Raw genomic sequence first — 72,089 nt, 5'->3', positions numbered from 1 at the left:
GACAGAGGGAGGGGAGGGGGAAATGGACAGGGAGAGGAAGAGATGGATGGAGGGGGGAGGAGGAGTTGGACAGAGAAAGTGATCAGAGGATATGGACAGAAAATAGAGGGTGGACGGGCGGACACAGAAATGGGCTGTTGGTTATGGAGATGTGGAGAGAGAGAGAGAGAGAGAGAGAGAGAGAGAGAGAGAGAGAGAGAGAGAGAGAGAGAGTGAGAGGGGGGGGTGAAGGAAGAGATGAACTAAAGTTCGGAATAAATATGTACATGGGCAGCGACTGGTACTCAGCTAGTTACGAAATATTGTAAAACATTCGTTGATATAAATACCAGTCGTCTCATCGATCTGAGTGCCAGTTATAAATCGAGATTATAGCTGACATTAAGCACGGCAGGCACTAATGTACTGCGCTTTCATAATGGAGGCCAGTACAGTGCCTTGGTAAGCACAAACAATGGCCATACATGAAACATTTCTGTGTATGTGGAGATGTGTACGAATGATCTGTGTATAGTGTAACTGTAACGAGTTGTATGAAACTGTTTTTTAAACAGATAATGGTTCATTATTTTTATCACAGACCTTCTTTCAATCTTTCAAAGTGCAAATATGTTAACACATATTTACTACACCCAACACTTCGTTGTTCTCAATAACTGATTATAATTATTTCCTTTTACTGACGTTACGTTATCGTGTTGATGCGTTATTGCACGACAAAGCAATAACAACATGTGAACATTTTCTCCCTTTATCTCAGGGATTAAAACATCAGGGTTTGTATGCATTTATATTTATTAGTAGTACATTGGTTTATTAATTTTAATTGCACGAGCAACATTTAGCTGTGCCTTTTTCGGAAATGGCGCCTACATGCAAATTAAAGTACTCCACCTTTGTGGCCCAGTACGGCAAAATTTGTATCAGAAAATGAAGATAATGACTGAGATACTTTAATACTTTCATAAATGCTTAAACTGAATACGTTATCTCAATAATATCTGGGCTAGAAGGGCCGTAATTATCAAAAATAGTAAGACCGACCATAATGGCGGACAACAAAACGCTAAGATCTTAACTAATAAAACTTTTAATAAGTACGGGAAAGGACACAATTCTACTATAAATAAAAGATGGTTTCAATAGTAACAAATAACATTTTGCATTCTGAAAACGGTTTAGATAAACTAACAGATATTTGACTAGTACAGGCCTCTTAATATGGAACGTACGAAGAGTGCGTCTTGTAAGGTCAGCGGTATTACTCGAAAAGGTACAGTGTCTTGTCTATTATCGGACATGTTGAATCCTGCCAATCGTCAAATATGGAGTGCCTATGAAACCCGCTTTCTCGGATCGCTAGATAACAATTCAAGCAAATCGTATTAATGAGCTTTATAGCGAAAAGTACATGACAATACTTATGTGGTGTCACCGCCAGACACCACACTGGCTAGGTGGTAGCTTAAATCGGCCGCGGTCCATTTAGTACATGTCGGACCCGCGTGTCGCCACTGTGTAATCGCAGACCTAGCGCCACCACCAAGGCAGGTCTCGTGATACGAGAGAGCACTCGCCCCAGTTGTACGAGAACCTAGCTACCGACCAGATGTACGAAGCCTTTCTCTCTCATTAGCCGAGAGACAGAATAGCCATCAGCTAAGTTAATGGCTACGAACTAGCAAGGCGCCATTTGTATCAGTGCCTATAGCTTACGAGTATTCAAGAGAGATGTATTCCAAGGACTAATTAAAAGATAAGTAATAAGCATCTACATACTTTTCTTCTTATTCATTTATAAGTTCTCATGTTCCAGACTTCACGCCCGTCTGCGTTAGAATAGCGTGCATTTTCAGCCATCTCAACTTCACGGGGTCGGCCCAGCTACCGACACAACATTGGCGACGAGGATGGGATCGGTGCTGTGCTTGCGCACAAAGTTGGCTCCCATGATCGCCCTATTGCCTTTGCGTCCAAATTGCTCTCGTCTGCGCAAAGAAATTATTCACAGATAGAGAAAGAAGCTTTGGCTCTCGTGTTTGGTGTTACTAAGTTCCATGATTTCTTGTATGGTCGTCACTTTACCATCATCACAGACCACAAACCTTTGACATCGCTTTTTCATCCGACCAAGCCTGTACCTCCACGTACAGCGCAGAAATTCATTCGCTGGTCTATTTTCCTCTCGCAGTACCGCTACGATATCTTGTATCGGTCCACTGCTAAGCACGGAAACGCCGATGCGTTGTCCCGTTTGCCTGTTGCTGAGGATAAAGCATTCGATTCTTCCGAACTTGCTTGCATGTTCATTGATTCGGAAACCGATGAAGTGGTCGAATCGTTTCCGATTGATTTTCGTCGTGTCGCTACAGCCACAGCTGCTGACCCTGTCCTTGCTACTGTTTTACGTTTTGTTGCTACGCAATGGCCTTTGTCAAAGTCTCGGATCGAGGATCCGTTGGTTCGCCGATTTTTTGCTCACAGGGGGAGACTTTTTGTTCGACGTGGTGTTTTGTTGTTGCGTTCTGATAATGATCGGTCCAGAGTCGTGGTCCCACGTTCGTTACAGTCCTCTGTTTTACGGCTTCTTCACCAAGGACATTGGGGTATAGTGCGAACGAAACAACTTGCTCGTCAGCACTGTACTTGGTTCGGAATCGATGCTGCGATTACGAATCTGTGTTCTTCTTGCATGGCGTGTGCCGAACAACAATCCGCACCGCCGCGGAAAGTCTTTGCGTGGCCAAAAGCCACTTCCCCTTGGCAACGCTTGCACATTGATTTTGCTGGTCCATTCTGGAATGCTCGATGGTTGGTTCTGGTCGACGCCTTCAGTAATTTTCCTTTTGTTGTCCGGATGTCTTCCACGACGTCCTCCGCCACCATCCAAGCGTTGTCTGCTATCTTTTGCATTGAAGGTCTTCCGCAGACTATTGTTTCCGACAATGGCCCACAATTCATGTCCGCAGAATTTCAGTCATTCTGTCAGGCCAATGGTATTCAACATCTGACATCCGCGCCGTTTTCGCCTCAGTCCAACGGTGCCGCTGAACGATTGGTCCGGACTTTCAAGTCACAGATGTTGAAATTGAAAGAGTCGCATTCTCGGGAGGACGCATTGTTGCTCTTTTTGTCTTCGTATCGCTCTCAGCCCCGAGATGGTCGCTCGCCGGCTGAGTTGCTCCACGGTCGTCCTCATCGCACCTTGATGTCTTTGCTGCATCCGCCGCATCAGGTTCCTGTGCAGCGGCAGACTCCTGCTTTTGCTCCAGGAGACGTTGTATTTTATCGCAACTATCGAGGTTCACGGCGTTGGCTCGCAGGGCGCATTCTTCGCTGCCTCGGCCGCGCGATGTATTTGGTTTTGGGGGCCTCTGGTGAGGTGCGTCGGCATCTCAATCAGCTGCGCCTCTGTCGTCGCTCGGGTTCTGCCGCTCCCCGTCTGCTTTCAGCGACGGTGCCGTCCGGTCAGCGCCCTGGGGACCCATCTACTGGCTCGCCTCATCCCCAGGTGTTACCGACGATGCCTTCCATTTTGCCCCATGGCGACGCGCCGCCGCCGCCGCAGCAGCAGCAGCCGCCGCCGCCGCCGCTTGTTCTCCCGCCGGCGCCGCCCGCATTCGACGCTTCGTTGCAGCCGCCACGCGCCTCCCAGGGTCACGCGCCGCCGATCGCTTCCCGTGACCCGCTGTCCTCCGCCATGGAACTCCCGCCCGCTCCGGACCACATGACGTCATCGCGCGTCGGCTATCCCGACGCAATGGAGGTTGATCCGTCGGTCCCTCCTGTCTCTTTACGGGCGCATACACCGCATGTTGACGTGCATCCTGGACTAGTTTTTCAGGCGTTTCCTCGCTCCCCTCGGACCGAATGGCCGGGTGCGGGTGGCACAGCCTCGCCTGTTGTTAGGCTCCCCACCTCATCGCATACGTCAACATGTGGTCTTCCCCACGGCGGGCGGAAGCCTTATCACACGACCGTTCGCCGATTTGCGGGGGAGGAATGTGGTGTCACCGCCAGACACCACACTGGCTAGGTGGTAGCTTAAATCGGCCGCGGTCCATTTAGTACATGTCGGACCCGCGTGTCGCCACTGTGTAATCGCAGACCTAGCGCCACCACCAAGGCAGGTCTCGTGATACGAGAGAGCACTCGCCCCAGTTGTACGAGAACCTAGCTACCGACCAGATGTACGAAGCCTTTCTCTCTCATTAGCCGAGAGACAGAATAGCCATCAGCTAAGTTAATGGCTACGAACTAGCAAGGCGCCATTTGTATCAGTGCCTATAGCTTACGAGTATTCAAGAGAGATGTATTCCAAGGACTAATTAAAAGATAAGTAATAAGCATCTACATACTTTTCTTCTTATTCATTTATAAGTTCTCATGTTCCAGACTTCACGCCCGTCTGCGTTAGAATAGCGTGCATTTTCAGCCATCTCAACTTCACGGGGTCGGCCCAGCTACCGACACAACAACTTAACCTTGAGAAATGCATACATGTGTCACAAGCAAAGGGCGACATGCAACATAATCAGTATTCTTCAGTATAACGATTCCAGTACAAGTGAAATAACACGGTGGATGCTTCTATCCAGATCGCTGGTCTTGACGCTTCTGTAGAAGTGGGCCGCCAGCAGTCGGCGCAGCGCTTTTGTCCTCTTGGCATAGAGGTCGCTGTCGTCGTGTTGTCGTCCTGGGGATGGGTCGGTCAATGTTTAATTGGCTGACGTCTACTTCACAGGGTCTCTCCGCTCTTTCGTTTCCGACAGGCTTGTCGGCACTTGACTTTACGCCGTAACAAGACAAATGGAAAATAACGGCGTGTATATCGTCTTTTTCAATCACTGATTACACAGATAAAAATCATGCTTATTGTCTTTGTCCTCTTCACTCGATGCACCTCACATGAAAAGTTCGATGTTTTCTTCTTATTACAGAAAGATTTAAGTCTTTTCTTCATGTATATTCACAGGGGAAAATGCGCCAGGAGACGGCACAGGTGGAATCCGATCACGGCGTCGCTCGTTCGTTCCTAGCGAATCTTCATATCCTGAGAGGTATAGTCACAGTGAAGTGCAGAGATAAACAATCGATGATTCAACCGGGATTCGAAAATGCGACAGTTGTTTTCCAGGCAGACGTTGTACTGCTAAACCATACGACTATTCTGAGCTGGAAAGTAGCGTAATGACATGCACTATTTGCGTAACATGTATATTGTTGATTTACTACGAAAAGCGCTACTCTACTGAGGATCGTACTTTACTGTTATGCTAACAATTCAGCTTTATCGTAGCACATTCTTTTATCGCTCCTTCGTTAAAACTGTGTGCGCAAAATACTTACTCACATTAGCAAGATCAAAAACTATTCATAAAATTTCTGAGTGTTGCCAGCGCAGTTGATATTGTTAATATAGCAAACAAAGATTCTACAACACAGCTTTCTCGCATTTCATCGTTATTCTCTGCCTTCAGATGTGTCGAACTAATATTGCTATAATGTAATTAACAATTTTGCTTTTACAGCAAATCGGTGTTATTGCTACCAGATCTTTCACTTTTTCACTTGGGAAATATTTCCTTCAATCGAGCAAATACCTATTAATCGACTACCGCTGCCACCTGTGAAAATTCAAAGATATGATTTAGCTCGCAGTCCACATAGATATCGTGTTTACGTTTTCTCTAGCTAACCACTCCTCATGCTTTCCTGCGTTCAGATAGGTACGAACTCGTTTTCTCAGTGCATATAAATGCTTCTCTACATTCGAAATACGAATCACAGTCAAAACTAGATTAAGTACACATCGTCATATCTCCTATACTACACTACTGGACATTAAATTTGCTACACCGAGAAGAATTGCAGATGATAAACGGGTATTCATTGGACAAATATGTTATACTAAAACTGACATTTGATTACGTTTTCACGCAATTTGGATGCATACATCCTGAGAAATCAGTATCCAGAACAACAACCTCTGGCAGTAATAACGGCCTTGATACGCCTGGGCATTGAGTCAAACAGAGCTAGTATGGCGTGTACAGGTACAGTTGCCCAAGCAGCTTCAACACGATACCACAGTTCATCAAGAGTACTGACTGGCGTATTGTTACGAGCCAGTTGCTCGGCCACCATTGACCAGACGTTTTCAGTTGGTGAGAGATCTGGAGAATGTGCTGGCCAGGGCAGCAGTCGAACATTTTCTGTATCCAGAAAGGCCCGTACAGGACCTGCAATATGCGGTCCTGCATTATCCTGCTGAAATGTAGCGTTTCGCAGAGATCGAATAAAGGGTAGAGCCACGGGTCGTAACACATCTGAAATGTAACGTCCACTGTTCAAAATGTCGTCAATGCGAACAAGAGGTGACGAAGGCGAGTAACCTGTGGCACCCCATACCATCACGCCAGGTGATACGCCAGTATAGCGATGACGAATACACGATCCCAATGTGCGTTCACCGCGATGTCGCCAAACACGGATGCGACCATCATGATGCTGTAAACCGATCCAGGATTCATCCGAAAAAAATGACGTTTTGCCATTCGTGCATGCAGGATCGTTGTTGAGTACATCATCGCAGGCGCTCCTGCTGTGATGCAGCATCAAGGGTAACCGCAGCCATGGTCTCCGAGCTGATGGTCCATGCTCCTACAAACGTCATCGAACTGTTCGTCCAGATGGTTGTTGTCTTGCAAACGTGTCCATCTCTTGACTCAGGGATAGAGACTTGGCTGCACGATCCGTTACAGCCATGCGGATAAGATGCCTGTCATCTCGACTGCTAGTAATACGAGGCCTTTGGGATCCAGCACGGCGTTCCATATTACCCTCCTGAACCGACAGATTCCATATTCTGCTAACAGTCATTAGATCTCGACCAACGCGAGCAGCAATGTCGCGATACGATAAACTGCAATCGAGATAGGCTACAATCCGACCTTTATCAAAGACGGAAACGTGATGGTACGCATTTCTCCTTCTTACACGAGGCACCACAACAACGTTTCACCAGGCAACGCTGGTCAACTGCTGTTTGCGTATGAGAAATCGGTTGGAAACGTTCCTCATGTCAGCACGTTGTAGGTGTCGCCACCGGCGCCAACCTTGTGTGAATGCTCTGACGAGCTAATAATTTGTATATCACAGCATCTTCTTTCTGTCGGTTAAATTTCGCGTCTGTAGTACGTCATCTTCGTGGTGTAGGAATTTTAATGGCCAGTAGTGTATTTCCTAACTTTAACTGACTCAAAAATAACAATTATGTGCATCAGAAATCAAAAATGGTTCAAATGGCTCTGAGCACTGTTGGACTCAACTGCTGTGGTTATCAGTCCCCTAGAACTTAGAACTACTTAAACCTAACTAACCTAAGGACATCACACACATCCATGCCCGAGGCAGGAGTCGAACCTGCGACCGTAGCCATCAGAAATCAATTCGAGCTACGCATGTATGTTTTTACAAGGCCAAGTACAGCGGAGGACTGATTTAATTTACAAATTTTAGATAAACTCAGCCTGTCGCCGGCAACGTCATGTTCTGCTTGGTGGCTGCCTCGTTCTTCTTATATTGCAGTCCCTGTGTTTTTACGATGTATGCTGCAATGTCCTTCAGACTCGCATGCGTGTCTGATGGACATTACAGAGTACATCGTAAAAAGACAGGCACTGCGACGTAGTATTTTGTGGTAAGACAAGTTTGCGACCGTAATAAGTCCCTCCCTGAACAAGAGTCACAGCAATTATGCGATTACAGATGTAGACACGTGGTGATATAGAGGTGGTTAAGGGGACAGCTCGCGTTAATCCGCGTTCGAGTGCCGGTCCAGCATAAATTTTCATTGTCACTTATAGACTGTGCAGCTGGGGTGTGATCATATTCGCAATTACAATTACATTTCTTATGTTTCTTGTGCCTCATTCTACCCGCGCCGTAACACGTTGTTAATGGTGTGTCCCACAGCAGCGTCGAGTTTTATACATCGCTCTTTCTGCAACATTTTTTCACTACGATTAGATACAGAAAATCTCTCCAATATGGACCGGGGTTCAAAAATGGTTCAAAAGGCTCTGAGTACTATGGGACTCATCATCTCAGGTCATCAGTCTCCTAGAACTACTTAAACATAACTAACCTAAGGACATCACACACATCCATGCCCGAGGCAGGATTCGAACCTGCGTCCGTAGCTGTCACGCGGTTCCAGACTGAAGCAGCCTAGAACCGCTCGCCCACCACGGCCATCTACACCGATGGAATGACTAGTACAGAAAATTAATATGGTCACAATAAGCGGAGTTTTACAAGCAGTTTCCCAGTAATATGATGTTTGAAAATAACGAATATTTCCATTTTAAACCAATACCATCTTTTTTATTTTTTATTTACTTAGTTTTTTTCCTGGGCGTATGTCTGCGGCCCGTCCCGAATTCCTCTCCTGTGCTAACCTCATCAGTTCAGAGTGCCGCTTGTATGCTGTTAGACGCATCCTAATGTCTGTCTCCCCCTACAGTTTTTACCCAATACAGTTCTCTATAGTATCATGGAGGTTATTCACTGATGCCTTAACACATGTCATATGATCATGTATCTTCTTGTTATCACTGTTTACTATATGTTCCCTCCTTCACCGGTTCTGCGGAGAACTTCCTCATTTCTTGTCTAATAAGCCGGCCTGATTTTTTACATCATTCTGTAGCACCACACCTCAAGCGCTACAATTCTCTTCTGTTCCCGTTCTTTCACTGTCCATTATTCACTACCATGCAATGCTCTGCTCCAAATGAACATTTTCAGAAGTTTCTTCCTTAAATTGAGGCCTATGTTTGACCCAGTAGACTTCCATTAGTCAGGAACGCTTCTTTGCCTGTGCTAGTCCGTCTTTTATGTCCCCCTTGCTTCGTCCGGTATAGGCTGTTTTGCTTCCAAGACAGCAGAATTCCTTAACGTCGTCTGCTTCGTTATCATCAGTTCTTATGTTAACTTTCTTCTATTCCCATTTCTGCTACTTCTCGTTACCCTCGTTTTTTTCCGGGTCATTTCCAATCCATATTCTACACTAGTTAGACTGTTCACTCCATTCAACAAATGGTGTAATTTTTCTTCACTTTCAGTGAGGATAGAAATACCGTCAACGAATTTTATCATTGATGTCCTCTCACCCTGAAATTTAACCCCCTATTGAAACCTTCTTTTATTTCCGTCATTGTTTCTTCGTTGTGTAGATAGAACAGCAGAGGCTAAATGCTGCATCTCTGTCTCACACCCGTTTTAATCCGAGTAATTCGTTCTTTGGCTTCCAGTCTTATTGTTCCCCCCCTGCCTTATTTGATCGCAAAAATTCTAGCGTGTAATAGCAAGTTTATTGCCGGCCGGTGTGTCCGAGCGGTTCTAGGCGCTTCAGTCTGGAACCGCGCAACTGCTTCGGTCGCAGGTTCGAATCCTGCCTCGGGCATGGATGTGTGTGATGTCCTTAGGTTAGTTAGGTTTAAGTAGTTCTAAGTTCTAAGGGACTGATGACCTCAGATGTTAAGTCTCATAGTGCTCAGAGACATTTAAACCATTTTCTACTGGTTATTCAAATGTTCGCTCGTTCTTCTGTCGCATGAAGATCGGAACTGAGTATAGAAGGTAAATTAGTCTCTCTTTTATAATCATAAACAAGCGCGAGAAAGTTCTTTCATTATGTGAGGTAAGCTATAAAAATGAAAGTAAATTATATAATGAGCGACCTCGTACACTCGTAAGCCTCTGCCTACACCATCTATCGGCTACTATAAGTACAGTATACTTTTCACTGTGTCCTTTATTGGTGTGCCATGATCGACTGTCGCCTTAGTTAATATTTAACTCCAAGGAGAAGTGATTTTGAATTCATGCTGGGGAATGCTGCTTGTGCTTAAAATATCCTAAAGCGTGTGAAAAAACGCATTTTATAATTAATTTCCAAGTAAACAGATAGCATATGAAAGGCAAAACAGGTCGAAAGTGGACAGATTATAACGTTGCCGGAAGTAGAACTGGAAACTGTTTGATTATAAAACATTCAAAATTATTCTTGTACCGTTAATGAGAAACATGCGAGCGCCCCCTACACAACACGCGTTACTTACAGAACGCTGTTCGCGTGTCCTGTTTGTAGCCAGTGACTCCTGTCCGCGGCAGTGGAGATCTCATCTTAGATAGGAGGCAGTTGCACACGCGAGCCGCCCCACTCAGTGACAGAATGCCGCATTTCCCATTTCGACATTTGTATTCTATAAGGCTGCTTGTAAACCGACACGGTGGATTTGAGAACTCTGCCATCTCTAATGACCACGTCAAACCTTTAGTTCCATAAAAGTGTATAGCAGAGCGTATATTACGAATCTGTATTCCGGAAGCTTTTCCATGCCGCCTTCATGCAACTAACCATCTTTGTTTTGTTTATTTGTGGCTGTGAGAAGTTGGAATGGCAGAACTAAATTCCTGTGTGTATGCTATTTTAGTTTAGACCATTTCTGTCTTTTAACCTGTAACAGATATCTCTCAGAACTAAATAAAGATCTGAGATTAATGAATTTATCATCGTGTTCTGCTCTTCGGAGGGGACTGGATATTATATAACCTACGCACAGTCCAGGAAGCTTTACCGAGAGCCCGCACGAAGTCTTTGTTTCTACCAGTCTTGTTCTTTGGATGCGCCAGCAGTTTCTTCCTGATATAGTGGGATACTTCGGCATTGATCTATAAAATACGGCGCTCTAAGTTAGCTCCGAGAGTTTATGCCTTAGCTTTACGCTAGCGAACCTCCCATGAAGCCCATAAAGGCAAAGTACGTAAGGTATAGTGTCTTTCGTGATGTAAAATAAACTAGATGGAAATTATCATTGGTCCAGGAAGCATCGACCATGATAAATATACAGTTTTTACTTACGATGTATTCAGGCCACTGTTATATGAAACCATTGTTAGACGTGTTTCTGGACTTCAGAAATGGTTCTGAGTCAGTAACACACCGACGTCATCTAAAAAAAATGCGAGATCTCGTCAGTGACTGGATCAAAGACAGCTCGACAGTTAGAACGCACACGTTATCCTGGTGTAGTGTCACCTATAGACGCTGAAGTAGTATACGGTATGCTCCAGCGAAGTGTAGTAGCACTACAACTTTTCATGTTAAACGGTAATACCTTAATGGGTAGCATTAATTCCAGTCCCAGAATTGTCGTTATCTCTTCTTCTTCTACACTTTCCGTATTAGGCCACTTGTGGCTTATACTTTTGTCGGTCAGCCAGGAACTCTTTTCCCTTTTGATTCAAAGATAGTTATCTGACGTGGTAGTCTCTCTGCATCCATTTATTGCTGATGTTTATTCCATTTCTTTTTGTTTTCAGCAAATTTCCAAATCATTTAGGGTATCTTCATTTCGTATTTACCTTTTTTTTACATACCTTCAATCTAAAAAATATCATTTCTATTCCTTTCTTGTCTTGTATTCAACACTCATCATCCCCTTCCTTATAGTATGGTTGGCAATGCGACTGTTTTATAAAATTCAATCGTGTTCCTTGCTATGTGTTACGCTTTAAAAGTTTTGTTACTTGCCCTACAGATACTTCCTACCTTCTTCGTATCCATACAATATTCTACATCCAAGATAAAACATTGTACCTATTGAAATGTTTTATTCATTAAACACGATCCCAGTTCTCACGGAGCACTTTCCACAAAATTCCACTGACAGGCTTACTATAAGATATTTTCGTATTGCATTTTGCACGTATTTTATGTAGAATCATCGGCACCTAGGAGTGATTTTAGGTTTATCAAATTGTATAGTGCAGCCCAGCGTTTGTCTTAGACTTTCATGTGCGATCTCCATTTCTATATAAATATCGAACAGCGTAGGTTTTTCACTGGATACACAAGATCGCACATGAAGGATGGAGAAGACATGATTACTTCTTGTACATATTTGTATTACAGGGACGCATTAATTGTATCAATAGAGAAATCTATCCGTGTAACTTGTACAATAAAGAAGTGTAAAAATATTTTCCCGGCTGGAGAGATATAATGTTTGAAGCATGAAGGGGTGCAAAAAGAAAAAAGAAACATAGTCCCCACGCCCGGGTTCCCGGGTTCGATTCCCGGAGGGGTCATGGATTTTCTCTGCCTCGTGATGACTGGGTGTTGTGTGATGTCCTTAGGTTTAAGTAGTTCTAAGTTCTAGGGGACTGATGACCATAGATGTTAAGTCCCATAGTGCTCAGACCCATTTGAAAAATAGTCTAGCTAGCAGAAGATTGCCAGCAGCCTGACTTTGCATTCCATGTAAACACAGCCCACACCTTCATGGAGCCACTGCCAGGTTGCACAGTGTCTTGTTGACAATATTTGGTCCATGGTTTCGTATGGTCTGCACCACACTCCAAACGTACTATCAGCACTTACCAACTAAAATCAGGATTCATCTGACCAGGTCACAGAGTTTCAGTCGTCTAGAGTCTGACCGATAAAATAACGAGACTAGAAAGGCGCTGCAGGCGATGTCGTACTGTTAACAAAGGCACTCGTGTCGGTCGTCTGCTGCCATAAACCATTAACGCCAAATTTTGCCGGACTGTCCTGACGGATATGTTCATCGTACGTCCAACTTTCTTTTCTGCGGTTATTTTACTCAGTGTTGCTTGTCTGTTAGCCCTGACAACTATAAGCACACGTCACTGCTCTCTGTCGTTAAGTGAAGGCCGTCCACCATTGCCTTTTCCGTGGTAAGAAATAATGCCTGAAACCTGTTGTTCTCGGCACACTCTTGACACTGTGAACCTCGGGATACTGAATGCGCTAACGATTTCCGAAAGATAATGGTCCATGCGTCTACAACTTCGCGTTCAAAGTCTGTTATCTCCCGTCGTGCGATCATAATCGTTTCTCTTGACTCACCTAAGTACAGATCATAGGTCCGTCAATGCACTGTCCTTTTTTATATCTTGTATACGCGACACTACGCCATGTGTATATGTTCAAATAGCTATCGCTTGACTTTTGTCCCTTCCCTGTAATCCTCGGTGCGTTTTAGAATTCAAGATATTAATGATAGACTCATATAGCACCCTGGCCACGCCGTGCAAATAAACATAAACGCAGTTATGCCATAAAGGAAATCCTCATGATCTTACTGTTCTTCTTCACAACAAAAAACAGTACAGACAGACTTCACCAATTCCCGTGCACACTGCTGCGCTGTCTTTTGTTCAGCTAAACCCCTGAGAAATAGCGATGTCTGCTAACTGCAGTTATGGCACACACACACACACACACACACACACACACACACACACACACACACACACACACACACACACACACACCAGAGAACGCATACCTTTATGCTCTCATTGTATTGCCATTTGCAACAACTGAGACTCTCCATTGTCCTTCCTTGCTATGAGCTGCCGTCTTCTTCTGGATGACGGAAGAAAGGCATCATCTGCTACTACAGCTAGACGACGTCTCCTTTACAAGTGGCCATGCCCATCAATGAAATCTAGTGCTGCTGCACCCACGCTGATCTCGTATCCATGGCACTCTGCTTTCCAAGGATCTGTTTTTCTTGATGGTCACGAACGAACTCGAAGCCATTCTCTACTAAACTGAATCGCATGGCGACTCCATGAGCCAGCCATGCCAAAGCAAAACATGTGAATCCAGCTTGACTCACAAGGTCCCGGCACTGTGCCACACCTTGGCATCTGTTGCCCACAGTGGTCTCCGGTGGCGAGCCAATCGATTATCAGCAATCTCAGGCGTCGCACCACTGCTTAGTTGCCAATGATGCACTGTAGAAATTTTCACTGTGGTTCCGGCGCTCGCTTACAGATGAAGTGTCTGATTCAACTTCATGCTGTGTTGCGCCTGCCCTGGCAAGACTTGGTGTGCCTCATTATGTGCTCTCTGTCGACCTGTGCTGCTGCGGCCATCTGAGGGGGATTAACGTGCCATGAAATCTCAATTTCAGGTCACAGCTCGTTTGGTAATGTCCTAACGCCAGTTAAGTAGGTCATCCATTGCGGCCTCTGCAGCTACTGGAGAGGCTGCTGACTCTCTTCAGAAAGTCATCCATTGCGGCCTCTGCAGCTACTGGAGAGGCTGCTGACTCTCTTCAGAATCCCTATGTCAGTCTGGCCGCTTCACAAATGTGCCTCCGATATTGCTACATCTACAATATAACAACCTGTATACTTCAAGCACTCCAGCCACCCAGTCATCCATTGTGGCCTCTGCAGCTACTGGAGAGGCTGCTGACTCTCTTCAGAAAGTCATCCATTGCGGCCTCTGCAGCTACTGGAGAGGCTGCTGACACTCTTCAGAATCCCTATGTCAGTCTGGCCGCTTCACAAATGTGCATCCGATATTGCTACATCTACAATATAACAACCTGTATACTTCAAGCACTCCAGCCACCAAACCGCGGCTTGGTTCACGGTTCTTCCAGAAGGATTCAAGCAATATATTGCTTACTCGTACATATATCACCTGAGAGGACTACTGAGGTACAATTAGAGAGCCTTGAGCGCATTTAGAGGTTTACCAACAGTCGTTCTTTTCACTAACCATTCATCGATACCAACCAGAACAGGAAATGAAAGAGGTGAGGGAAGAGGGAGAAGTGACAGTGGTACACTTAGTATAGGCTATTTTCCTGCGCTAAAAATATGACTGACTGATTATAACATTCAAATAGCATTTACGGTCAATATTCTCAAAAAATCTGTTCATTTTATGTAATTAAAGCTTAAAAAGTAATAAAAATCAAGATTTGGTCACATTATCGAAAACTCTCTGTTATTGATTGATGCTCATGTGACGTCACAAACTGGGAGTAAGACGAAGCTACACGTGTTTTATAGGACTGTTGGCCGACGTTACAGGGTTTTAGGTACTTCTTCTGCAAACGGTTAAGCTAATTAGTGATGGAGCACGCGATTACAATTTTTAAATAACAACAAAAAGAAATTTTGTGAGCGTTGATAGCGGGAACTTTGCGAAAGGTTATGCGTTTACGTCCCACCATAGAGAGCGGCGATATGTTCTACGACGGATATTCTTTTCCCTGCGCCCTGCGACATAGTTAAACTCGCTCCAAACTAAGGGACTGTAGAACTTTTACTGGCTGGCTGGCTGGCTCTGAGCACTATGCGATTCTTGCAAATCTTAGCACTGATTTTCTATATAGAAGACAGTGAGCGGAGAGATTGCTGCGACGAGGCGCTCAGTGGCGCAACGAATAGCGCATCTTACTGTTACTTCTGGGGTCACATGTTTGACTCTTGAAAGGGTCATATATTTTCAAATGTTTTGCGTGAAATACGGAAACAGCGTCAGCAAAAACAGATTGCAGCAGTTTTTTCGATGATGGGATGTATTATATACAGTTTCACGTTAATCTTAGTCGTAGAAATGGATAACAGAGGATAAAGGCATTTCCTTTGCGGAGAAAGAAGTCGCCTTTTTGGAAAGTTTTGCTAGTAGTGGAGATATCACCATATGCCCACAGTACAACGAGGTGTATGACGATGAGGTTTTGTATAAGGAAAGTTATAAAACATGTACAACATGCAGGTAACACAAGGATAAGGTTTGTGATGTTCGTGAGTGTAAACTGACATCAGTGTCTGAAGTAGACTTACTTCGTCTTTGTGTGAGATGATGAAACTTTGAAAGTTAAGCAACAAGGATCCTATATGGACAGTACGAAGATAAAAAAGACTTTGTTTGTAATTAAGTAAAATGTGTGTAGTTACATTAACTAGAAAATATCTTTGAACGTGACGTGTGTGAACAGCGCTTACAACTACACGCCCCTGTAAACAGAAAGGAAGACACAACAATATTATGTTTCTGATCGCTGAGGTGTAGTTTTGTAATTGTGGTTTGGTTTTCATGTGAGAGGGCCTTCGAATCGTTATACAGATGAGTTAAAATATTCTTCTTGTTGGATTCGAACAAGCGCTCTATGGACATCAACTTATAAAATTCGAGGATTAACCCCTCTAACAACTGAGCTACCGAATAAATTATTGGCGTCGTGTAAAACCAAAAGTTTCACTAATAGTTTAATTGCGTTGATTGACGCTATCCTTCTTAGTAACAGCGGGAGAGCAATTAATGTTAACTCCGCAGTGAAACACTTTTTTAATTAAGGAGCTTGTGCGTCGACGCTGTGACAAATTTACGGCACAATGATACCATATTTTACGTATCTTCTCATCTCTGGAACACTGAAAAAGACTTTTGAGGAGTTTTTATGGACGTACTTGTACAGTGTGGGACTACACATTATTTGTAATTCGTTTTCCAAAACGTAAATTAAAAAACATGACAACACCGTGGATTAGCGTTATGACAGTATGGAGCAGCGAGCTAGCCAGTGACGTCACAGGCACCATGTAACTCGAATGAAGCGTTAGGGGGCTTTCAAATTATCTGAATTTCATTTCCGATTTTTTAAAAGAATACTGAAATTCAAGTGGAAAAAAATCATGTTAGGAGCATAAAATGACATAATTGAACATTTAATATAATTTTCAGAAAACAGTCAAATATCCTGTTCTCCGCACAACACATCTGAAGGTGAATTGCTTTGCATAGATGTCCTTTGTAGATATCAGCGTATACATGTCTTGGGCATGATCGAACGTATTTAATTTCTGTATCGTCTGTATTATATATATACGATATCCAACGCCATGAGATAATACTTCGTGAAAATAAACTGCTGCCTTATAATACGAAATTAAAAGATAAGTTGCTTGCAAGCTGAAAGACAAGTAGGTATCGATTTGATAATCATTGTAATGTTTTACTTGAATCGAAATATCTGTCACTTTTGTAGATTACTGATTGGGTATGAATGATTCTGTATCGTTTTAATGCGCTCGCTATCGAAGGAAGAACATACCCAGAGGGCAATTCGTACTAGTTTCATGGTAAATAAGGAAACAGATTTGAAATATCACGATTAATGTTTCTGTGTGCACTTACTTCTAGCCAAAATCGATTACATTCTCTGGTTTTCTTCAAACTGCTAGAATGATCCGTTCGTCTGGGTCTACGCTACGAGTTTTTGGCACCTCTTACTCTCACGTACCAACACACGAGGAACGGTTATGAGGTATTTTCGGGCTGAAGACGGTAAGCCACCGCTGCCGTAAGCGAGCTGACTGGAGCAAGTAGCTGTTGCAGGATTTCGCCATCACGGCCAGACGCAGTATGTTGGTGCGAACCCCCAATTTTCGTTCGCTTCTCAATTATGACATTGTATTCTGGGAAACTCTTCCCATTCACAAAGGGTATTTCTGCCAATATGTACTGTAACTTCGAGAGCCTCTTATGGACCTCTGTTCAGGAGTCTGGCAATTCTGACATATGCCTCTCAGTATTTAATTTCTTTTATGCCGTTCGTTGTTAACAATATCAGCTTATTCTTAAGAATTAGAAGATTTCACTCAATTGATGTTAGTCAGAAATCCTGTCTACATTTGGATCACACCTCCTTGACTCTTGTACAGAAAGGTGTACAGTATTCTACTGAATCAGTTTTCAGTAACCTACTAACAGAATTAAAAACTCTTAGCAATAATGCTCACTCATTCAAGTCTAAACTGAAGAATCTCCTAATGGATGACTCCTTCTATTCTGGCGGGGACATCATGGAAGAAAATTAGGTTATTCCTGTGTTATTTTGTTGATTATGCTAATCTACGGGGAGGGGGTGACGGCGTCAATAAGTAACGAAACAACTTTTTTTTCCTGAAAGCAGTTTGGCTTTATTCAAGATTCTAATATAACATATTATTCCCAATTCTCTTGGCTGCAAAATCATATTTTCCAACTTAATCTCCGTTCAATGCGACAGCATTGCGCCACCTTACTGGGAGGGTCTCCGTGTTCGCATTATAGCACTCTACTGTCGATCTCGGAGCCAACATCTTGCTGCATGAATGACTTTCCCCTAATCTTCTTACTGCTTCCGTGGAGTGCATCCGTCATTGAGCCAAACAAATTTGGAAAGTGCGAGATAAGAGCTGCAGAGTGGATAAGTTTTGCGAGCTCCTCTTGAGTGCGCAGACTTGTGTGACGTCTTGCGTTGTCATCCCGAGGGAGGAGTTTTTTTTGATAATTGTGGTGATTTATATGCTGAAATCGTTTCTTCAATTACCTGAGGGTAGAACAGCACACTTAAGAGGTGATCATAGCACCATGATGGAGGACATCAAACAAAATAGCCCCTTCAGTGTCCCAGAAGATGGTCGGCAAGTGACTTTACCAGCTGAGGGTGCGGCTTTAAACTTTTTCTTCGGAAGAGAGGTGGTGTGGCTTCGCTCCATGGACTGTTGTTTTATTTCCGGGTCGAAGTGACAAATCCATGTTTCATCTCATCTGTGACGAAGTTCCACAAAAATCTGTTACGATCAGCCTCGTAACGTGCAAGCAATTCTGCACGGATGGCCCTTTGTTGCTCTTTATTGTCTTACGTTTAGCGGTGAGTATCCCGGCGGGCACAGACCTCTGAGCACCCCAACTGGTGGACAAGTGTATCAGCGCTTCCAACAGAGACGTGCAGTTACGCAACAAGGGGTGATGATCGTCAGTTGTCGATCACCTCGAATATGAGTGTCCGCACGTTCCAGCGTTGCTTGAGTCACAGGTGTGTGCGGCCGGCCGGCATGCGGGAGATTGGACAGGTTTGTGAGACCTTATTGCAACGATGAAAGACGCCTCGTCCAAAGACTTACCGTGCTTTTGTTCAGTACCATGTCTCCGTAGACATTTTGCAAGCGCCTATGAAGAGCTATGATGCTCTGGTTTTCCTCCAAAATAAACTCAATTACAGATCTCTGCTCGGAACGTATCTCCGCTACAGACGGCACTTACAACGTTACGTATAGCGCTGCTACCTATTGCAACGTCGTGAAACTAAGGGGGCTGAAGCGGGAATATTCCACGATTTCGCAAAACAAGCCTCGTATTTTTCAACCGTAACTGGCCGAGAAGAAAATGTGTTGCATTACTTGTTAAATGCTCCATTTATACTTGTATGCTTGTCGTCTGCATGGGATTCGTCATAACTTTATTTTATTATTAACATCCCAGGTGTTAATTTTATGTACTGACTCGTTCCATGGCCATGGAGATTTGTTCCTCAATTTGGGCCTAAGGAAATTACCGTGTAAAAAAGAAATTAAAAAATCGGCAACAAGTGGTCTTACCGAAATCGAGGAGGCATCTGCACCATTTTGACATTCCTACCTGGGGCATCTGCAGGTGGACACATCTCCTGGTGCAAAAATGTACTGGCAACGACAGTGATTGAATCGGGGAAGGTTTGTGAGTGAGCTATCGCCGTGCGGCCCGAGAAGCTTCGTGGCTTTATCACCGTCTTCTGATGCAGCCACCAACGTCCGTTATCCTATTGTACAGCTCACCATAAGGTCCAGCATTAGGTCCAATGGGGCCAACAGTCGAACTAGCTCCGTCCCAGTGACCCACACACAGCGTCCACTATCGCCAGGGGCTGCCTGCCAGACGCCGTGCGTTGGGGTTCGCTCTCTTAATGCCACCGTTTCCACCCACAGCCACAGGAACATAACCTTGTCGGTATGCTTCGACATCAACTGACGCAGCTCCAGATGCTTATCAGGAATGCCTATCGCTCAAGGTCGCTCCGCTCACCCGTTACGGCCTTGGACGGGGTCTAGCAAGATGGTGAATAAACTTCGCATAGCTAATGTTGCTTATGAAGACCGATAATGTCTCATATAATTACACATCCACATAGGCATGCTGCTCTCACTCAGCTGTTGCCACTTGCTCATCGGTTGCGATGTGCAGAGTGCGCAGCACAGTGCGATTACTTCATTCAATATTACACTTTAGACTGCATCGTGTTTTAGCTAACCACCATGTTTTCTTAGTCAACTGGTAGGGCCGCACACGTGTTGGGTCGCAACTAACGAATGCTTGCCCACGTGAAGAAGAGTGAGGGCTGAGTGAAATCATTGCAAGCGCCACAACCTCATTTCCCAGAACCTTCGCTCAGTGGTAGAGGGGTCAAAATAAGTGAAAATGTGTCTCGGCTTATCCATAGTTATCGACCGCGTCTGAAAAATGACGGTCAAAGTTGCAGGAATATTTTCCAGGTACTTTATGTGCCTGTAACCGGTCGACACTCTCAGACGAGTTGGTGGCACAGTGGTCAGCGTCGCGGCTTATTAATTTTGCGCCCTGTGTTCGAAACTCGATTATTACTTTAATTTTTGATTTTCATTTATTCACTCATACCTGTACAAAATTACTACACGAACGTTTAGGGTGTATATTGATATAACGTTGTTCTCATTAATCCACTAATTCTATGAATATCGTACTAAAATGAATAATTAAACAAAATGAATGAGAAAATTATTTGAAATTATTTTCGGCGAAATTCACGTAGTGTATCTTGATTTATAATCAAGCGCCAGTTTTTGGAAAAACGATTCGTTATGCATGGGTGGCCGCGAAATTCTTACCGACGTTGGAGATCTTCAACTATGTCAACGACGTTTCTTTCCCGAGTGAGATTTATGCGAAGAAATGTCACTGTGTAAAACCTGCTTTCGCGCGATTCACTTGGTATTCGGAATAACTGTGTTTGGAATGCTTCTATGATCGGCATCATTCAAGGAAGTGCACAAATCTACCTGAATGATTAACATGTGAATAAAATTTCACTATTGATATAAGAATTGATATCAGAATGAAATATCGTGCTGTGGGAATTCAGTAAGATTGTAACCCCTCAATATCACACACACACACATGCACACATACACACACACACACACACACACACACACACACACACACACACACACACACACAAAAACACAAACGTTATATATTTGTGAAATCTAGTCGTAATTTTACAATTAATATAACGCCTTTGTATCCCCTAGTTCGTGTACTAACTGTCTACGGACATTGGTAGGTAAACGAAAACAATAAAAATAAAATAAATAAAAACAACTATCGGGTTTCGAGCACGGGGTCCAAAATTAAGAAGCCGTAACGCTAACTACTCAGCCATGATTTCGTCTGACAATGTCACCCACTAAAAGACATATACAGTACCTCGAAACGGCGTCGGAAACTTTGAGTGTCTGCGGATAAAGTGGGGACACGTGTTCGCAATTTTTGACTCCTCTTGCACTGAGCGAAGTTCCTGGGAAACTGGGTTATGGCACTTGAGGTTTCCTCGTCAGCCTGATGAGGCGCCGCTGGCGCCCAAACCCAGAGTCAACCGCCTCTCGGTCCTACTGGCGCCTAGCAGCTGACGGGCTGACTGACGCGCACGCCTCCGATGTACGGCGGACTGCGTGCATTACAGGCGACGGTCGATACGAGTTGCCTGCGGCCGTGCTGGCGTGCGGCCCATGCTTTCTGTGTTATTATAGGCCATTCCCTCCGCATTGTGCCACTGACAATAATACACCCTCAACTTCTTTCTGCCACACTCCGTTATCGGCATGATAATCCGATGCAGCGCCGCTGAAGTCGTTGACTTTCCCTTTTATCGCTACAGTCTTTTTTTACACCTATCTGGCATGATCTCTGCGTAATTCATGACTTCGTTGTAGATATTTGATATCAGTGTGACCTTCTAATAATGCTAGGTTTTGTTCTAACAAGTCATTGTTGCTCACAGTAGATTTTATTTTTCATATTCTGCAGCTACTTCTACATCTGCATTCTTACTGCATCCCACTATAAATTTCATGTCAGAGGTTTACTTCAAACTGTAATTCGTCCATTCGCGTGCAGAGCGGGAAAAGACAAGACCTTAAAAGCCTCTGTGTGATTACTAATTAGTTCAATACTTTCGATCCGTGTGTTATTTCATGTGACATTCAAGATGCACTTCCTGGTACACTTTTAATATCCCTAGGCAGTTTTATTTTGTATACGCTCCAAACGCTTAGCTTTATTTTACCAAACTGTCGCTCTTTATGTGTAAGCAGTCATATTTGTAGACTGAAGTTTCGCAGTAACTTACCAGTCAACCGATGTTCGGCACCAAACCTACCTTTGAATGAGCCTATGTAATGATTAATTTCAGATTGCTACGAATTATTATAGTGACATATTTGTCTGTACTGACTGATTCCAACTGTGATTTACTAGGTTTGTAGTCATATACTATTACTTATGTGAAGTGTATACTTTTACATATATTATTTAATGCAAAACTATACAGCACTTTGAAACCCATTCTAAATCTGGCTTGGTACCAGTCTCGCTCTTCTCAAAAGTGCTTCGTATAGATAACTGCTTTATCTGCAAAATGTGTGACGGTTCTACTAATATCGTCAGCAAGGTCATTTATTTAATACATTAAGGGCGAGAGTCGAAGCAACTTTCTCACGGGCACGATAGAAGTTTATTTTCTGTCGATGACTCTTTACCAATAGTAATTTTCTCTATCCGCCCTAATGAGTAATTTCAATGTTTCATTTGATACTCTACATAACCTCTAGTCTTGTTAATCATATACTAAAAATGTGTATGGGCTGTAGTTTTGTGTGTCGGCTGGATTGGCGGAGCGGTTCTAGGCGCTACAGTCTGGAACCGCGCGACCGCTGCGGTTGCACGTTCGAATCCTGCCTTGGGCATGGAAGTGTGTGACGTCCTTTGGTTCTAGAGGACTGATGACCTCAGAAGTTAAGTCCCATAGTGCTCAGAGTCATTTGAACCATTTTGTAGTTTTGTGGATGATTGCTGCTACCATTCTCACAGATGCCTATGACCTGTGCTTTCTATGGACTATTGAATAAAGCGTTGTAATAAGGATCTACAATATGTTACAGTTAATAGGGGAGGAGTAGGATGAGTGGGTTAACAACGCAGAATGGGTTACTGTGAAAAGTTCAGTAATAGCGCAGGTCTACTTATAGTCGGCAATAAACCAAAGTCAACAACAATAGTTCAGGTATGTATACCGACGTCAGAAGCATAAGATGAACCGTATGTGAGGAAAATAGAAAGTATAAGAGTATATTTAATGTGGAGAAGGAAATGATAATTTAATAATCAAAGGGAATTGGGACATGGTTGAAGGGGAGCAAGACTTAAATGTTTCTCAACCTAGAAATCTACCGACGTCTGGAGAAGAAGATTAAGAGATAGTGACCATATATGAAGAGATAGAGAAAGTATAAGAGTATATTTAGAATGTAGAAGGAGATGATAATCTAATAATGATTGGGAACTGGGACATGGTTGCATGGTTGAAGCGGAGCAAGACTACCGTATTTGTCAACCTAGAAAAATCATTCGCCAACGAAGGATGTTGCTGGATGTTCGAAATTCTCAGGACAATATGGGTAGGGTATAAGTTAAGACGAGTAACATAGAGGAACCAAGACGAAAAATTAAGGAGACCATGAACGAAGTGTTCGAATTAAATATGGAGTGATAGAGGGATGTGGTCTTTCGCCCCTTCTGTTCAATCTACGCATTGAAAAACAAAGACGCCAACAAAAGAAACTTTCACGGTGGTATTAAAAAATCATGATGAAAGGATACAATATTCAGTGACAACATTCCCATTCTCAGTGGAAAAGATGATGAATTATAGAACATGTTGAACGGAAAGAATAATCTAATGAGTACAGAATATGGATTGAGAATAAACCGCAGAAAGACGAAAGTAGTGAATATCAAATAATAGGATAAGAAGTGTAAGCTTCAAGGAGTATTATTAGAATACATTTCAATCGGTTGACAATATTTATAATGTCTTCGACTAGGGCTCGAATTATTGCCGTTAAACATTACAAAAACATTCTGAGAAAACACCGTAGCATCACATACTAACTCTGAAAAAAAATTATCTCAGACTTTTTCCAGGGTGTTACTGTTTTGTGACATATGGATCATTGATAAGTAGAAAATTACGAGAACTGATAAGTAGAGAATTACGAGAATGCTGTGGTGTATGCCATAATTAGAACGCTCTCGGTGTGTATGCAGCATTGCAGACTATGCGAATGAGTCAAGAGCATTCCTAGGCGATAGCTCATGCATGTTTGCGATCGGAGTTGGTGTGGACTTCTGGCGTTTGCAGTTGCGACCGTCGATCACACGTTAGGTACAATGGCTCGCACTATCAATATTTACTCTAGGCGTGTTCTTACATCTGTGTAAGCAAACTAGTTGTTAATGACTTTTGTTGTTGTCCTCTTTTCCCATGATGAAAGAAACACGTACTAAGAGTGTTCAGTCTAAATGATCCTGCCAAAACTCAATTACAGTACAGTTTCTCTGATATCTAAATCTACATTCATACTTTGCAAATACTGCGAACTGCTTGTGCAAAGTATACTCCCCCATTGTTCCAGTTATTAGAACTTCTTCTCGTTCCATTCAAGTATGGATTTAGGGAAGAATGCTAACTTAAATCTCTCTGTGCAGGCTGCTATTATTCATTGTGTTGTCTATAGCTACAGGACTGATACAAAGGGAGTGTTAGTATATTTGTAAATTCATCAATACTTGAAACTTACTATATTCCGTTCGACGAGAGAAGAGCTATGAGAGTTGAAATGTCCTTGGCGCACGGGCTTCGAGCGTCCACGACGGCCAATCAGACCATTCGATTTTATTTACGTCACTATGACAACACCTCAGTGTTGCCTGTTTCAATCAGTGGTGCCTCGTGCTTCGTTCAGATTTATCCGTACGAATTCCACTAATTTTGTGAGTTCGTTGCCGTGTGTGCGGAAAATGGCTTCCTGTAGTCTAGAGAAGAGGACTGTTGCAAAAGGAGCTACGCTGAGATCTCAAGCACACGAATTTATACACATACTGTGTGTTTATTTTGAAAGCGAATTGTCCAATGGTGGATCTTTGATACCAGTGAGTAAAGTGACTGATGGGGTGGCGGAAGCTATGAGTATCTCTACAGAGAAAGTGAAGAGAGTCACCAGCTATGAAGAGTTTCCCAGTTCAGCTGGGAGTTCTTTTACTGTCACTCCTGGAAAGTGAAGAAAGAGATCGAGTGGTCTAACTGAAACAGACTACTTTGACGAGAGTTCTATGAGGCAACATTTATATTCATACTACGTAGTAAGGAATACCCGACACCTAAAAGGTTGACGATGTCACTGTCAGACATTGGTCTGTTCACAGGCAGAACGACAAGTTTCTCAGCTGTTCAAAGAAAAAAAATGGCTACCGGTGGCAAAAGTTCGCAGGAAGAAAGATACTACTTGTACGAGCAGGCATTGTGGCAAAGAGATGTCGTTTTTGTAATGCATGATCCATCGGTGGACCGACAACATGAGCCACGGAACTAAGAATGTGCCAGCTGGTAAGGGAGGGCAACTGGTCACTGTTCAACCAGGCTCTTTTTTTTTTGGGGGGGGGGGGTCAACAGTCTTCTGACTGGTTTCATGTGGCCCGCCACGAATTCCTCTCCCGTGCCAACCTCCTCATCTCAGAGCAGCACTTGCAGCCCAAGTCCTCAATTATTTGCTGGATGTATTCCAATCTCTGTCTTCCTCTACAGTTTTTGCCCTCTACAGCTCCCTCTAGTACCATGGAAGCCATTCCCTCATGTCTTAACAGATGTCCTATCATCCTGTCCCTCCTCCTCCTCGTCAGTATTTTCCATATATTTCTTTCCTCTCCGATTATGCGCATCACCTCCTCATTCCTTACCTTATCAGTCCACCTAATTTTCAACCACATCTCAATGTAGCAACACATCTTAAATCCTTTGATTCGCTTCTATTCCGTTTTTCCCACAGTCCATGTTACTACCATACAATACTGCAATGCAGACATACATTCTCAGAAATTTCTTCCTCAAATTAAGCCCTATGTTTCATTCTATTTGTCAAGAATGCCCTTTTTGCCGCCTTGCTAGTCTGCTTTTGATGTCCTCCTTGGTTCGTTCGACATTGGTTATTTTACTGCCTAGTTAGCAGAATTCCTTAACTTCATCTGCTTCATGACCATCAATCCCGATGTTAAGTTTCTCGCTGTTCTCATTTGTGCTACTTCTTATTACTTTCACCTTTCTTCGATTTACTCTCAGTTCATATTCTGTGCTCATTCCATTCAGTAGATCATGTAATTCTTCTTCACTTTCACTCACGATAGTAATGTCATCAGCGAATCGTATCATTGATATCCTTTCACCTTGAATTTTAATTCTACTCTCGAACCTTTCTTTTATTTCCATCATTGTTTCTTCGATGTACACACTGAACGTTAAGGGCGAAAGCCTACATCGCTGTCTTACACCCTTTTTAATCCGAGCACTTCGTTCTTGGTCGTCCACACTTATTATTCTGTCTTGGCTCTTGTATATATTGTAGATTACCCTTCCCTCCCCATATCTTTCTCCTATTTTTCTCAGAATTTCGAGCATCTTACACTATTTTACATCGTCGAACGCTTTTTCCAAGTCGACAAATCCTATGAACGTGTCTTGATTTTTCTTTAGTCTTGGTTTCGTTATCAACTGCAACGCCAGAACTGCCTCTCGCGTGCCTTTACCTTTTCTAAAGCCAAACTGATCGTCATCTAGCACATCCTCGATTTTCTTTTCCATTCTTCTGTATATTATTCTTGTCAACAACTTGGGTGCATGAGCTCTTAAGCTGATTGTGTGGTAATTCTCGCACTCGTCAGCTTTTTCAGTCCTCAGAATTGTGTGGATGGTATTATTTCATACACAGGCGCACTCTCGGGGAAAATCGCCCGCATTCTGAAGAAACACCGCGTCGGAACTGTGTTTTGTCCTCCAAATAAAGCTCGTGCACTGGTGGGGAGCGCCTAAGATGACCTCGGTTTGAGGAAGGCCGGCGTGTACCAGATCCCGTGTCAATGTGGCAAGTCGTATATTGGTCAGACGATGCGTACCGTCGAGGATCGATGCCGTGAACACCAGAGGCACACTCGACTGATGTATCCGAGCAAGTCGGCGGTCGCTGAACATTGTTTGTCGGAAAATCACGCCATGGAGTATGACCGCACGAGGATTCTAGTACAGACGTCGAGATACTGGGACAGCGTTGTTAGAGAGGCCATCGAAATTCGCACCAATGACGACCTCATAAACCGTGACTGTGGCTATAATCTTAGAAAGGCTTGGGAACCAGCGATCGGGTTAATCAAGAGTAAATCGAGCAAACGTATAGTTGTGACGACCACGGCGGACAGAGCCATCACACCGACGTCATCTCAGACGCCGTCGCAATCTGTTCCACCGCCCGACCGTGGCGCGGGGCGCGGACGGCGGAGGGAGCGCGTCGCGGGCGGAGGGTATTTAAATCGGCCGCCGCCGCGACCGAACCCAGTTCCCTCTGAGCAGCCATAGCGTACGGATCTCCGTGCCGGCACGTACACAGGAACTCAGTCCTTCAGTTCACCTGATGATGGCGACATGTATGATCGCCGAAATATTGTGCCCGTTGGACACTATAGACCGGCAGCACACCCATGGATATTTTGATTTAAAGACTGGTTCGTTACTCACTTCTCACCAAATGTCAGTTCTGGTAGAGTTTTTGTAATCGACAATGAGAGAACTATTCTGTACAGTTAAATAAGGCTCCAATGGCGGCTGTTGGAAGAGACGAAATAGTCATCTGGTTGAGAGATTGTGAATTGAGCTTTGAACAGAGCAAGCGAAATTCGGAACTTCTAGGTTTAGTGAAACGATACAAGCCACAGAAGACGCAATATGTAGTGACTGATATCAACGTCCACAAAGTTATACCTCTTCCACAGCGCCACAGTCATTAGAATGCCATCGAAATCGTATGGACTCAGATAAACGCACATGTCGCAGAGCGAAATAAAACTTTCATTTTGAGAGACACAGAGAGGCTTCATTGAGGTTGACACACGAATAACGTCAGAAACCTGGAAGAATGTCGCTAAGCGTGTGTGGAAAGTGTTTACTAGGTGGAACAGAGAAGAAGGCATAAGAGAAGAATCCATAGAAAATATTGTAATTTCTTTGTCAGGTCACAAGAACACAAACAGTGAAGATACTGAAGCTTGTGAGGTCGTGACGAGAGGTGATCACTCAGGAGAATACAAGATGACTTGGTCAGGATATTTGATTGGTGTAAAGAACGGCAGCTAACTCTAAATATAGATAAATGTAAATTAATGCAGATGAATAGGAAAAAGAATCCTGTAATGTTTGAATACTCCATTAGTTGTGTAGCGTTTGACACATTCACGTCGATTAAATATTTGGGCGTAACATTGCAGAGTGATATGAAGTGGGTCAAGCATGTAATGGCAGTTGTGGGGAAGGCGGATAGTCGTCTTCAGTTCATTGGTAGAATTTTTGGAAGATGTGGTTCATCTGTAAAGGAGACCGCTTATAAAACGCTAATACGACCTATTCTTGAGTACTGCTCGAGCGTTTGGGATCCATATCAGGTCGGATTGAGGGAGGGCATAGAAGAAGGTCAGAGGCGGGCTGCTAAATTTGTTACTGGTAGGTTTGACCATCACGCGAGTGTTACGGAAATGCTTCAGAAACTCGGGTGGGAGTATCTAGAGGAAAGGAGGCGTTCCTTCCGTGAATCGCTACTGAGGAAATTTAGAGAACCAGCATTTGAGGCTGACTGCAGTACAATTTTACTGCGGCCAACTTACATTTCGCGGAAGGACCACAAAGATAAGATAAGAGAGATTAGGGCTCGTACAGAGGCATATAGGCAGTCATTTTTCCCTCGTTATGTTTGGGAGTGGAACAGGGAGAGAAGTTACTAGTTGTGGTACGAATTACCCTCCGCCACGCACCGTATGGTGGATTGCGGAGTATGTATGTAGATGTAGATGTAGATGTAGATCTTTGGGTTTCCGTTGTCCTGCACGACAAACAAAGGTAACATCTTCATTCGATTTTTTACACATAAGATTCGTGCATTTTGATATACGTTGCTACTATCAAAAACCTATTTCCGAGCGTTTGTGCACGGAGGCAAACACCGCTAGCGCATGAGGAAAAAACATACGATCACGGAACACATGGCTCAGTAGAATGCTGTCAAGAAGAAGGCTGCAATGAGTCATCGTGCGGCATTGTGAGGCTCTGTGGACCTCACTGCCGAGAGACGAAGGGTGTAAGGGGAAGATCTGTAACCCCCCCCCCCCCCAGTCCCATCACTCGCACTCGTGTCGCTGTACCAATACACTTCCGTGTCGAATACCGGCAAGCGGTCCACTGTTGGAGCACTTTTTTACCGTTCGGTGTGTAAGCAGGCTCTCACGGGATAGTTTTCGACTAACTTCAAGCGTCTGACAATTCCTTTTAGCCTCTTCGTGACGCTCCGCCATGGATCAAAGAACCCTGTGACCATTTGTACTACCAGTCTTTGTATACGTTCAGTATCCTTTGTTAGTCCTATTTGATAAAGATCCCGTACACTTTAGCAATACTGTATTCAATGGCAGTACAACCTCTCAGAAACAAGGAGAACAAAGGTATGCTAGAGAAGACCTGTAATGGTACTTGTAAAAGTGACGTCCAGTTCTCTTCACCAAAGAGTGATTGATGATTCGCCATTGAGACCTGTGTAAATCGAAGAGGAAAGTAAAGGCAGACAAACTTGCAGTCACATGGAGTCAGCACAACAATTCGGCGTTGTGTTAGTTTTCAAGACGATAAAGCATGAGCGTAGCGTGCTTAACTCCTCCTAGAGGCGGAAATCAAGTGAGAGAGATGGTCAAGTGTTAAAAATCGGATTTCAGAACATTTTAAACTTGCAGTACGATGTCGCTGGAATCCTCTTCACACACTGGGTGACACCATGACAGCCACCATCAAAGAGTGGGACAAGCTTGAGCACCAACGTCTCAAGAACCTTGTGAACTGTATGACACGAAGGACTCGGCGTACTTGCGATTCACATGATATAGCAATACGGTATTATTATTCAGCACAAGATTTTGATTTCACACATTTGCATTACGTGCCCCTTCAAACACGTTAGTTCTTCACAGGTTATTTGTTCTTGTTCCACAGTTATGTTCCTTTTTTTGTTTCTTAAGGCTTATTCTTTCATTCCTCATTCTCTCTCGATATAAATCTAAACACTTTCGCAGTTATGGAGCTGGCGTACAAAAAAAATCAATTACATAGTAATGTCAAAAAGACTTGACTATCCAAAACAGCTTTTTATAGCACATTGGGTTTTGAAATTACACAGAAGTGATCAACACACGATGGATAACAGCATCGAGCAACTGAAATAATGTGCACTTACAGGTAAATATCGATAATTGTTCATTTACTGTCTAAAATGGAACAGAAAACAGTATTGCTTTCGGCACTTCAAAGATACTTAAATTTTTTAATTTGACTAAATAACATAAATTTTTGTTGCCATATCGTCATAAAATAGAACTACTTAATAACCTGTTATAATTAATTTGACTTGTAGAAGCATATAAGTTTGTATCAACTCTATATTGCAGAAGTAAGTACAAGGGCTATTCGGAAAGTGAGGAACGATCGGTCGCGAAATAGAAACCACCGTGGAAATCCGACGAAGCTTTCCACAGACGTTTTGGGCAGCGTCTCCACTATGCCCGTCTACCGCATCAAGACGCTGTTTTCAGTTGTGAGCGCATTGTGAGCGAGTAAAGGTGCCTAGAACAACAATGTCTCCTGTCAAGTAGGGGCGCCCGCTGAGAGACTTCGCCTTAATGAATGCAGCCCACCTAACACAACTGCCACGCACTTCCGTCTTCATGTCAATTCTCAGCTGCACTCTGCAGGTGCAGTGAAGACGCTCCTGCAGCCTTTTCTATGGGAAGTGTTCGAACACCCGCAACGCAGCCCTAATTGGCTCGTCCGGAATACCATCTCTGTTCACATGAAATGCTGGATACGAAGACAACACTTGCGCGCAGGCTGCACGCTATAGGCCAGCGTAGAGAATTATCGGAAAGCACAGACGGCTGCCTTCTATGACGATGGTGTTGGAAATTTGGTATAAAGCTCCAACAAATGTCTAGCGGCGACTATATGAAGAAGTACATGGTAGGTGTAGCTAAATGTTCAAAGAAAACAGTTATGTTTTTCATTGTGGTTTGCATTTCGCGACCGATCGTTCCTTACTTTCCGAACAACTCTCGTATTCTTACCACGTGTGTCTCAAACTGAACAAGACAATTTCTTTTCGCTGGCCCTAGATCCAACTATGATAAATTTGGCAGATCATGATGTTTGAGAAGACTACTATGCTATTAGTTGTGACCTTATTTCGATAACCTCAGCTACAGAAAGCACAGCGAATTCAGAAATGAATGGCTACACTCCACAGCTGAATGTTTACTAATTTATTTATGATGTGGAACAATATAGATTATAATTTTAAGATTTATACTGAAATAGTAGAAAGCTGTTCAAATCGCAATAAATCGTTTTTGATTCCAGTTTTGGTATCGGTCTAAACGACCATCTTCAGACCAAAGGCTCCGAATGAAGTGAGGAACCGGTTTACGGAGCTGCTGTGTAGCACCTACCGCTCCCTGTGACAGATTTGCAGTCCCTTGAAAACAGTGTGTCCTTCGCTGGCTCTATCTCCGTGATCACAGTGTGACAGGCACCAGTACGTGTTACACATAAGCTCCTTGAACTGGCTCTTTGTCATTTGTAGCCTTTAGTCTGAAGATTATCGACAGACCAAAAAAGGTTACTTGAATTGAAAATAAATAATTTATTACGATCTGAGTTGATTTTCATTATTACGATAATGAGGACGATGGCTGTGGTTTCTCGTATAGTGTACTTGGAGACATAGAAAGGTTGCTCTGTGTACGCTTCGACGCAGGCGTGTTTCAAGGAGGCCGAACTGCTAGAGGGGCAATATCTGTACGTAGTAAAATGCTGACCGTGAAAATAGTTGAAACAAATGCTTATTCCTTGCGACAGAGGAGTATGTTATAAGTATCAAACCAAGTAAATCCGATTTGCCACAATGGGCAAAAAATGAAAAGAAATCTTTAGTTTCGGATAAATGTACAAGAATTTTACAAATATTTGACAACAGTTCCTGCATTAAACGGTAACAAACTTTTATTCTCTTTTAATTATCAGTCTTCTAGCTGGTTTGATGCGGCCCGCCGTGGATTCCTCTCTTGCGCGAACCTCTTCATATCAGACTAGTACTTGCAACCTACGTCTTCCACTATTTGCTGGATGTATTCCAATATATATCTTCCTCTACAGTTTTTGCCTCTTCAGCTCCCTCCAGTGCCATGGAATTAATTCCTTGATGTCTTAACAGATGTCGTAGCATTCAGACCTTTCTTCTTGTCAACGTTCTCCTTATAGTCCTTTCCTCGCCGATTCTGCGGAGAACCTTACTGCGTTTCTTACGAGTCCATACAATTTTCAACATTCTTCTGTGGCGCCATTTTTCAAATGCTTCGATTGACTTCTTTCCCTGTTTTCCCATAGTTCATGTTTCACAACCATACAATGATGAGCTCCGTAAGTATATTCTTAGAAATTTTCCTCAAATTAATGCCTATGTTTGATGGTAGTCAAATTCTCTTGGCCAGGAATATCGTTTTCGCTATTGCTAGTCTCTTTTTTACGTCCTCCTTGCCCCGTTCTCGTGGGTTATTTTGCTGCCTAAATAGCAGAAATCCTTAACTTCATCTGCTTCGTGACCACGAATCCTAATCTCTCGCCGTTCTCACTTCTGCTACTTCTCATTACTTTCGTCTTTTTCTTTTTATTTGCATCCATTCAGCAGATCCTGCAATTCTTCTCCACTTTCGTGAGGATAACAATGTCATCAGTGAATATTATCATCGATATTTTCACCTTGAACTTAAATCCAACTCTTGAAACTCTCATTTATTTTCGAGATTCTTTCTTCAATGTATAGCTTGAACAGTAGGGGCGAAAGACAATATCCCTGTCTTACACCCTTCTTAATCGGAGCGCTTCGTTTTTGGTCGTCCACTTTTAATACTCCCCCTTGGCTGTCGTACATGTTGTGTATTACCCGTCTCTCCCTTTAGTTTACCCCAAATTTCCTCATAATTTCGAACATCTTGCACTATTTGACTTTGCCGAACCCGTTTTCCATGTCGACAAATCCTATGACCATGTTTGCAATTTTCTTTAGTCTAGCATCAGTTATCAATCACAACTTCAGAAGTGACTCTCTGGTGTCTTTCATTTTGCTAAAACCAAACAGATAATCGGCTGACGGATCTCAATTTTCTTTTCCGTTCTTTTGTGTATATAAAATTCTTTTAGCTACTTGCATGCATGAACTGCTAAGCTGATACTGCGAACATTCTTGCGCTTTTCGGCTTTTGCAATCTTTGTAATTCTGTGGGTAATGCTTTTCCGAAAGTCAGATATTATGTCGCCATTTTCATACATTCTTCGGAGCAAAGTGAATTGTCGTTTTGTTGCCAATTTCCACAACGAATTTAGAAATTCTGATGGATTGTTATCTATCCCTTCTGTCTTATTCGATCTCAAGTGTTCCAAAAATCTTTTAAATTTTGATTCCAATACTGGATCCCCTCTCTGTTCTATATCGAATTCTGTTTCTTCTTCTGTTCAGTCACCTGACATGTCTTCCCTCTCATAGAGGCTTTCATTATACTGTTTCCATCTATCAACTCTCTCCTCTGCATTTAACAGTGTAGTTTCCATTGTACTCTTAATGTTACCACACTTACTTTTAATTTCACTGAATGTTAGTTTTACTTTTCTATGTGCTGTGTCAGTCCTGACTTGTATTTCTGTACTCCTGAATTTTCCTTAATGTTTATGTAGTTCCTTCTCCATCGACCAACTGAAGTATTTCGTCTTTTACCCATGGTTCCTTCGCAGTTACTTCTTTGTACTTATGGTTTTCTTTCCAACTTTTGTGGTTGCCCTTTTTAAAGATGTCCATTCCTCTTCAACTGAACTGCCTACTGATATATTCTTTCTGCAGTAATTGTAGCCTCAGAGGACTTAAAGCGTTTCTCTTCATTCCTCAGTATTTCCGTTTCCCACTTCTTTGGCTCTGATACTTCCTGTCTAGTCTTTTAAAATTTAACTTACTCTTCATCACTTCCTAATTCTGATCTGAGTCTGTATCCACTCCTGGATACGCCTTACAATCCAGCATCTGATGTCGAAATGTCTGTCTGACCACGACGTAATCTAACCGAAATCTTCCCGTATCTCCCGGCCTCTTTCAAGGATACCTCCTCCTCCTGTGATTATTGAATAGAGTATCCCCTAATACCAGTTGAAATTGCTTGCAAAACTCAATTAGTCTTTCTCCTCTGTAATTCCTAGTACCAACCCTTCTTCCGGAAACCTTTCTTCCTTCCTCTTCAACCTCATTCCAGTCACCCATGATTATTAGATCTCCACCTTCCTTTACGTGCTGAATTATCTGTTCATTATCGTCATATACGTTTTTCTATCTGTTCATATTCGACTTGCGACGTAGGCATGTATACTTGAACTGTCGTTGTCGGTATTGATTTCTTGTCTATTTTGATGTGAACAGCCCTATCACTGAACTGTTGACAGTAACACACTGTCTGCCCTACCTTCCTATTCGTAATGAGTCCTACTACAGTTATACGTTTTCTACTGCTGTTGATGGTATCCTATACTCATCTGACCAGAGGTCCTAGTCTTTCTATTTCACTTGAGTGAATCCCACTATAACTAGATTGAGCATTAGCATTTCCCGTTTCAGATTCTCTAGCTTCCCTACCATATTAAAACTTCCGACATTCCTCGCCCCGACTTGTAGAACGTTATCCTTTCCTTGGTGATTCAGTCTTCTTCTCAAGGTCACTTACCCGTGGGCAGTAACAGCTAGCTGACGCTTGAGGTGCTATACGCATATGTGAAGCTGCGAAATCATAAATGAAAAACCATTTTTAAAGACCACAAATTGCGCGCATTAACTGCTCCTGTCTGTGAAGCAGCAAACAATGCGTTATAAACTTCTCAAAGCATATGAATGAAATTATTAACGTGCATAACTTAAAAAACAACGGATCACACACGTCTGTGAAGCTCTCAGTGAATGCACTAATCCAAAGTTTTTTCAAAGAGAACCTCTTGCACTCGACTGTGAAGCAGACAAAGCAGGGTGTCAATAAATATTTTTAAAGAAAAATAATATACGCATGTTCGTCAAGCGGACGGATCAAATGCAATAACAGAACTGAATCTTTTCAATTTTTAACAACAGCTTTACTTTTAGGAGCCTTGGCGGTTGCTCGATTCAGAACAGACTGTAGGACATACAGAATACAAATTAGATATACAGAGAGAAAGACAAGGGGTATTCAGATCCCTTAAACACGACAGTGAGATTTGTTTATGGAAATTCGGTGAATCAGATTTTTATACCAGCCAATACACGCATCACTAGCGCGAATTACAAGTAAATAGAATTCTGACTTGCTGTAAATTGACGGAAGAGACCATTAGTCTCGGGTTCCCAAACTTTTCCTCTGACGTAACACTTTAAGAATCCAGTTACTTTGATGAAACACCCTGTTTATTGTGGATGTATGAAGCCAAACCAAGTCGATAAAATCTACCCGATTGTTGGAATAGCTCTCCCTAATATTAGAAGGGCTGTTGCTGCTGATGTAGAGAGCGCTAAGCGAACTTATGATCCCCGACATCCACTGCATTATCATCAGGAATGAGCTTCATCACCAGGACTCAAACACTAGAGGGAACACCAGAGTCTAACCGCATCACCATATGGAGGAGCAAGCTACCACCTGATATCCCTGTAAAGGAAGAGTTACCTCCAGGAAATGACTTGCCCTACCCTTTTTGGAGATGGCTCAATCGTCTTAGGCTGGGCGTTCCTCTTTGCAAGACCAACATGCGAAAATGGGGTATCCTTCCAGCTGATGGAGATACATACTGCGAGTGTGGAACAGTACAAGACACGGCCCACCTGCTAATTTGTCCTCAACTTGAACAAACCTGCACAACAAAGGAGCTGATCGAGGGGAAACAACAAGGCCATCGGAGTTGCTACCTTCTAGAAATGCTGACCGGACACGGAAATGCATAATAAATTACAACACAGATATCACAATAAGATTTTAAATAAGTGACAGGTACCACTCACAATTTAAAAAAACCGCCATGTTATTAGTAGTTTCGGCGGAGTACTTGGTCACATCCATTGGAACACGAGTGTTCCGCGGAACACAGTTTCAGATACCTTGTTGTGAACTAAAAACTTGCAAATTACGGAAGGGCATTACTGCATACTTTAGTGAGTACAGTACAGAATCAGTATGTATTCTTTTAGAATATATACACTCGAAACGAAAATAAAACAGCATGTCAAAGACAGCACAGGTATCCCCCAAAGTACTACAAAAATGCACAAGTGTTAAACGTGAGTGGAGGTGTATAAATTCAAGAATACAAAAAACTTATACACTCCTGGAAATTGAAATAAGAACACCGTGAATTCATTGTCCCAGGAAGGGGAAACTTTATTGACACATTCCTGGGGTCAGATACATCACATGATCACACTGACAGAACCACAGGCACATAGACACAGGCAACAGAGCATGCACAATGTCGGCACTAGTACAGTGTATATCCACCTTTCGCAGCAATGCAGGCTGCTGTTCTCCCATGGAGACGATCGTAGAGATGCTGGATGTAGTCCTGTGGAACGGCTTGCCATGCCATTTCCACCTGGCGCCTCAGTTGGACCAGCGTTCGTGCTGGACGTGCAGACCGCGTGAGACGACACTTCATCCAGTCCCAAACATGCTCAATGGGGGACAGATCCGGAGATCTTGCTGGCCAGGGTAGTTGACTTACACCTTCTAGAGCACGTTGGGTGGCACGGGATACATGCGGACCTGCATAGTCCTGTTGGAACAGCAAGTTCCCTTGCCGGTCTAGGAATGGTAGAACGATGGGTTCGATGACGGTTTGGATGTACCGTGCACTATTCAGTGTCCCCTCGACGATCACCAGTGGTGTACAGCCAGTGTAGGAGATCGCTCCCCACACCATGATGCCGGGTGTTGGCCCTGTGTGCCTCGGTCGTATGCAGTCCTGATTGTGGCGCTCACCTGCACGGCGCCAAACACGCATACGACCATCATTGGCACCAAGGCAGAAGTGACTCTCATCGCTGAAGACGACACGTCTCCATTCGTCCCTCCATTCACGCCTGTCGCGACACCACTGGAGGCGGGCTGCACGATGTTGGGGCGTGAGCGGAAGACGGCCTAACGGTGTGCGGGACCGTAGCCCAGCTTCATGGAGACGGTTGCGAATGGTCCTCGCCGATACCCCAGGAGCAACAGTGTCCCTAATTTGCTGGGAAGTGGCGGTGCGGTCCCCTACGGCACTGCGTAGGATCCTACGGTCTTGGCGTGCATCCGTGTGTCGCTGCGGTCCGGTCCCAGGTCGACGGGCACGTGCACCTTCCGCCGACCATTGCCGACAACATCGATGTACTGTGGAGACCTCACGCCCCACGTGTTGAGCAATTCGGCGGTACGTCCACCCGGCCTCCCGCATGCCCACTATACGCCCTCGCTCAAAGTCCGTCAACTGCACATACGGTTCACGTCCACGCTGTCGCGGCATGCTACCAGTGTTAAAGACTGCGATGGAGCTCCGTATGCCACGGCAAACTGGCTGACACTGACGGCGGCGGTGCACAAATGCTGCGCAGCTAGCGCCATTCGACGGCCAACACCGCGGTTCCTGGTGTGTCCGCTGTGCCGTGCGTGTGATCATTGCTTGTACAGCCCTCTCGCAGTGTCCGGAGCAAGTATGGTGGTTCTGACACACCGGTGTCAATGTGTTCTTTTTTCCATTTCCAGGAGTGTATTTACAAACGTGCACACTAACATAACAAAGCGAGAATTACAATCAAATGAGCGTTAATCTTAATGACGTTGAGGATGATGATCCACGTTTACTGCATTGGCCAAACTATGGCCAGCAGAATTGTCAGGCAAGGGCAACACACACTGGCGACAAAATAGTGGTTTGTCTCGCGAACCTTCAATAACAAATGAACGCCCGCCAAACATGGAGCTCACCACGATTCCTCCAACAGACAGCAGTCAATAATGGACGGTGTAAGTTGCCACGTCCACCAACCGAGGCAGCAGGGAACTCGGCAGTACGAACTGCATCGTGTAGCCTCGTCACCTCGCAGACAGAATAAGGTCTCAACTCTTCTGTAGGTGAAGGCGCGATCCGCCAAGAAAAGATCTGACAATGCTTCTGCCAAACCCCACACAGAGAAAGTGTCAAAGAAATCGGCTGTCTATAGTCAACACGTGTACATAATCTTCTCAGCATTCATGCTGTGATAATTATTTCCCGAAGTAGAGAAATTGTAGAAGGAGCAAAATGGAACATCGAAAGTGGCGATGTAACAGCCAACTTTCAAGATTATCCGAGGCATTGGAAATGTTTCGTAACACTATGGAAACGATTGCAGTATTGTAGGCAAATGTGAGGACGGCACATGCAACACATACTTTAACAGGTACGAGTATGTAGTACATCGTAAAATAAAAGTGCTGAAGTATTTCTTGTTAAGGCAGGCAACGGATGAAATCTGAGACATGTCCGATGGCCAATTAACGGAAACCTTTAAATTTAAAATATATTTGTAGAAACTACAACAATACTGCAACGTAATGTCAGTGGCCATACGTAAGCACATTTTTGAAATCATCGCACAATCGTCTTCTTTTCGCATTCCTGTTTACTGGAATGATTCTTCTTCTATTAACGTTTACATTCACCCGCTCAGTACCCCTAATTAATTATAACACACCGTGTATAAACAAAGAAAAATTATCAATCTGCACTATCTTTGAGCATGTATTATTAAAGAAGTGAAGTGAATGGACAAAATTTGATGTGGCACTGATCCACAACGGTTTTTTGTTGTTTGGACAAAAAACGGAGATGAATAAGCAGACGAGGAGAGCCTGGCATTAGTGCGACATGGATCTGATGCTAATTAGAGTAGGTGATCACCAATGGAGAAACGTTTGGACTCGTATTTGTTCTTTCACTATATTTCACTCAGTTTTTGGGAGAATCAGAGATTTTGTGCCACCTAACTCACTTGCGAGTGAAGAGGGTTAGGGATGAAGATGCCGTACTCAGTTAATGAGGACTTGAATTCATGTCCTGATTCGAGAAAACTCTTAGTCTAAGCTGTGATGTCCGACAAGATATGTAGGCGAGAATTTCTAAAACCTGAGAAATAGTGTTGGCTGTAAAACCACTGTACACAGAAAGCAAGGCTGCAGGTTTGAGTCCCAGTTAGGGACAGTTTTAATCATTCCGACAGATTGAAGCTAAAATATACTTGCTTAGAAAGTAATGACAATTCTGATATCGCAAACAATTCAACTCGCGTATTTTTTTTTAATTTATGAATAATTGTAATATTCAAAATTTTGTTTTATTAGCAGTTAACATACATGCCTATTTTAATGAATATGCATTTAACGTACCTAATATTCATATGGCAATGAATTAAAGAAAATGTTATTTTCTATCAGTGACTTAATTTACTTATATTTTTGCAAGCGTTGCGCCGAATAGTTCCGTAAAAGCAACAGATAAGCTTTCTCTGGTTGAAGTGAAGCAATTGATAGCTTTTTTTATTTTATTCGTAGAATGCTCATGTTATTGTAATACCGATCAGTCTATTGTTATAGAAAAATCCATAAAAAAATCTGAAATTGAACATGAAGCAGGATCCGTGAATCCAAGGTATGGTATGCTCACTAGCCGCACGGGAGCCCATTAACAATAAGCAGGTGATATGCAAAATGTTTATGGTTATTTTATTAAAAAAATATACCAGGTGGTAAGATAAAAGCTGAATAAGGGATCCTCACTCAGTGACGAAAGAAAAATATTATGATCGAGTGATGTTCTACGCAAAACGCTATTAGCCAAACAACAATATTTTTTACTTGATGAAAGAATGGTCTGTTCCAGCCAGCGTGGAACAAGATTAGTGGAATCTGTAGACGTGTCAGAGCGACACCGACACTCACGATTTATTGAATAAGCTGAACTGAAGGTAAAGTCTGTGAGAATTTTGAAATTCTCAGAAAAAGAAAAATAGTTGTAACCTATCGTGGCTTGTGACGAGTGGCGTGGTGAGCTGCTCCAGAAGTGGTAGAGTACATCGATGAGTCGCCGTAGGATTTTCTGGAAACACTTTCGGAATGAGAAGGTTGAACAACGGTGGTAGTACGATATCTTCTTACTAACAAACTAGTCGCTTGGGGAACGTCTTGAACACACGAGCTGACGGCGAAATATTTCGCGTCGTTCGGACCGTGATAGTAGCAGATTCCACCATTACTGTTAATTTGCAAAGAAATCACTATGCACTAGGTTGCTAAGCACGCTTATCGTTTTACAGAGGTCCGGGGATCCCACATCGAATAAAAGTTCGTAGACGATATTTACCTTCTTTTTCACAAAATAAATTTTTTATTCTTGATAATTACGATTACAAATTGCATCTCCTCTGCACTTCAAATTACGTCTATACGCAAACTACGTATCTCATCACCCCTCCCAAAAGAAAAACGATCTCCAATAGCCATTCCTTATCTCTAACAATTGAAAAAAAGGCTAGATGCTTTTTTTTTACATCAAAGAGCGTTGTCGTCACAGCAAAGACGTTGTCGTCTCAGTTACGGTAGCGCATCATCGCTGGTACTGGCAGCCGGAATATTACAATAACATTACCAAAGAATTTAGAGCGAGAAGCTGCATAAAAGAAGAATGTTGCTAAAAGAAAAATAGATGAAGAGCTGCGCAGTGACTCAGAAAATCTTACTTGTGGTTTGGGACTTCATTAAACTTGGAACACCATTTCTAGCGAATCTACTTCTTACCATGTCGGGAAGAGTGAATTATTGAAGTTCAAAAATGTTCATTACCTGTACAGCTTTACATTTACTCATTTTATCGTGGCCTTTTTCATGATATGTCAAAAAGTAACAGATCATTAGTATCAGGAACTATTTTAATATTTGCAGCTATAAAAATTGTTGTGTGGAAAATTGTTACTAATACACTAAAATCACTTTAACAAAATTTTGCAGCTATAAAACTTGTTGTGTGGAAAATTATTACTAATATAATAACATAACTTTAACAAAATATGTCAATACTAAAACCACTTTAACAAAATGTCAAAAACAGCCACCACACTACTCTAGAAAGTATTTTTACAGTCCATCGAGTGTATGAGAAAATATTCTCCTTAAAGCAATTGTTCCATACGCAGTTTTAGAAACGTCTTCCACAACTCCTTATCAATATTTGACAACACTAGAGCTGCTTAGTAAGCAATTGTATGTTCACATGTTTTCATGTTTAGCAAGCAGCTATATCCTTCGTCGAGTAAAACTTCATCTGAAAGTTTGCAAATCAACGTGCTACGAAGGAAGCGTAATACGGACGGCCTGTTCCCGAGCGTTCCTGCTGCCTCGTTTTCCTTCACGTCTTCAGGGAGAGAGCCGAGGCGGTCGAAGAGCATCGACGAGAGTAACATGACCAACGCGCGGCTCACCGCTTTAAAAGCCAAACACCGTGAAATTTCAGCGTACAGCCGTTGGTAAAAAGTGAGAATTTATCGCGGACGCTGGCACGACACTGCTCTACTAAAGCACTCGGCGGACAAACTCAATTTGCCCTGCGGGTTGCCGCCCTTCCCAGGCGCCCTCCGCTCCGCTTTGCGCCAACTTTCTCTAACAACAGAGAGCCGTCATTTTAGCAGCATTGTACCGCCAACGCCGCAATCGCGTTTATTTTAGCACTTTCTGTTTTTTATGGCTTAAGGGACTTGTTCATTTTCCGGCCCGGCTGTTATCCGACGTGCATGTCGTCTTGTAAGCCCCATACCGGTGAAAAGATAGAAGACATCTGGTGTTAAGACTTCTGTGCCTGAAGCAAGTTTTATGTTCTTCATTCTCATTTCTATATGCAAAAAATTGTATTTATTTCTTTCTAATATAACTGCCAGTGATTTCAAACCCACAAGACTGCATATTCAGACACAAAATTTGAGAATCGGTAAACTGTACGTCCGAATTGAGTTGTGTTGTCCTCATTCTTGTTTGGTACGTGTGAGTATATGTATATCGGTTCCTGTGTTTTTGCCTGGAGATAGAACCTTAAGGCTTCGAAACTGATAACAGTTTATAGTTTCCATTCAACAGTAGGTTTGATCACTCATCTGTGATTCTGGTCATATTGGCTTCGACGCTTCTCCGGTCAGCAGACGAGAGGATTTTTGCATGGTTTTGGTTCCAGAGGTGACCGTGGAGTCATAAGAAGTCGTGGTCGTGGTGGAGCACGTTACTGAAGCCGTGGAGGCAAAGAAACTGACGAGAACATGTTCCTATTACAGAGTTCCACGACTGGTGCAGGGTAGGCAATTTGCTCACTGTCAGTTAATGCATTTTAAGTAACATACGAAGGTTGCTCGGAAAGTAAGGTCGCGAAATGGAAACCACGGAGAAAATCAAAACTGTTTTCTTTGTACATTTAGCTTCATCTTCTAGGCACTTTACATAGTCGCCCTTGGGACTTAGATATTTGTCGGAGCGTTATACCAAATTTCCAACACCATCGTCATAGAAGGAGCCGTCTGCGCTTTCCGATATTTCTCTACGCCTGCGCCTAAGTGTTGTCTTCGTATCCAGCGTTTCATATGAACAGAGATGATACTCAGGAGGAGCCAATTAGGGCTGTGTTGTGGGTGATCGAACACCTCCCAACGAAAAGGCTGCAGGAGCGTCTTCACTGCCCCCGCAAAGTGCGGCTGAGAATTGACATGAAGACGAAAGTGCTAGGCAATTGTGTAAGGTGGGCTGCATTCCTTAAGGCGATCGCCCCTCAGTGGGACCTCCTTCTTGGTGGGATACATTGTTGTTGTAGGCACCTTTACACGCTCACACTGGGCTCACAACTGAAAAGAGCGTCTCTATGAGATCGACGGGCATAGTAGAGACACTGCCCAAAACATCTGTGAAAAGCCTCGTCGTATTCTCAGTGGTTTCCATTTCGCGACCGATCGTTTCTCAGTTTCCGAATAGCCCTCGTATTTCCTCCTTTCCACATTATTTAAATATGACGTGCTGAAGATCACGTCAGTTTAGAAGCAAACACGTGATGGGCAGAGGACAAGACTCAAAGTATTTGTTGCTACAAAAGACTTAACTATTCGCATAAGGCTTCATATGAAGCGTTCCAGCTCTATGAGGAGAATTTCTTCTTTATGGGCAGTTGCCAGTTGTGCCTGTTCGAAGTGGTTAAGGGGTTTGCCGATATTGTAAAACAATACATATAGCCTTACAAGATATTTGGTAAATGTGGCTCCGTTCACGCACGTCTCAGTTCATTACCCCATGCTAGAGGTAAGTATTATCGCACGCTCAACTGGGTGTGTGTGTGTGTGTCGTCATTCGTCCTGTTGTTATGATTTCGTAATGCGATGTTTGTTCAGTTGGGTTAACGAAACATTTTGACAGCCATTAACATGTTCATTTTTACTCCATGTATTATGCACTATTAACATGTCTACACATACACACACACACACACACACACACACACACACACACACACAGAGAGAGAGAGAGAGAGAGAGAGAGAGAGAGAGAGAGAGAGAGAGAGAGAGAGAGACATCGTATGTACTTCGAAAAAACTATTTGGTTGAATATGAACGATAGCAGAAAATAAAACATTTTATTTAAATAATAGACAAAGATCAAGACGGGCAATCTACAATATGTACAAGAACCAAGAGGGAACAATCGGAGTGAAAGATCGAGAACGAAGTGCTCGGATTAGAAAGGGTATAAGACAGGCATGTAGTCGTTCGCCCCTACTGTTCCATTTATCCGTCGAAGAAGAAATGACAGAAATAAAAGAAAGGTTGAAGAGTGGGACTAAAATTCAAGGTGAAAGGATATCAACAGATGACATACTATCGTCAGTGAAAGTGGAGCTACAGGATCTGCCGCATGGAACGAACAGTCTAATGAGTGTGGAATATGGATTGAAACTAAAGCGTAGACACACGAAAGTAATGAGAGGCAGTAGAAATGAGAGCAACGATTGGCAGTCACGAAGTAGATGGAGTTCAAGAATTCTGTTGCCTAGGTAACAAAATAGAGTGAGCAAGGAGGATATAAGAAGCTGCCTAGCACAGGCACAAAAGGGCATTCCTGGTCAAGATAAGTCTACTAGTATCAAACATTGGCCTTAATTTTCGGAAGAAATTTCTGAGAATGTAGTTTGGAGCACAGTAACGCAAGGTAGTGAAACACAGTGGGAAAACCGGAAAGGAAGAAAATCAAATCAGTTGAGATGTGGTGCTGCAGAAGAATGTTGCAAATCAGGTGGATTGATAAGGTAAGGAAAGAGGAGGCTCTCCACAGAATCGGTGAGGAAAACGCTGATAAAAAGAGATTCGTAGGACTTGTGTTAATACATCAGGGACTAACTTAAGTGGTACTAGAGAGAGTTGTAAAGGGTAAAAACTGCAGAAGAAGACAGAGAGTGGAATACATCCAGCAAATAGTTGAGGACGTAGGTTGCAAGTGCTACTCTGAGATGAAGAGGCTGGCACAGGAGAGGAATTCATGGTGCGTCGCGTGAAACATTGTGAAGACTGATGTGTCAAAATGGACAACCTTAGGAATTTATGACTTTCTTGAGTCAGCAGCAGTTATAATGGAGAGCAATAAATACAGCCGCTTGGATATCTAAATGAAACGTATTTTTTTCCGGTGTGAAAACAAGTATGTATTTATCCACAGCCAGCCGATTTCAGCTCTAAGCTATCTTAAAGCGCTCACATACGTATTAAAACCACATAGCTGTGACATACAGAACAAAATGAAAATGATCTAAAGCCAAAATAAGCTGATCGTTAGTGAATTTTCTACAAGCCAGTTTTGATACTGAATATTTCTTGAGAATATTTAACTTTATAGTTATAACTAATTATCTACCTTCAATATCTTTCTTCTGAAATCTCTGTAACTGGCTTTTTGATCTGTGATTGCATAATTTGTCGTTTCTAATTTTTTTTAGCTATGAAGAAGGTTCAAAATGGAATTGGTAATAATTTAGCGTTATTTTGCAAAGTAGAAAATACAAAACAATAAGAGTAAATTCTCTAGGGAAATAACTACAGATATACTAATCAGATTTCAGTATGTGATATCGAAAGTGGCTGTTCCATGTCTGTTAGGCTCTGTGCCGTTGTGATAAAGCCAGAGAAAAGAGCTCACAAATGATGTTCTTACGTGCCATAAAGTTATGTAACTTCGAGATACGAGAAGAGGAGAGAATGCATATGAAAACGATTGAATTGTACATGATGGAGCACCAGCACTTTATCAAGATTCTAGAAAACAGATTGCTACGAACACGCTTCAAAGAGATAGCTAAATCACATTGTGTATGACCTAAGGGTTTGAACAGTAAAAGAGTGAAAATACACTAAATACAAACTAAAATAACTATGTACTACTCATTTATTTCTTCTTCTAACACGTTCAATGCTTAGTGACTGTTTAGGTACAACATCAGCTATTGCTAGTCTTCGATCGTGCATGCCACTCTCAGTAACGACTCAGCAGGACAAGGTTATTCAAAGGGTTCCGTACAAATTGGAGGAGTTAATAGAGAAGTCGAAATGTAACTGTTAGAGGATGTGTGGCTTAACATGCGTCTGCCGTTGTGGGTCCATATAGACTGAGAGCCTTCACACTTCTCCACGCAAATACGTGACGTACTCAATGCTGCATATACCAGGGCGTGCATTGGATGGAATTACAAGACCATCTCGCTCCTTTAATTAGACGCCTAATGGCGATCATATCAAAAGCTCTGTGTACCTGACAAGCTCCCGACGAAGAAACACTTTACCTTTCACGCCATGATACTTTCTGCGTCTGAATAGGTTCGTGCGATTCCTCTTACCTGACAGAATGCACTAGAGGTACCTGTGAAGTTGCTGTGCCTCTATTAATTATCTTTCCTGAACTTCAACTCGTGTACATTGATTTTGCTTGCCGTTCCTAGCATTCCAAAGTTTTCACTCGCTCGGGATCACGTAAGAAATCAGAGGTTCTTATTCTAAAATGGTTGTCTATCGATTACTCCATCAGCTCCTTCTGTTTGTACCCAACCTTTCGAATCACACTGTGTACAGGACGATTCACGAAAATACGCTAATATTTTAATATGTTATTCTACAAGTAGAACTAAAGAAAAAAGTTCATATAAACATGGGTCCGCAAATGTTTAGTTCAGTGTTACCGCTAATAAAGGTTTTGCCTGAAATGTAGCAACTTCGCTAATATGATGTCATAGCAAAATTGTACGATGTTAAAGTAAAGCACGATTTCCATTTATTTTTTTGTTGGTGAATCTAATAAAACATGTCCCAAACGTGTATCTGCAGTAACTTTCCACAACATCCAGAGGAGCAAAGACGTAAGTTCGTAACTGTTTTAATTTATTAACTACTGGGCCCAATAAGTTTTTTTTTTAAATTCCAGGCAATTGTACAAAGTTTTCAAGAGAAGTTGTAGAGAATTTAATTTTGGAAAAAATGACGGTAATATCGTTACTGGAACTATATGAATGTGTCAGATAATCTACTTTTATTAATACCATAGCACAGGTGAATTCATGTTAAACCGGAAAACACAAAGCTCAGTGTTAAGGGAGTTGTACAGTGAACATACAGTATCACAATACTTTCAGAATAAATGTTCAAAAATATCTCCATCAATTTCAATGCATTTAGTTGGATCTGTATGAACAGATTTTGTTGCTCGTTGCAGTTTCTCAGGGTTGTTCGAAACACTTTACTAATGGTTCGTGCATTCGGGATCCTCCGAGTTGGATAACGTACGCGATATTCGCTAAGTGCAGCCTTAGCGTTACCATCACAATTGCCATAAGTAAGTACCATATCGGAGTATCCCTCTGTCGTTAATTTGAAAGACGTCCCTATTTCATAAATAATCTACAAAGTACAACAGTTACTATGTGGTTTCACTTAAATACACTGTTGTAATTATGTTCTTTCACTGAACAAAACAAAAAACTAACTCGTTTCAAGGTTAGGAAACGACTGAAACAACTCACGAGTGGTTGTCAACAATGAAATAAACGTTTCTACATTCTTAATGTAATGTAAACAAATTTACTTCTATAATAATCTTTGCTTTTCTGGATGTTCTAGAAAACTACTGCAGATACACGTCCAGGACATGTTTTAATAGATTCACGAAACCCATGGCCTGACATTAGTGACGTTTCTAAATTTCAGGCAAAATCTTTTATAAGCCGTAGCTCCGTAACCCAACATTTGCGAACCTATGTTTATACGAGCTTTTTTCTTTAGTTTTAGTTGCAGAATAACATATTAAAATATTTGCATATCTTCGTGAGTCCTCCTGTATATAATCTACATCTACATTTATACTCCGCAAGCCACCCAACGGTATGTGGTGGAGGGCACTTTACGTGCCACTGTCATTACCTCCCTTTTCTGTTCCAGTCCCGTATGGTTCGCGGGAAAGTTGGCACCCTCTGGTAGTTACGTGCGTCTTTACTCCTGTGTTCGTAGGTTCGTGGGGGTTGTAGCTAATTTAATTGTAATACTAAACTGTACACTTTATTTATTCTAACACCGTGCAGGCAGGGTTCTGGAAAATTTTATGTGCAGTTACACACTAAAATTCATTCCAATGTTTGCAAGATATACAGGAATATAGGAAATGCTAGCAAATTACGATTTGCTGCACAACTGCAGCCTTATTAGTTTAGTCGTCCGTATTCTCCTCTCGCGAATTGCCGCCCGTGATGTTTTTTACTCTGATAAAACTTCCACACCAGCAATGCCGCTATGAAAAGTATCACCGATCTTCAGCGGGTACGCATTCCTTTGGTCAAAAATTTAAATTTTTTGTTGAAACTTTATTTTTTGATAACTAATGATTTTTTTAACTCTCTGCTTGATTCATTACGGAGGGTCATGCTGACTTGTTAGCTGGTGCGTCTTGTCGGCGTGCGAGACTAGTTTTGTCAGGCGCATCATTGCCCGTGTACCATTTGCCATGCTAATATGAAATAGTTTGCACTTTCTGGGTCGATAGGATAAATGATACCAGACGAAACTGAAGATTAAGAGGCTTAGTTGATAGCTATTGTGTTATGCAGACATGAAGTTATTAAGCTCGCAGCGGAAGTATCAGGAATTGAGTATGAACTTCGAGGCTAGTTGGGCTGTGGTCCACAACACTCAGTCCCTAACAAAAGCTGATTAGAAATGCTCTGAATTCAAAAAAATGCAGCCACTACAAACAAAACTCTTAACCGAATCGCTGTGAAAAAGCGGAGTAACAGAACATTTTAATGTTTAGTTACAAAAAAGAGCCCATAAATGGAAATGAATAGAAGGTAGTCACAATTGAGCTACAGAAGCCCATTACATACAGTTTTGTAAGGTGCGTAAAAACGCTATTAGGAAGGCGAAGAGTATGTAGTATGAAACAGAATAGCTAATTCATAAGATAAAATTAAAACCATATGGTCAGTCGTGAAGGAAGTGTCTGGTCAGCAGCAGAAGGTCGATAATATGAAGTCAGTTCGTAGTAAAAATATTTCTGATACTGATAAGACAGATATACGTACAGTATTTAACAATCACTTTCTGAGCATTGCTAGTGAACTAAATAAAAACTTAGTTTCTACAGTGAATCATACAACTCTATTGGAAAATACCTTTCTGGGACTGATGTCTAAAATACTCCTTTGTGATACTGACAAGGGGGAGATTGGGTCAATAACTAAATCACTTAGGACTAAGGACTCTCATGGATGTGATGGAATGCCTAGCAGAATATTAAAGTACTGTGCTGCACATGTTATCCCTGTACTTAGCCATATTTGTAATTTTTCATTTAAGACTGTCCGGTTTCCTAAACTATTAAAGTACTCATTAGTAGACCCGCTTCATAAAAAATAGAGAAAGGAATAATGTATACAATTTTAGACCTACTTCTGTGCCCTTAGTGTTTGCTAAAGTTATTGAAAAGGCTGTGAATGTAAGAATAATTGATCATTTTATTTCATATAATTTGCTATCAAATGTACAGTTCGGTTTAGGATGTGGTTTAACAACTGAAAATCCTATAGTCTCTTTCCTCTCTTACGTGCTGGAAGGATTAAACAAAGTGTTTCGAACGCTAGGTGTCTCTTCTGATATAACTAAAGTGTTATTGTGTTGGTCACAAAATGTTGCTCCAGAAGTTTGACATTTACGGAATGCGGGGAGTAGCTCACATTGGTTCATCTCTTACTTTAAAAACAGGCAGCAAAAGATCGTTATCCACAGTGTTGAGAACGGCTATGATGTGGGGTCTGAATCTGGTATGGTCAAATGGACGGTGCTCCAGGTATTAGCGCTTGAGGTACTTCTGTTCCTTATACATGTAAATGATACGCCCTCTAGTATTACAGGCGACTCTAAAATATTTCTGTTTGCTGGTGACACCAGCTTGATAGCAAAGGATATTGTGTGCAACGTTGGCGCTGTTGCAAATACTGTAGTTCATGACATAATTTTGTGGCTTGTAGAAAATAAACTAACGCTAAATCTCAGTAAGACTCGGTTTTTACAATTCCTAACACACAGTTCAACAAAACCCGATGTTTTAATTTCACAGAATGGGAATATGATTTGGGATACTGAACAGTTCAAAATTGTAGGTGGTCAGATGGATAGTAAACTCTTGTGGAAAGCTCACATTCAGGACTGTAATCAAAGACTTAATGCTCCCATTTTTACTACTTGTGCGGTACCTGAAGTAAGTGATAGTTCGACACGGAAAGTAGTCTATTGTTTCCATTTTCACTCACTTATGACGTATGGTATTGTATTTTGGGGTACCTCTTTCCATTCCAAAACGATATTTTTGGCTCAGAAACGAGCTGTTCCGGCGGGAAGTAGTGTAAGTTTGCGAACATCTTGTCAACCTCTGTTCATTAATCTGGGTATTCTGATATCAGTAATCCACGCGCTTTGAAATCGAAACTGGTTAGTTTTCTCTTTGGTTACTCCTTCTATTCTGTCGAGAAGTTCCTTGTAAAATTAAGCTGACTCCTCTGTTTATGTTTTTGATTGCGTTTACGTAAACATATGGCTTGACTGTTTTGGGACTAATAAACATTTTTATCTATTATTACTTTCATGTTGTAATTTCATTTACTGACACTTTCCATGACTTTGGAGATGTGGTCCTTAATGTGGTCCTACGGAACTAGACATGTAAAATAAAAATAATAGTTCAATATTAAGCAAAAGACCTCCAGGACGAAATACCAGGGTAGTTACCGTCAGACTGTTCAAGTTATGTTATAATTCAGTTAATGCAAATGTGTGTGGCTTATCGTAATGCTAACTCTATAGGGCTAGTAGAACAGCTGTTTGCTATTATCAAGTGTGAAGGTTTCAAAATGTCATGATTTTGTATATCTGATTTATAACAGTGACATCTTGTTCATGTAACCATCCTACAGTATATCTCATCATCTGCACCATTTTGATGTAGCTACTTTTGCTCATTTCACTGTCTGCCCTTGGATGTATAGATTCTCTATTTCTTCCTCCTAAATTTCTAACCAAATTATTTTTCTTCAACGACGTTCTTTAGAGAGACGTTATGCAGAAATGGATAATAAGTGGAATATTGTATGGTACCAACGCACTAGTGTTATTAAATTTCTTTAGAGCTTTCCCACTAGACTTTCGTTCACTTCGGGATTTGTTGTGATTCTTCTCCACATACATATATTTATTTTTTTCTCTTTCTTACTTTTATGTTTCATTCTCAGTATCCTCCAGTCACAACAGTAACTTATAAAACTCCAAATAATCGTACACATTTTTCTCCCTCTTTTCTCCGTTATTATGTACGTATGTAGGTATGTTTCAAGATGCATGTTGATATCCAATAGGTTTTTGTTACCATTATTTACGGAACTCACCATATGGCCTAATTAATTTACTTATATTTCACATTTAGTTATATTTCCTGTAATAATATTAGCTCGTACTTGCCTGTTCAATTTATCGGTAGCAATTGTTTTCATTTTTTGTGTTTATCGTTAGAATGTGGTTAAATAAAGCAGTCTCACACACCTTTTGTCGTCTGAATCTGCAAATATTTCAATATCATCAGGAAACATGAAGCAATACAACTGGTTATAGTTACTGTTTGTATTACTCGTGTCTGTTACGTTTATTATATTGCAGCTTTATATTCGTTGTAACAGAGAGTACAGGACAGCCTTATCGGCCATCTCTTCACAATGGTACAGTGTGAACGTTGTCGTCTTGCTTGGAGAACGAAAAGTACGTTTCTGCAGAACTGAACACCTTCTGGTAGGACGTAATTGTGTTATAGAAAGCCAAATAAATGCCCTTTAGGCAGGACACATCCTTAAGCAGCACTATGGCAAAGTTTGTCGTAATACGTGAGTTAACCACTAACTCCTAGTTTTTGCAAAATTGTTTTACCACGCAGTCTATTTGATAAATGACAAAGAACACGTTGATATGAAAATTCACAGAGAATACGTCTTCCTTATGCGACCGGAAACAATATACATTTGTCGTCTAAAACGGAAATTGAACGGATAGTTATACCAACTTCAAACCTTACTTGAAATGTCCGATATTTACGCACTTGCTAATGGGCTTAATCTCGTTGTCAGAATTCCGTTAGGGCTCTTTTAATAGATGAAAAAGTCTTCAAATGTAGACGTTGCTTTCTGCGTAGCGTGAACTGTAAATACTTTCAGTGGTGTCCTTGAAGCCTATTGATGTTCTCCGATTGTTGTAGAAACTGCAAGGAGATACGTCTCTCTGGAATCAGTTCAATTATTCAGTTCTATGGTATCGAAAGCCTTTTATGTCCATGAATATTACAAAATCACTTAAAGTCCTCACTTCTTTAAATAAAGTAAAATAATTATCAGAAATGTTTAAAAGGTTTTACACAAATTTTTTCAATTGTCTACAGCGTGAATAATATACAATAATAAATCTGATAACTAGTTTCAGTTGTTCAAACAGACCTGAAAGAACAAACAGAAAGAGAAAACTGCTTTAAGTAAATCTGACTTAAATAGTATTCAGGGGTTATATATATTTCAAGATAAAGTAAGGTACAAACAGTAATGAAATGCCATTCATGATAAAAAACAGTGAGTCAACATATAAAATAAGGTTAGACCACATCATCTGCGTATCTCGGTACTACGTAAGAAAGTAAAAGTAGCTAATATACGAACTTGAACCATAATCGGTTTTACGACATTAGAAAAATAGGAAGTCAATAACCACGAAATGTATACCATTTCCTTATATGAGGTAACTTTAACAACGTGATTCTAGACCAACAGTGATAAAATAAACAGAGTTTAATCACAAATATCGAAATAAATCGTCATAGAAAGTATCAGCTGCAATAAGCAGAGTTCTTTAATAATAATGAATATAGAAATGTGCGACGCATTAAGATTGCACTTCAGTGTATAAAATTTTACACTTCGTTACTAAACGTAACTTGACCAAACCAAGATGATAAAATATGCTTGTAGAGTAGGTCAAATTTATTTATGAAATATTCGAAACCATAGGCAGCCGATCACGACTTGCCAGATAAGACGGCAGGCGGCGAACAAATAAGCACAGACAGAGAACGTATTACATAGAAGGAAAGTAATTACATTGTTATAGTATAAAATTAAGGATTAAGAACAAGAACAATAAGAAAAAACCATATGACGATTTAACTTTGAAATCACAGAGATTTAATTCATGACCACTTACTACAGTTGCTATCTGCATGCAATATATTTACGAGAGACGTTCAATAATAATGCAACACATTCTTTCTGAAAGCAGGTTGATATTATAGAGGATTCCGAAACACCATATTATTCCCCACGCTTTTGGGAACAAACCCATATCTTTCAACACAATCTGCGTTCAATGCGACAGCTTTATACAACCTTACTGGATGGGCCTGTATGCGCGTATGCTACCACTCTACTGGCCTACGTCGGATCTAACGTCTTGCTGCACCAATAACCTCTCCATCATCAACGTACTTCTTCCTGCGGATTGCATCCTTCATTGGGCCGAACAGAAGGAAGTCGAAAGGTGAGAAATCCGGGCTAGAGGGTGGATGAGGAAGATCAGTCCAAAGAAGTTTTGTGAGCTGTTCTCGGGTGCGCAGACTTGTGTGAGGCCTTACGTTGTCATGGAGGAGAAGTAGTTCTTTTGTATTTTTGTGGCGAAGAACGAGTCGTTTCTTCAATTTCATAGCTGTGTGCTGCCAGCCAGCATGCGAGAGATAGGAAAGGTTTGCGCGAATTTGTTGCAAAGATGAGACGCCTGGCCCAACGATTCACCGTGCTTTTGTTCACTGCCAGGTCTCCTTAGTCATTCGGCAAGAGCCTATGAATATCTGTGATGCTCTGGTTTTCCGCCATATTGAAGGCTACTTCTAGCGCCACCACCTGTTGGAGCTTCATGTACCTGTAGTGGGTGAAGCGGGGATATTTTACGATGTCCCATACCAAATTCTGCATTTTTTCAACTGAAAATGGCTGAGAAAAAAAGTGTTGCAATTGCAAGACCCTTGTAAATAACGTTAAAAACCTTAGCGAAAAAATGCCTTTTTAACATATGAGTGCAAAATAAGACATAAAGAACAAACAATCAAAAAAATAAATAAATGTTGAAAACTGCCAGTGTGGATGAAGCGCCACCTCCGAGCATCTGAACGCAGGGAAGGCAGACGCCGATCATGTGGGAACCAATGGATGTAGGAAGACGTAAATTCAATTCATAGTAGCAGCGGCAGCACGCAGTACAAACATATCTCCAGTATGCAAAAATATGCGACATTATTCCAGCTACTATCGCAAATGTTCTGTCCTTCAACAAGATTAATTAATAAGTTCTTCTCATCTTTTTTTAGCAATGTTTGGTTGAATATTTGAAGCAAAGGGTAGGAGTGGTAAAATTTTGTACAATATATGTGATTTACGTTCAGTAGTAAATTATAGTTTTACGTTTTGTAAATTTCTGTCGTCCTGTTCTAACCGCGTAGCAGACACACAAAAAAATTGGCGTGTTATTAAGAAGGAATTTTTATGGTTAGGTAATGTAAAGGCGATGCGAATAGTAACCCCTTTGAAAAATGTACCTCCGCGCATACGGTGTTAAGCAAAAGAAATCGCTTTTTCCTGCCTTCTATAACAAGGAAAGAAATACTGAATTGAATTTTCGATTTCGTTCAAAGAGCAAAGGAAAACACGGCTCTCGGAAACAATTTCGTTCTCCAGCGCTGTTTGTATGAACCTTTGCATTATGATTTTAATCTTTCCGTGCTGAAAAACTTCACAGACATGCACACCAATATAGCCAGCATAAATATCTGAGACTGCTGTTGCTATCATATGTTTAATAGGCTACAGTAGTATATACAGTAAGCCACGTTCACGTTTTGTCACCACTGTCCTCAACGACACATTTCGTTATGTAGATACCTGTTTGAGGGTTCCGAACGTACGATTTATGGAGAATGTATGAAACACTTTGCAACGAAAACGTTTCATTTTTGGTTCTAACACTCACGCTTGGGTATACAACTGGGTAGTGGGGCAACATGAAATAAATATTAGGAAAAAGGTAAGGAAAATATGAAGAAACTATTTCAGTGTTAAAAAACTGTGTACCTTTTCCAATCGCAAACAAATTACGTAAATTTTGCTGTTATGACGTAAGCTTAGTACGACACTTATAGTTCGTTAAAAATGTGACAAATGTATTTAGTTCATATAATCACAGTAAATAAAGTCAATAAATATAATGAAAAATGGGGAGGAACATGAAATTAAACTCTGAATTATGATAGCAAAGCGGAGAAACCAACAGAAATAAATACTTGCTAGGAACTGAAAATATGTCACCACCCTTCGTGGTGAGAATAATACCTGCAGTTAGATAAAAGTGTGTTCGATTCTTCTAGCTTCACACAGACTCTCCTCTTTATTTTTCTGGAAACGCAGACCTGGGTGAAACAGTACGCTTGAGAATGTCATAGGTTTTTTTCGTCAGGACAGACGTTCCACAGATGGTACGCTCTTTTATATTTTATTTATAAGAGAGAACAGCTGCATGTGATAGGGAAACCATACAAGTGGATAATACAGATATGCTGAACAGAAATTCAGATTCAGCTATTGCATCTAATTTAATGTCGTATGCGGAGAATTTGACATAGAAAATTTTAGAATCTTCAGTGTAATTGACTGAATTGCGGAAGTCCCATTTAAAAATTAGGGCACTGACTCTGGAAATGATTATCTTGGGTTAGTAGGGCAGAGTCCATAAATTCATGTTCAAACGGAACTCGTTTAGCAGAACTGAAGGATCGTGACTCTTTGTTGCTTAGTTTAAACTGTGTTCCATATCTGGTTCCACTTAAGTTAAAATGCTGTTTAATAAAGAATTGGGATGCCGTGATCGTTATGTGTGTCTGTCTGTGTGTGTGTGTGTGGGTGGGTGTGTCTACATGCGGGAGACGCGAGGGTGATGTTATTCGTTCAGTCCCACCGATTGCTGCTTGTCAATCAAGTAGCGGAGGAGGGTGGTTTTTGGTGGTTTGCAAACATTAATATCCTCAGAGTAATTCTTATAGCAGCAGGCCAATATTTTCAGGACTAACACTGTATTGTCTTACTATGATGCAGTGTTTCGCAACCAGATGCACTATGTTGATGATGAAGTCCCATACTCTTGTCAGAGCGTAGGGAAACGATGCGGGAGATCCGCACCGTAGTACTAGGCAAGGTCCTAGAGGAGGTGGTTTGCCATTGCCTTTCTCCGACCGTAATGGGGATGAATGATGATGACCCAACAACACCCAGTCATCTCGAGGCGGTGAAAATCTCTGACCCCGTGCTATGGAAGCGAGAACGCTACCGCGAGACCAAGAGCTGCGGACGCACTATGTTGAGGATTTTTAGATTCTAAATGTGTACAGTTTCCTTTACAGAGACACGCTTGAATGGCGTACACACATAGGCGGTGGATAGGCGTACCGCTGCAAGTTTACGAAGTAACACACCAGACAGCCTTATCATCGCCCCACTTGTCTCTACAGTTTGCAGTATATTTACTGTCGATTTTTGTCTTAGTGGACGTTTAGTAACGGCTATTTTTATATTAAAGTGCTGAATGTAGGATTTACACAAGTACCACAAATAACTGACAGTGATGGCGTTGTTTATATATTGTTCGCAAAGTCGCTTTTATTTGTGCACATTGCTGTATACGGTGATATTTATGCAGGTCGAGTCAGAAGGGAAGGTATATGCTTTGAGGGGTGATAGTATTGCTGATACGGAACAAAAACCTCCAAATGAACTATGCCCTTTTCTTAACCATATCCCACATACAGCTATTTGAAAATCAATAGCATCAACCGATGCCCGTCAGTCGCATTTCCCTCTTCACCGTCACCCACATGCAAATACAACCAAAGGGACGTTAGGCTATAAATTGCTGTCTTTACTGACCATTTCATTGCGCGTTTCATACATTATCTCACTGAAACGTATCCTGGGCGTTGAATCGTTAGCCGTAGAGTCATTTCTTGGCCACAGACGTCACCCGATCTTACTCCATTAGATTAGTGTTTGTGGGGCTGGCTTCAGAGAGAAGTCTACAAGCACAGAGTGAACACAAAGGAGGAAAATTTCGCTCTTAGTTTACATGCGTGTGCTCAGGTAAACGATAGTACGAATGAGCTCAGGTCAGAAACATAGAAGAGCTGCAAAATGCACAGCATTTGACGGTGGACTTTTTGAACATCTTTTTTGAGGAATTTTACCAACTGAACAAAACATTAGGTCACAATTTTTTATTTACTATGTCCTGAATTTGTCTTGTTTCCCATTGTTTTCGTTTGTTTCATCGAAAACTATGAAGAACAGGACATACGTTCATATGATATCTTTTTGTTCAGAACCACTAATACTCACCCTATATGCACTTGGCACGAAAACTATATCACACAACTCTCTTGGCTATTTCAAGCAACATTAGACGGAGTTTATACAATAATTTATTAGGTCAAGATCGCCTAGAAACTGCAAACACTATCGATTTTCGCAGCTTACTACGCTGTTCAAATTTGATTAATCCACTAACGTCTTCGTCACGATACATAAACGTTTGGGTTATGCACTCCGAACATCATGAAAGGGTATAAAATGTGTTAATTAATTACATATCGTGTCGCCACATAGGGCAAATTTCCTGTTGTTGGTCCTTTTGTTTTCTTACCACCTATTTCGTATTTATGTAGATTTATAACATATATTCTACAGCTACTTCTAAGGTATTAAGCTTGTCATCTTTATTACTTATGGATTGTGGTACGTTTATAGACTCTTTGCACAACCATCAGCCAATCACTGCCCTTAGTGTTAGTGTTTGTCATTTGCTTCAGATTAGCAAAAGGAAGCCTTATTCTACTTTATTCCTTTGTTCTGGGAGTAATGCTTGTCCTGCAGAGACGTGTTCTGTAGCCTGTAATGATGAGACGTGCTTTGAGCTGCAGCCGTGTTTGAAGAACAGACTGTTTTACCATATGGAGAGCTAGCCTGTTGAATTACTACACGACGCATCATATTAACGGTAAAACAATGTCATGTTAATCTACTGTGGCCAGTTCTGTGCCACAGAGTAGGTAAACGATAGGCCGAATTTTGTATTCTTCCGCTCCCCTTCGTTCTCAACGACACATTTCACACGCAGAACACGAACTATTAGGTATTTTTCGGGTTTAATTCATTCTATTATGTGTTTAATTTATGCATCATAATTTATATTAGAGAGAGAAGATTGCTTTCTATATGATATCGAATTCTACTCCCACATTTGCACGTTGTGTTGTAAAGTGAAATATGATCCCAATACGCCCTATGAAACTGTAATTTTTTGCTTCCATTTTGCTGAAATCAATATATTCGTTTGAATTACACGTACTAAACAGTCATTTCTAACCTGTTCACTTCCTTTATTCACGTTTTGCTTAATTACACTGCACACCGCCTGCCGCCATCTTTCCGAACTTAGTTTACATGTACAGTGTCATCAGTGAATTACATTTGATTAGAATAATGTACCGCGAGATAACGGTGAACAAAAATAAAGTAATGTAGCACAAACCATTTTCGTGGCAGATAAGTGGATATCGGAATGCCAGACATTGTAGCACTGGCTCATATTATCTTTTTCATTTTGTGTACGAGGAATGTGGACGTGAGATTGAATGATTCCGGTGCACATGCTTCATTATTACCGTCATTGTGAACAAATGAATAGAGTCTAAGGAGACAGCCCCACTATAACGTGGATAGCTATAAGCGTTAAGCTAACACAAAGTAATGGCAGCTGATGCTTTCATGAATGTGTTTACTTACATGTTGTACTTCACACATTAGTGTTCTGGCTCTTGATCGATCGATGCGCTTATTTATATGAAAATTTATACTGTCTATTTGCTCTTAAAGACTTATTTCGCGTCAGAGTTAATAGTCCTATCATGGTCATTCTAATTTTCTTTATGTATATCACTGTAATATCAGGTCTTATTCATCTCTGCCAACGGCCTTGGCAAAGTGGTAACATCGGTTGACGTCAGATCTCCGAAGTAAAGCGCTGTCGGACTTAGCTAGCCGCTGGATGGGGTGTGCAAACGCTGTTGGCAAGCGGGGAGCACTCGACCAACTGAGGAGCTACTTGGCTGTAACTGGCGGCTCCGATAAGAAAAAATGGCTCTGAGCACTATCGGACTTAACTTCTCAGGTCATCAGTCCCCTAGAACTACTTAAACCTAACTAACCTAAGGACATCACACACATCCATGCCCGAGGCAGGATTCGAACCTGCGACCGTAGCGGTCGTGCGGTTCAAAACTGAAGCACCTAGAACCGCTCGGCCACCTAAGGTCGGCGGCTCCGAGCACGAAAACTGACAACGGCCGGGAGAGCTGGTGCTGACCACATGCCCCTCCGTATGACACGGCGGCCGGTCGGTACCATTGGGCCTTCCGAGTCCTGTTCGGACGGAGTTTTACTCATCTCTACTTCTGAGGCTGGAGCTTAAACATAAACGGACGCAACTTTCAATAGTAAGAGTGGCTGAATTTCGTTGTTGAACGAACTTAGAGAGCACCACAAAAAATTGAACAGAATTTTCACTTGATGTCATGAACCGCACTTCTCTTTAATACTAAGTTTAAAATAATGCTTACAACAAATACAAATTCCCCTATGGCATGCATTACCACTGAAGTGACGAAAGTCATGGGATAACGATATTCACATATGCATATGGCGGTAGTATCGCGTATAGAAGGTACAAAAGAGGAGTGCCACGGCGGTGCTGTTCATGTGAAAGGGTTTCCGAAATAATTATGGCCGCTTTATGGGAATTAATGGTCTTTGAACGCCGAATGGTAGTTTTAGCTAGAAGCATGGGACATCTCATTTCGAAAATCGTTAGGGTATTACATGTTCCGAGATTCACAGCGTCAAGAGTGCGCCGAGAATACAAAAACTGAGGCAATACCTCTCACCATGAACAACTCAGTGGAAAATGTCATTCACTTAACGTCCAAGAGCAAGGGCGTTTGCTTAGTCAGTGCTAACATACAAAACTGCGGGAAATGAAAACATAAATCAATCTGGGGCGTACGAAGAACATATCTTTTAGGACAGTGTGGTGAAATTTGACGTTAATATGCTATGGCACCAGACGATTGACGCGAGTACCTTTACTAACAGCACGATATCGCCCGCAGTGCCTTTTACGGGCTAGTGACCATATCTATTGGACCTTAGACGACAAAAAAAAACCGTGGCCTAAGCAGATTATCCCATATTTCAGTTGGTTATGTTGCAGAGCCCACAAAGCCAAAGACCCAAGTTGTCAACAAGGCACTGTGCAAGCTGATGGTGACTCCAGAATGGTGTGAGCTGTTTTTACATGGAATCGTCTGATCCAACTTAACCGATCATGGACTGGAAATGGTTACGTTTGGCTTCCTGGAAACCATTTTCAGCCATTCATGGACTTCACGTTCCCAAATAACGAAGAATTTTTTTGGATTACAATGCTTCATCCAAGTCATCGGGAAAGAAGCAATGCGATTGGTTTGAAGAACCTTCTGGACAACTGGTCCGAATGATTTGGCCACCCAAATCGCCCGAGAGGAATCCCATCGGGCGTTAGTGGGACACAATCGAGAGTTCAGTTCGTGCATAAAATCCTGAACCTGCCACACTTTCGCATTTACGGGCGAACACAGACAGAGAGAAAAGCTCAATATTTCTGCAGGATACTTCCAACGACTTGTTCAGTACCTGCACTACCCCTCACACAAGGATATCCGACACGATAATAAGAGGTATCCCATTATTTTTCTCACCTCCGTGTACAGCACTACTGGTGAACATTTCGTCACATCGTATAAGTATTCAGATCAGAGGTCTAAGATGCGACATGAAACGGAGCCATCACATAAAACCAATATTAGGGAAGTCGAATGGGAAAGCTTAAAATACTTAGAAGGGTCTTCGGGGAAATGCAATGCCTCTGTAAATCGTATGTAAGACGCAGGTCTAGGGTATTGTTCCTGTGCTTGGAGTCGTTGTCAAACAGTATGTTGGAAGTATTGAAAGACGCAGGATCACAACAGGTCTGCATAGTTCACGCCACAATATAACAGAAATACTATATAGACTAATGTCTGAAGTAGTGCTGGAGGGAACTGACACCACGAATCCTCCATGGCTGTCCATAAATCCGTAAGAGTACGAGGGTGTGGAGATCTCTTCTGAACAGCACAATGCAAGTCGCAGATATGCTCAATAATGTTCGTGCCTGGGAAGTTTTCCGTTTAAACTCAGAAGAGTGATCCTAAACCCACTCTGTAGCAATTCTGGACATGTGGGATGTCGCATTGTCCTGCTGGAATTACCCAAGTCCGTCGGAATGCACAATGGACATGAATGGATGCAGGTGATCAGACCGGATACTTACGTACGTGTCACCTATCAGAGAGGTACCTAGACGTACCGGGGTCCCATATCACTCCAACTGCACGCGCCCCTCACCGTTACAGCGTCTCCACCAGCTTGAACAGTTCCCTGCTGATATGCAGGGTTCATGGATCCATGAGGTTTCTCCATAAGCGTACACGTTCATCTGCTCGATAAAATTTGAAACGACACTCGTCCGACCAGACATCATGTTTCCAGTCATCAACAGTCTAATGTCGGTGTTGATGGATCCAGCGAGGCGTAAAGCTTTGTGTCGTGGAGTCATCAAGGGAACATGAGTGGACCTTTGGATCTGAAAGCCCATATCGATGATGTTCCATTGAATAATTCACACGTTGACAATTGTTGATGGCCCAGCATTGAAATCTGCAGTAGTCTGCGGAAGTGTTGCTGTTCTGTCACGTTGAACGATTCTCTTCAGTTGCTGTTGTTTTGTAGGATCTTTTTTCGGCATCAGCGTTGTCGAGGATTTGATGTTTTACCGGATTCCTGATATTCAGGGTACACTCGTGAAATGGTCGTACAGGGAGATCGCCTCTTCATCGCTACTTCGGAGATACTGTGTCACAACTCTCGTGCGCCGACTATAAGATCACGTTAAAACTCACTTCAATCTTGATAAGCTGCATTTTAGCAGCATTAACCGAGCTAACAACTGCGCCACGTACTTTTTGTCTTATATAGGCGTTGACAACCGTAGCGCTGTATCCTTCCTGTTTACATACCTCTGTATTTGAATACGCATGCCTATGGTAGATTCCTTGGCGCTTTAGTGTATTACGACGGCTAATAAAAGCGTTTTAGTGCTTACCAGTAAATCACCGATTTTTTAAAGAATCGAACACGAGAAACAGTTTAGAAAAGGTCTGAAATTATGCTTAAAGTTTTTTGGAAGTTGCTGGGTGCTCTCATTCCAAATACTGAATGAATAAAGACCGGGTACTTGCGCTCGATTTTAAGAAGTACTTAGTTTTTCACGGTTATCATTGGTTATGACGTCAGATTTCCTGAAATACAAGTCATAAAATGATATAATTTTGTAGGTACACTCAGTGGTATATGTGGATACAGTCTGAAAACTGGGTTGCGAATAGAGTGAGTCCCTAGTAAAGAAATGAGAAGTAAAAGATAATGTCTGATGCTGTAGCTTACTGAATGAACAACGAAAAGGTACACACTAGTAACCCATAAAATTTTCCCCATTCATCCTTTTATGGTGGAGCCACACCGAGAAACAGTGTTTTAAAGTTAATAAATTACGTGTAAAGTTTGTTGGTATAGCTAAGTGCTCTCATCCTCAAATGCTGCATGAATAAAATTCGGGTAATCGCTCGCTGTGAGCTACGCTGCCTGAGCAATTAGACACAGATTTTAACTGTAATACTTGTCTTATTGTGCTGAACACAATATTATACCTTTCAATGAGTGAATTATGACAGGATTTTAAGCTGTTAAATTTGGTGAAGTATTACGCGAAATATTGAAAGTTAAATTTTGGTTGCCTCTGCAAGCCGGGTTCGAAATAATCGCTTAGTAATGTAGATAGTGAGACGACCTGAACGCTGACTGCAGCCTGATGAAATCCGTGACTGTCTAAACTCGTTGTCCTAGGTCACAGAATGACCACACACATCGGACTGGTTGCGTGAGGCGAACGAAGTATTCTGAGTACTGGATATCCAAATTCGACAGCCAGGGTACTGAGCAAAATCCCGTGACCAAAGTAAATAAAGATGGTTTGCGGTTTTAATGTGAAGTAAGATAAAGTTAAGACTTCAATGTATCTAGATATATGGTGTTTCGTTTCCATAATCGTAATGGCGAAGTTCTAGTCTGATAGGCTGGAATCCGTAAATTTCAGATATTTCCAAGTTCTTAGAAAAAACGTTGTGGCATTTCCCACGTTATCCGCTGGGACGCTAGACTTAGTACCTGTACACGAAAGAGGTAGTGAATAAGTATAATTAAAAATTATCCACCCAGTACACTCTCTCGCTATTGTAATGATATAGGAAAATGTTACGGTAAATGCTACTACGTGAACTGCTCTTGTGCTATGGCTTTGCAGTTCACCTACCCCGCGAATAAAGGTCATGCTACACCTCTAACTGGAAATAAACTTTCGCTCGGTCCCACGTGGGTGCAACGGGTTACCGATTTTTTATAGTTTACCTACATAACCAAAACACTCTCTTGTAGTGATTTGTATCTAAAACTAAAAGGCAGTAAGTCAAGTATTACCAAAAAATGAAAAGTCTGCAGTCTTATCAATAAACTGAAAATAAATTCTGCTAGCATTCTATATTATCATGCCAATTAATTAGCATGTATTCGTTACTCAAACGTCGTAAATTTTTCATTCATAAATGCTCTTTCCGTCTTACGATTTTTGTATCTGCACTGAGGTGACCAAAGCAATGGGATACTTCTTAATATCGTGTCGGAAGTTCTTTTTCCCGACGTAGTGCAGCAAGTCTATATGGCTTGGAGTCAACAAGTCGCTGGATGTCTCCTACAGAAATATTCAGTCGTGCTGCCTCTATGACGTCAGTTCTTGCGACAGTGTTGCTGCTGCAGGATTTTGTGCAAAAACTGACATCTCGATTATGACGGAATTCATCTCGGGCGACGTGGATGGCCAAAACGTTCGCACGAATTTTCCAGAATGTTCTTCGAATCAATCACGAAGAACTGAGGCCCTTTTACATGATGTATTGTCATCCATAGAAATCCATTGTCGGATGGCTGCAAATGGTCTCAAAGTAGCCGAACATAACCATTTACAGTCACTGACCAGGTCATTTTGACCAGAAGACCCAGTCCATTCCATGTAAGCCGGTCGCTGTGGTCTAGCGGTTCTAGGCGCTCAGTCTGGAGCCGCGCGACTGCTACGGTCGCCGGTTCGAATCCTGCCTCGGGCATGGATGTGTGTGATGCCCTCAGGTTAGTTAGGTTTAAGTAGTTCAAAGTTCTAGGGGACTGATGACCATAGATGTTAAGTCCCATAGTGCTCAGAGCCATTTGAACCATTTGAAACATTCCATGTAAACACAGCCCACACAATTATGGACCTACCACCAGGTTGCACACGGTCCTGTCAACAACCTGGGTCCATGGTTTTGTGCGTCTGCGTCATACTCTGACATTACGACCAGCTATCACCAACTGGAGTCGGGACTCATCTGACCAACTATGGTTTTCCAGTCGTCTGGGGTCCAACTGATATGGCGACCATACCCCATTAACGGATAAGTTTGTCGTAGGTCCTACAAAAATTTCCTCGCGTATATCATGCAGAGTTCCTTATCTGTTAGCACTGACGACTCTAGGCAAACATCGGAGGTCTCGGTCATTCGGTGAAGATCGCCAGCCATTCCGTTGCCCATGGTACGAGATAAAGCCCCAAATTTGATATCCTCAGCACACTCTTGACACTGTTTACCTCCGAATACTGAATTCCCAAACGATTACTCCAGGAAAATGCCGGGATGTTTCCTCTGAAAAGGCACGGCCGACTTCCTTCCCCATCCTTCCCTAATCCGATGAGACCGATGACCTCGTTGTCTGCTCTCCTTCCCCAAACAACCCAACCCAACCCCAAACGATTTCCGAAACCGAACATCCCATGCAGGTAGCTCAAATTACTATTTCAGGTTCAGAGTCTAATTCACGTCGTGCGACCACAATCAAGTCAAAATCTTCACGTGAATCACCTGAGTACAAATGACAGCACCGCCAATGCACTGCCCTTTTATACTTTGCGTGGGCAACACTGCTGCCAAATGTATATGTGCATATCGCTATCCCATGACTTTGTCACCTCAGCGTATAATCTCACAGGTCACAACACTTTCCATTTCTCCATTCAGGGAACGCCTGAAGAGTCTTAAGAATAAGAAATTAATACTTCGGCATACCAAACAATAATTATTGCTTTTATAGTTACACCTATGTCGCCCTTTTCATAAAATTCGCCGGTATTGTTTAAGTTTCCACACCATTGCACAAAGATGTCACTCTCGTCGGTAACTTACGTCCTCCCTATCGAGTTACCATTAATTCCATCAGCGGCATGAAAAATGAAATAAAATCCCTTTTAACCTACTACTTTCTCTTTGCCTACCTAATTTAAAATATTTACTTACAAGGGGAGGCCACGACGCTGGGATCACAGATTTACTTGAAATTTTGTACACCTTTAGTAGGCCATTAAAAAAAAAAAAAAAACGTGATGTACAAGTAATGAGGTGCACTACTCTGGAAATTCAGAGAAAATCGCGAGAGAAGTTTTACGCGGCTATCATGTAAATGGTGTATCTGTGCGTAGGCGCCGGCCGTGAAAGTTCATGGTGGTCAAGTTGTTTGCTTACGTGTATAAGGCGACGGTTAAATTCCCGCTTAAATATTCATTTTTGTAGTAGAAGTGTGAAGGCTATGATATCCAATGAATTTATATCTATGCCATTCGTTCTTGCTACATAAGCAACGTCTTACCGTTACAGACGTTAACTGCCAAATGCGGTCTGCTTCAGTCTCTGCACCTCGAAGCGTCGAGGTACAAAGTAGTTTCGGGTACCTTACCAGATTGCATGTATATGGGATTCGTAACTCACGAAAAGCACACATTTTCAGGAAAACTTATGTGTTTCTTCAAATACTTGCCGATGGTTATAAATAAGTTTGTTCTAATAATAAAATTTAATTAAAAATAGTAAGCAATAAAATAACATGACATTCAATAAAATTTCATATAAATACGCGTGGTCTTTTTCAAATTTTATTACCTCTCAAAAGTCATATAAATTAAATAATATGATCAGTAATGAAAAAAGTATAGATTATAAATTCAAGTCTTTTTTATTTTAATTGCAGAGGACAGCTAACCCTCCGGCCAAACACACTGAGCTAAAATGCCGCCGTCCACTTCTTGATCATCATGATATCCAACGGCCGACCCCTAAGCTCAGACACTTTAGTATCGCGTAAAACTTCTCTTGCGTTGTTGTTGAAACCGCCAGACTATTGCACCTTACTCCTTGCACATTACGTTTTTTAATTCCCAACTAAAAGAGTACAAGCACTCCGTCTTCAGGCCAAAAGTGGCCCATCGGGACCATCCGACCACCGTGTCATCCTCAGTTGAGGATGCGGATAGGAGGGGCATGTGGTCAGCACACCACTCTCCCGGTCGTTATGATGGTTTTCTTTGACCGGAGCCGCTACTATTCGGTCAAGTAGCTCCTCATTTGGCATCACGAGGCTGAGTGCACACCGAAAAATGGCAACAGCGCATGGCGGCTGGTTGGTCACCCACCCAAGTGCCGGCCACGCCCGACAGCGCTTAACTTCTGTGATCTCACTAGAACCGGTGTATCCACTGCGGCAAGGCCGTTGCCCGAAAGTGTACAAAGTTTGAAGTAAATCCGTGATTCCAATGTCGTGGCCTCCCCTTGCTAAATCATATTTCATTTGTGTGCTGCGAGAAATTGCCTCTCATGGGGTACAAAAAAAAAGGCACACTGTTTGTCGACGAATTTCGAGTGGAGTGTACAGACTCGAGAACGTGTTACCTTACAGTTGCTGTGTTTTGTGGACGCCGCTATAAGCAACCACCACAACAGATGTACAGTAGCCGAGAGGTATTGCTTGTTTCTCTTACGAAGCACCCCTATAAAGGCGATTATGTGTCAGCGTGGAGCTATGGTAAGGTCGGAAGAGCCATCGGGTGGCCGTAGCTATTTCTTGGAAACGGCAGTACCGGTTGCCGCATGCGGCAACGGGAGACCAGTCACAAAGCACCAAAGACTCTCCCCGATGTGTGCTGTGATACTCCCAGCGAGCCTGCAACACCCTTTGTGCGTCGTTGCGAGAATTTCTCGTCCGCACGAAGCAGAGTGTAACAATAGAACGGCGCGGCACGGCGGAGCTCCTCTGGTAGGCGAGCAGAGGATCAGCGTCGACATGAATAGTGCATTGCGCCGCCGCATCCGTGCGCCCCCCTGGAAACGGCCGCCCTGCCGGCCGGCCGGCATCTCGGCACGCCCCGCAGTTCCGATCCACCTGCAGAGAAACTGGAGCGGCACCCGCCAAGGGAATTTGCGCTCGGTCGATAGTTGGTAATGGATTCTGCTACACGACGCTGAACTGCCGGGAGTTTAGCTCACTGCTTGAAAGGCTTAGGGATACCTGGAAAGGCCTCCTCGCTTTCTCTATCTCGTATTTCATCGACGCTACAATCGGCTCGCTTTGTTCCTTCTGTACAGCATACGTGAGATAATTTTACTCTAACTTCAACGTTCCCCCGTTTTCTTACTGGGATCCGAATTCGAACACCTTGGACAGTTTCCGGTGCAGTCACGTAAGACAATTACAGGATTATAAATCATCACACGCTAAGTATTAGCAAAAGACGTTCTCTGGATGTTGCCATGAAGTTTAACCCTAGGAATACCAAAGCGTTTCCCATAACGCGCATTGCTAAGGGGGAAATTAAAGTAAAATTCGTTTATTGTTGTTGACAGACCATTATTTATAAGAGTTACTGATGCGTAAGTAGAGCCCAGAACCTGAAAATAACAATATCAAGGCGCTTTCAATAACGTGTACTGTCCACTGAATTATGACCACGACAAAAAATTTAAATGATAAGTTTCGTTTGGTTCAAATGGCTCAGAGCACTATGGGGCTTAATATCTCAGGTCATCAGTTCCCTAGAACCTAGAACTACTTAAACCTAACAAACCTAAGGACATCACACACATCCATGCCCGAGGCAGGATTCGAACCTGTGACTGTAGCGGTCGCGCGGTTCCAGACTGAAGCGCCTAGAACCGCTCGGCCACCAGCTGCGGGTTTCGTTTATTATTTGACATTTTCATGTCTGAAGATATGCGATCTGTTACGTTAAAATACACTACTCAACCAGAACATTATTACTATACATATAAATGTGACCAGGTGATAACAGCGTCACCTGGCGAGGTGTGACGGTTAGTCAGACACACGCACATGAGCGTTTTGTCCGTGTGTAGAGTGGGGAAGGCGCGCGATATGTCTGAGTTTGACCGAGGGGAAAATTGCGATCGTCCAGAGGCTCGGCACGAGCATTCCGGAAACTTCACGACATGTTGGGTGTTCGAGGACTGCTGTGATGAGTGTCAACAAGACGTGGCGTAAAATAAGTGAAATCACGTTCAGACGACGTGGGGTTGGACGGTTGCCCCTCATTACATATGTCGGACGTCGTCGATTGAGAAGACTGGTAACACAGGGCAGGGGGCGAACTGTGATGAAACTAACATCAGACCAGAGTACAAGTGTGTCTGAACACATAGTGCACCGAACACTCCTAGCGATGGGATTCGCAGCCGATCACCCACCCATATGCTAATGTTAACGCAACGACATCGGCAACTGCGACTGAAATGGCCATGGCCATGTGACCATCGTCACTGGACGGTGGCATAGTGGGAGAGCGTTGAATTGTCTGATGAATCTCATTACCTTCTTCATCATGTCGATGGCAGGGCGCGAATCCGTCTTTTTCCTGCTGCTCGATAGCTGTACTGTGGAACGGAGACAAACTGGCGGCGGCTCCATTATGGTCCGGGGAACTTTCACGTGGGCATCCATGTGGAGCTCGTTCAAGGAACCATGACGGCCAAGGAGTATCGTACACTGGTAGCAGATTACGTACAACCCTTAATGACAATCCTGACGGCATTGTCATTTTGCTTCAAGATAATGTGCCAGTGTGATGAAGTGGTTCGAGGAACACGAAGGCGAGTTCCATTTGATGTGCAGACCCCCAGTTCGCAAAATCTGAAAGCTATCGAACACATCTGGGATGTGATTGAATGTGAGGTCAAACCTCATCGCCCCCTTCCCCGGAGTTTATAGGAATTAGGTGACTTGTGTGTACAGATGTGGGGGCCAATTCCCTCCAGCGGCCCCAATGCTTCCATGCCACTACATGTCGCAGCTGTTATTCGTGGCAAAGATGGACAAACCGGCTGTTAGGTAGATTGTCATAATGTTCTGGTTGGTCAGTGTATGTGAATAGAAAAACCTAGCTCAAGATCGCTATAATCCCTGACTTCAGCGCATAGACGAGCCGCCTGCAGATCTTTAGTAGCTCTCTGCAGTCCCCATATTACCTCACTTGGTTCATTTACGTCGAGTCGCGCTTTGTAGCCGCGCGGTCTCAGGCGCCTTGCATGGTTTGGGCGGCTCTTCCCGTCGGAGGTTCGGGACCGCCCTCGGGCATGGCTGTATGTGTGTGTGTTGTCCTTAGCATAAGTTAGTTTAAGTTAGATTGAGTAGTGTGTAAGTCTAGAGACCGATAACCTCAGCAGGTTGGTCCCACAGGAACTTACCACCAAAAATTTACATCGTTATTTCGCGCAGTCAAACGGCAAGATAAGCGACCTGTTATATTAAGATATGTGGATAAGAAAAGTATGTGACTAAAGGTCCGAAGATGGCTCCTCAATTAGCTGAAACTAGTTATCAAATAAAGGAATTTTGGTGATCTTGAACTAGGATTTTTATCGACATGTTGTAATTGTTTGACTTTTACTCGCAATGTACTTTTTAAAGAAATATTGTTGTGTAACTAAGGTCTTGAACAGAAAATACTGAATGTGATATTCGTTGGGAAACGTGAGGTACTACGAATACTTCCTTTTTTTTAGTTACGTTTAACTGAGAAATTTAAAGGATTTCTAGAAGATGGAAGAAATAGTCAATAAAAATAATAAATGTTTTTATCAAAATTTTAAAATATAAAAGAACTGAGTAGATTTCAATACTTTCAAAAAGGTGAGCGTAAAGCAGGCGAGCCTCCGCCGCCCCCTTCCCTCCCCCTCTCTTGGTATTGTGAGAGTTAATGTTCACTCTAAAATTCGTCTGCCTCTTTTTTGTATTCTTCGAATAACAATCTTTGTTTAGCGAACCTTTCAGCGACTTAACAACTGCTGCTTAAAATTATTTAATTGATTGTTCTTTAACCTTCGTTTAATTTGGACAGCTTCCGTGCAACGTTAATTATTCTAGGTACAATTGTCTACCCATCGAAATGTTCGTAGCTAACACCCTCAGCAGACTCTTCACCTACCAGTAGAATAAGCGCTTCAGAATGCCACATTATCGGATCAACACCCCCTCTGCAATGCGAAACTGACGACTAGATGTTACGAGAGACGGATTCGCCAGTATAAAAGAAGTCAGGTAGTATTGTGTTGTCAGGAGAGAAGCAGAAACGAAAGACTGTGTCGGTCATAAGAACTCAGTGACCTCGAACATGGACTAGCATTGGAGGATACATGAGTACAAAATCCATCAGAGGCATTTTACCCCTCTAAAGCTGACCTAGGTAATTGTTGATGACGTAATTTTGAGGTGAAAACGTAAAGGAACAACCACAGCTAAACGAAATCCAGGCAAATAAAAGAAATATTCAAGAATGAGATTAGACTTCAGCGTGAAAGGTTGTCAATGATTAGATTCGTTGATGACATTGCTGTTCTCAGTGAGAGTGAAGAAGATTTACAGAATCTGTTGAATGAAACGATCAGTCAAATAAATATAGAATATGGTTTCAGAGAAAAAAAGAATAAACACGAAAGTATTGAGATGTCGTAGAAATGTGATTAGCGACAAAATTATCAAAATTTATGATCATGAAGCAAAATAAATTAAGGAATTTCCTTATCCTGGGAGCATAACACTGGGCGAACGAAGAAAACACGTGAAAAGTATACCATCGTTGATAATAAGGGCATTCCTGGCCAAACGAAGTGTACTAATATCAAACATAGGCCTTAACTTAGAATGTAGTATTATGGATTATGGGAAAACCGCAAGAGAAGAGCATGAAAGCGTATGAGGTGTGGTGCTATAGAAGAACATTGAAACTTTGCGGACTGGTTAGAAATGATGTTAACAGAACGATGAGCATATGAACATAATGAAAACACAGGCAAGAAGAAGGGACCAGCTGACAGGACATGTTTCAAAACATCCTGGAATAAGATTCGGGGAGCTAGATGGAGCTGTAGAAGGTAAAACTTGTTGGGGAAACAGAGACTGAAATACGAAGGGTGTCCAAAAAGTATGTTCCGATCGGTCGCGCAATTGAAACCACTGGGAAAATCCGGTAAAGCTTTGCTCAGACGTGTTGGGCAGTGTCTCCAGTATGCCTGTCGATCGTGTCGCTTCGCTCTTTTCAGGTCTGAGTGGACAGTGAAGTATAAGTGCCTGATTAGAGATTTCACTTGTGTCATCCAGCCCACATAACACAACTGTCGAGCAGTTCCTTCTTCACGCCAATTCTCGGCCGTACACTGCAGGGGCAATTAAGACGCTCCTGCAGCGTTTCCGATGAGAGGTGTTTAATCGCCGACAATACAGTCCGTAATTGCCCCCCCCCCTGAGTCTTATCTCTGCTCATAAGAACCACTAGCTATGAAGACAAAATTCTTCCACAGACAACGAGCTGCAGACCAGTGCAGATAATTTGCCGAAAGCACAGGCGGCTGCTTTCTATGACAATGATATTGGAAAGTTGATACAAGACTACTACAAAACTCGAAGTTGGATCGGCGACTATGTAGAGAAGTAGGTGGAAGGTGTACCTAACTGTTGCAAGTAAAACGTTTCTGGTTTTCACTGTGGTTACTATTTCGTGACCGATAGGAACTTACTTTCTGGGCAACC

This window comes from Schistocerca serialis, chromosome 4, assembly GCF_023864345.2.
Source record: "Schistocerca serialis cubense isolate TAMUIC-IGC-003099 chromosome 4, iqSchSeri2.2, whole genome shotgun sequence".
In the NCBI taxonomy this organism is placed as follows: domain Eukaryota; kingdom Metazoa; phylum Arthropoda; class Insecta; order Orthoptera; family Acrididae; genus Schistocerca; species Schistocerca serialis.
The sequence above is the reverse complement of the archived record's forward strand: the minus strand, read 5'-3'. Positions refer to the sequence as shown.